We start from the raw sequence: 72,089 nt of genomic DNA, 5'->3' as shown, positions 1-72,089 counted from the left end.
TAGTTCTCTATAATTTTCTTGATTTATGGGTTGTTCGTACAATGGAGATCAAGATTCTTGGCACGTGGATATCTGCGATTTGCAGATTCTTGTTTGTACTTTACATTTGGTCAGTAAATAATTTTTTTTTTAAACTGGATGTATAGGATTCGATCTGATGTAATAATTAATAGAAAATTAGGCTTTTTTATTTTTGTATTATTTTTTATTGAAGTAGGTGGCACAGGAAGGAGATTTCGCAGATATGAAAATCGTTATCTACGATTTGTAGTTTGTGAAACTGCAAACTGTGAACTAACCTCTGTTTTGCAGGATGGAGTGTGCGAACAGCCCTACTTGACTGATCTGTGTTTTTCTTTATCAGTATTTAATTTCAGATCATTAATCTTGAATTAATTCTTGAATTAAAAATCAAACCCAGGCCAATTCTAACCAAATTTGGACGAAATCAGTTGGACCAAATCTAGGGTTCGATGGGGGCTAATTTAAGTCCTGATTTCTCCCATTTTGGGGTAAGGGATTGATGTTTAATTGCAAGTATTAATTCGGCCCAACCTGTAAGGCCCAATTTTAAATTAATAAAACTACAAAAGCCCACCATTCGCATGAAAGCTATATGGGCCGAACTGCTAACTGCTATTCATCCCATATACCTAGATGATTTTAAATGTTAATATTATGGATTTTAAATGGGCTTTACAGATATTTAATTAATTGGATCAGTTCTTCCTGCATGTGATGTTTGGATGTGTGATATGCTGCATTCATGGGCCATAAGCACTAGGCCCATGCAGATACGATAGTGGCTCTTGCGCACACCATGGCTGAATGCACTTCATTGCCACCGTGTCACTTATGGTCATTGGATGGCCTTCCCTTCATGGTGGGCCCCACACCCCTAAAAAGGACACGTGCAAAAACCCTAGCCGAATTGGGCCACTAGAAATCTGGTTTTATGAAAACCAATCGGAGCCACTCAAGTTTGACCTAAAACTAGGACATAACTTGTTCCCTCCTGAAATATGAGTGCAAGTGATAGGGAGATCCATATGATGGACTCTCTAAAAGCCTTCCACCATAAGCATGAAGGTGGGTCCTTCAAGTGATGAGGGGAAGCACTAGAAAATGGGCCAACCGATTTGCTGTTGGATCTGTTGGGTTGTTTCATATGATGATAGGGACGTCATAGACCAATGTGGGAGGGGCTTCACCAGAAAATGGGAACTCTCTCACAGTACCATGGTGTGGTCGAATATGATGGGTGAGCACTCACTGGACAGAAAGGTTTACCCGTAAACAGCTATGAACCTTATCTGACAGAGGCCAAACGGAAAGCTCATGTGATGAGTGGATATGATCTATCATAGAAAGGTGGTGGGGTTATGCAGCTGAAATAGTTGGCTCCATGCACCCTATGTGGTTTTCCACATTTCCAAGAGACATAATTGTCACTGTCTCTGTCACTGAGATAGGGGGAAATCCCGGTGATGAACAAATGGAAATGGAACATAGATTAAAAGCCATATCTATGTAGATAACATGAATCAAATTAGGTTATGGATTGATGTCTTGCTATTTTACCAGAAAATGGCTAACAGACAATTTGCCAAGGTTCTTGATGACAACAAACTTAAAGGCCCTAATTACGCTGACTGGTACCATAACCTTATGCAGGTACTGACTTTTAAAAAACTGGATAAAGTTGCCAAAAACCGCACCCCAGATCGTCCGGGTGATCGGACTTTTGAGGCCCGCAGAAGGAACTACCTTGAGTGGGAGGAAAAGAACTCCTTGGCCCGCTACTATATCATAGCTTCTCTGGACAATCCAATACAAAGGCAGTTCGATCAGATCGAACTGGCCAAGGACATATTGGACAGTCTGAAAACTATGTACGAAGACCAAAATCGTTCTACTCAGCAGAAGGTCTTGAAGCAGTTCATGACCGCTCAAATGACCAAGGGACAACAAGTGCATGACCATTGTCTTCGGATGATGGGATACATAAACGAGCTGGAGGCCTTAGGGTCCGGGCTAGACCACGTCACCAACGTCGACGCCATTCTGAATTCTTTACCTCCGTCCTACAATCAGTTTGTCATGAATTATAACATGAATAAGATGAATGTCAGCCTAAAAGAGCTCAGCAATATATTGCAACGAGCTGCAGAACTAATTCGTAAGGATGAGCCCATGGCCATGCTTGTGGAAGCAGGCAAGCGTGGCAAGAAGAGGAGGTCTAAGAAGAGGCCCTAGAAAAAGGGCGACAAATCCAAGAGATTGAAGAAGGACAAGGCATTCAAGGCCTGTCACCATTGTCACCAGATTGGCCACTGGAGAGCTTAGGAGTAGTGGGAGATGTCCCACATGTTCTAGGTAGTGACCAACCTAGAAGATCTACCCAGGTATCCAGGCCACTAGTCCGTTATGGTTATGACCAGGATAGTTACCTGGTGGAAGCCTTGACTAGTGAAGAGAATCCTGTGACTTATGTGGAAGCTATGTTGGACATAGATTCCCAAAAGTGGGTAGATGCCATGAGAGCTGAGATGGACTCAATGGAGGCCAATTGAGTTTGGACTCTAGTAGATCCGCCCTCCGGGGTAAAAGCAATTGGTTGAAAATGGATCTATAAGAGGAAGAAGGGCCCTGATGGCAATGTTGATACCTATAAGGCTTGCTTGGTGGCGAAAGGGTATACTCAGAAAGAGGGCATCGATTATGAGGAAACCATTTCACCCGTGGCCATGCTTAAATCCATTAGGATTCGGCTAGCTGTAGTAGCATACCATGACTATGTGATTTGGCAAATCGATGTCAAAACTGCATTCCTGAATGGAGATCTTACTAAAGACAACTACATGCAGCAGTCGTAAGGCTTCATTACTGCTAGTCAGGAACACATGGTATGTAAACTTAATAGATCCACATATGAACTTAAGCAAGCTTCTAGGAGTTGGAACATTCGGTTTGACTTTATTGTCAAAATGTTTGATTTTGAGCAGAACCCGGATGAGCCCTGTGTATACAAGAAGTCTAGTGGGGATAAGGTAACATTCTTAGTTCTGTATGTGGATGATATCCTCATTGGGAATGATGTAGGAATGTTGACATCAGTCAAAGTATGGCTTTCACAGCAATTCTCTAAGAAAAATCATGGAGAAGTGTCTTATATACTGGGTCTTCAACTCTATAGAGATAGATCAAAGCTGATAATAGGATTATCCCAATCAGCTTACATTGACAAAATTGTCAAAAGATATAGCATGGAGAACTCCAAGAAGGGAAACGTTCATTTAAGGCACGAAGTTACCCTCTCCAAGAAGATATCTCCCAAGACATCTGAGGTGATCGAGGACATGAAGAATGTTCCCTATGCCTTAGCCATGGGGAGTATCATGTATGTCATGCTGTGCACTCGCCCCGATATTGCTCACGCGGTGATTATAGTAAGCAGATTTCGGACCAACCAAGGGCAGGAGCATTTGACCGAAGTGAAAAGCATACTTAAATACCTTCGAAGGACAAAAGAGTTTTGTCTAGTATTCGATGGTAAATCACTATAGGTCCAAGGTTATATCGATGCCGACTTTCAGTCAGTATTTACGATAGGATTGTGTGTTGTTTGCTGGAAAAGCAACAAACAGGGGTCCACGGTGGATTCTACAACCAAAGCTGAATACATTGCCACAAGTGAGGCTACCAAGGAAGTCGTGTGGATGAAGAAGCTCATCCAAGAGTTGGGAGTAGTTCCATCCAACACATCACCCATCCCGTTGTTGTACGACAACAATGTGGCCATTGCTCAGGCTAAGGAGCCAAGAGCCCACTCGAAGTCCAAGCACATCGAGAGGAAGTACCACGTACTACGGAAGATTGTTGGTAGAGGGGACGTCCTAATTCAAAAGGTAGCTTCAGCGGAGAATGTTGCAGACCCATTGACTAAGCTACTCACACAGAAAGTGCTTGAGAAACACGTGGAAAGTATGGGACTCCAGCTTATTCCAGATTGGACCGAAGTGCAAGTGGAAGCTGTTAGACAATTTTGTATGCCCTTAGCTCCAATCAGTTTGATGTACTTGTGTTGGTTTTGAATGTTCACAGCCAGTGGGTCAGTATGGGGAGACCTATCTTGATAAGGCTGACACTGATGTACCGCCAAGTCGGTTGGGGTGGCCTATCTCTGCCACTAAGGTGAGACCCAAGGTACATGTAGTGTGGGATCAGCTTGAGACCTTGAACCGGACCAGAATTCCAATATTGCCCTAGACCTTGGCAATTAGTGGACAAAACTGGAATGTTACACCTGACCCCTAAACTCGATTATGATACCGCACTGGGAGGTGGGTTAGGCCATCTTTGATATGCCAATCAATGAGAACCTTAGAGGGGGTCAAAACTTGGGTATGTTGAGATGGTTCATGAACCCATCTGAGTGGGCGATCATAGTGACAAGATCAACCCCTTTGTCGGACAAAGGTAATGATCGGGGATGCACTCTCTCTGATGGAAACCAAGACTGCCGGCAGCCGATTTCAATCGTTGAAATTTGTGTTGCAAAATATATTTATATAATATATATTATAGATTTCCAAAATTATTTGCAAAACGTTTTAATCCCCGGGGTCCATGTAAGAGGAGAGTGCAGCACTGTACCTTGCAGTTAGGGGAGAGGTCCTCCCTTGTCGCGTAGTGTTTGATCATTATGGGCTGAGAGGTTAAATGTAAGGCCTTTGAGGGTTAAACTGTTAGACAGTTTTGTATGCCCTTAGCTCCAATCAGTTTGATGTACATATGACATTTATTGGAAATGAATAAAGTACATATTTGATTCATGTTCCTGTGGTGTGTTTTTGTATAATACCCTTAAACCGGATACTTATGAGAGTTTTGTTGGTGTAGAATGTTCACAGCCGTTGGATAAGTTTGGGGAGATTCATCCTACTAAGGCTGAGACTGATGTGCCGCCAAGTCGGTTGGAGTGGCCTATCTCTGCCACCAGGGTGAGACTCGAGGTTACTAACAAACATAAGATTAAAAGGAAATTTGGAAATATACAAAACTGAGAACAGGGATAAAGGATCTATGTTAACATTACCAACACCACATATGAAAGATGTGTAACCATTATCTGTTGGACAGTTTTGTATGCCCTTAGCTTCAATCAAAATGATGTACTTTATGAGTTTATTGTAAATGAATAAAAGTGCATATTTGATTCATGCTCCCTTGGTATGTTTCTATGTAATACCCTTAAACTGGACACTTAATGAGACTCGTGTTAGTTTAGAATGTTCATAGCCAGTGGGTCGGTCTTCGACTCTATAGAGATAGATCGAAGTTGATAATAGGATTATCCCAATTTGCTTACATTGACAAAATAGTCAAAAGATACAGCATGGAAAACTCCAAGAAAGGAAATGTTCCTTTCAGGCACGGAGTCACTCTCTCCAAGAAGATGTCTCCCAAGACTTCTGAGGAGATTGATGGCATGAAAGACATTCCCTATGCCTCTACTGCGGGGAGCATCATGTATGCCATACTGTGCACTTGTCCTGACAATGCCCAGGCAGTGAGTGTGGTAAGCAGATTTCAGGCCAACCCAGGGCAAAAGCACTGGACTGCTGTGAAAAACATACTTAAGTACCTTCGAAGGACAAAAGAGTTTTGTCTAGTATTCGACAATAGCTCATTACAGATCCAAGGGTATACAGGTGTCGATTTCCAGTCGTATCCAGATGATAGAAAGTATACATCTGGATATGTTTTCACGATAGGATCATGTGTTATTTACTAAAAAAGCAGCAAACAGGGGTCCACTACAGACTCCATGACCGAGGCCGAGTACATTGCCGCAAGTGAGGCTGCCAAAGAAGCCGTGTGGATGAAGAAGTTCATTTACGAGTTGGGAGTAGTTCCGTCCAGCACATCACCCATCCCGTTGTTGTGTGACAACAATGGAGCCATTGCTCAGGCTAAGGAGCCACGAGCCCACTCAAAGTCGAAGCACATCGAGATGAAGTACCACGTACTGCGGGAGATTGTTGATAGAGGGGATGTCCTGATTCAGAAGGTAGCGTCAGCGGAAAATGTAGCAGACCCATTGACGAAGCCACTATCATAGAAAGTGTTTGAGAAACACGTGGAAAGCATGAGACTCTAGCTTGTACCTGATTAGACCTAAGTGCAAGTGGGAGCTATTGGACAGTTTTGTATGCCCTTAGCTTCAATCAGAATGATGTACTTTATGAGTTTATTGTAAATAAATAAAAGTGCATATTTGATTCATGTTCCCTTGGTATGTTTCTGTGTAATACCCTTAAACTGGACACTTATTGAGACTCGTGTTAGTTTAGAATGTTCACAGCCAGTGGGTCGGTCTGGGGAGACCTATCCTGACAAGGCTGACACTGTGGTGCCACCAAGTCGGTTGGGGTGGCTTGTCTCAGCTACCGGGGTGAGACCCTAGGCACATACAGTGTGGGATTAATTGAATCTTTGAACTGGACCAGATTTCCAGTATTGCCCTGGACCTTGGATATTGATGGGCAAAACTGAAAAGTTACACCCGACCCCTAGACTCGATTATGATACTACACTAGGTGTTGAATTGGGTTGTCTTTGTTGTACTAATCAGTGAGATCCTTAGTAGGGGTCAAAACCTGGGTATGTTGAAACAGTCTGAGAATTCATCTGAGTGGGTGATCATAGTGACAGGAGTAGCCCCTTTGTCAAACAAAGGTAATGATCGGGGATGCACTCTCACTGATGAAAACCAAGACTGCCGGCAGCCGATTTCAATCGTTGAAATTTGTTTTGCAAAGTATATTTTATATGAGATATAAAAGTATATATATTATGGTTTCTAAAATGTTTGCAAATGGTTTTAATTCTCATGATCCATATAAGTAGAGAGTGCAACACTGTTCCTTGCAGCCGAGGGAGAGGTCCTCTCTTGTCGGGCAGTGTATGACCATTATGGGCTGAGAGGTTAAGTGTAAGAACATTGAGGATAATACCTGATGGGTTAATCTTGCATCTGCCCACAGTCCCTGGGTGTTACAAAGTGGCTTGGCCCAGGGACCACTTAGGGTAAGTGTTGGGCCCATAGAGCCCATTTGGTGGATTTCAGGGGGTGCACTGTCCATAACAGTGTATTCGGCCAGGCTTGTAACAAAGGTTGGGCTGAACCCATGTGGCTGATGTGTAGATCGATGCTTGGGACTCACGCCATACAATTAAGCCAAACTAGGCAGTAGTTAGGAAGGTTGAGTGAGCACATAAGCTTAATGGGCCTAAAGCCCATTTCGAACTGGACTTATTTAATAAGTTAAATATGGGTGAATTCTGAGATGGATCAGCAGATAGGATAGGTCTTAACCCTATCCACTCAGAGAGACCAGATCTGAATTCAGATCTAGAAACCTCCTAATGAGATTAGGAGATGGTTGATCTAATCTACAGACAAGATAATGGTTTATCCTTATCACTTAAGGGGATGTCTGACCCAAATATGATTTGGGTTAGCAACTCCTGATTGGATTAGGAGCTGATCTTTTGGGTTTACAAAAGAAGGAGGGGGTTGCAGCCTTTAGTAGAATGACATAATCAGATCCTCTTCAGAGCTGAAAATTACAAAAGAAAGATTTCTGCAATCCCTGCAAAGATCTTTTTTGCTGCCTCCTTCCTACAACCGCCAGACATCCAGTTGTGGGAGAAGTCAAGATTTGATATTGACATCAGTTCTTTGAGAAAGAATTGATAGGAAGCTGTGCTCACATTCCATTCTGTTGTTTACTGCGAAGGACAGAGTTCTTAGAGAACACTGTTGATTCTACTCCATCCTACACTGCACCATCTTTAGTGGGAACAGTCTTTGGATCCTTCCTTAGGCGCGAACACCTTCTTTGGGAGATATTATTTCTTCGTATCAGGTATAATCCTCTCCTACTCCTTTTGGTTCAGATCTGGTTCAGTTTATGGTTCAAGATTGATCATTGAAAATATGATTTTCTAAATAGGGAATGTGATTCCCAGTTGAAAGGGAGAGAAAAATGTTTGAAATTCGCCCTTTTATTCCGCAAGATTTGGGCGTTCATACGATGGATCTCTCATCCCTTCATTATCAAGGGTAACAGAGTGTGATGCGGAGAACAAGAAAGGGAGGAAAACACATAGAGTCCCAGCCATATGATCAGAAGCTCTAGAGTCAATAATCCAATGGGAGGGTTTGGATGCTAAACAAGCCATACCTGAATGTGCGATAATAGTTGTATTCTATTGAGACGTGGCCTAAATAAACCGCTCATATTCATCACATGGAACACTCATCATTTCCTTCCTAGAGGCATTCGTAGATGTAGAAGGCATTTGATCAACTTGTTGAATATCCTATCTTGAACTAGCACCACTGGCCACTACATAATTTGCCCAAGTTGAAGGTGGGCCATGTAAATCATAAAAAAAAAATTGATAAGTGCCCTTCCATACCACAATGTGTACACCTCCTCGTACCATTACTATGTCCTCTACAACAAGCTCCCCTGAATTTCGACCTCCAATATGGTCCAGCCCCACACCACTACAATCGGGCTGAACTCCCCGAGCTCCACCTCTAACTCCATGACCTCCCCCTCTTGTCACTACAAAGGTAGACCTATTAGAGATGTTAGAGTTCTCTATAGGTCCAAGAGAAATCCTCTGAAGATGCAGGCATATAATTCTCACCAATCAATTTGATAGAAGTCATATGAACATTCGGGTAATTAGGGGGAACCATAACACTAGACTTGTGTTCACTACTGTCTCCCATATTTGAATTTTTTTTCTTCACTCACTTGTATGCCACATGCCTAATTCACTTCTCACCACACTGCACACTAGTAACAGTTATTTTCCTTTTTCACTCACTAGTATGCCACATCACCCAACTTACTTTTCAAGCACTATAATCTAGTGGCAAGTTATTGCTGAAGGCACCTACTATCATAGTTTTCAGCAATAACAGTCACTGGTATTCGTCACTCTCAGCACCACAAAACTACCTGAATACACACTACAAACATAGAAACTCACCAACCACTCGATTCACATTGAAGCACCCGTACAACCCACCTATTTGATCAACAAAAAACCAACTTGTCTTCGATTGTCCACTACACCACTTGAAATAACCCTCTTCGAACCATTGATTAGAGAGCTTCCTACAAACCACCACAAACAACCACTAAACCATAAACCAAAGGCATGAAAACCTCCAAAAGGGAAGGGCGACCACTCCTTTTCAACTCCAACTAGGGGTGGCCACAAGCCAAGCCTTTCATGAGCTATTCGAGCTCAGCTTGTTTCGGTTTAAACCGAACTTTGAGCTGAATTCAAGCCCGATATATAAGGCTCATTTGCTAATCAAGCCGAGCTTGAGCCCAGTGAAGCTTAGCTCGTGAGTCTTGCAAGACTAGTATTAAATAAATAATTTTTATTATATATACATACATATTGTACATATTGTACATATATATATAATAATATTTTTATTTTTCATGTATAATAGTAAATCATTTTTATAATTCTTAATTTATTCTATGTAAAATAAAAATAAATTATATAATTATTTTATATATATAATATTAAATAATACTTATAGTTCTTAATATTTTTGTCTAAAAATTAAAAAATAATTTTGTACATATAATTTTTATTTTTCAAAAAAAAAAAGGCTTATAGTCAAGTTCGAGCCCAAGCCAAGCTCGAGCTCAAGTCTCTAGCTAAAATCGAGCTCAAGCTCGAGCTCGAGCTTGATACTATTCCTTCGAGCCTAGCTCAAATAGCCAAGTGTTTGGCTTGGCTCGAATTCACCCCTATCTCCAACAAATGATGAAGAAATCTAGAAAACCCTTGGCTGAATGGCGATGGAAAAGAATTCTAGGCAGCTTTGAATTTGTCACAGTGACTCTAATACCATGATAAAACTCGGATCTGAACCAGAATTAGTTTGTTAATAATAGTGAAGAAAGATAGAAGAGATAAAAGGGAAGAAGAGAAGAGAAGAAAAGAGAAGGAGAAAAGGCCAGTTCGAACTAGAGATAAAATCACTCTCTCTAGTCAGCTAGATTTATATTTATAGTTTCTACAATAAATATAATGACTATTATGCCCCTACTTGGACACCTCACTCAACTTAAACATTACACCTCACGATAAAAATAAATGAAAAGACCAAACTACCCCTATACAATCGACACTAATAGGTATTATTGTAACTTCAATGTCTTTGTTACTGAAGAGCCAAGGGAAAGGAGGTGTTTGCACTTTCTTTTCTCAAAACTACAAGGGAGTTCTTTGTTAGGTCAAAAACACAAAGTCGGTTTATAGAATTGTTATAATAGGATTTTTTTTTTATAATTGTACCTAAAAATAATAATAAAGCAATAAAAATTAATAAAAAAGCTTTTTCAAAAAATTAATAAAAATTAACATTAAGATGAAAAAAAACACAAATTTATATAGAGAATAGGAAATTGGCCACTCTCACTAAAGCACAACTTAGATTGTGATCGGATAAACTAGGCATAAACCCCAAAAAATAATACTTGAAATTAACTTAGATGGACACCATTTAATTGGAAATGTCATAGAGCTCCATCTTCAATTTTGCTGATAAATAAATCCCGTGTATCGCACAGGTCCTGACTATTTATTGATGAAAACCAAAAAGCCCAAATAAGCTTTCATTTTTTTTTTTTGATTGGAGCAAATACACTTTCATTCGATCAAGGGCTCATTTGGGAGGTCTTGTGCATTGGTTGAGTTGCACCCAGGAGAAGCTATCCTCATTAGAAAGTAGATTTTAGGGCTTCTATAGGTTTCATTTCGGCTTTCAAGATTTTTAACAAATGCAATTTCATGCAATATTTTCAAACCGTCGTTGACCCAAACGGTCGGACCATTCAGTCTGGGGACCATCCGGGTAACAGGTTCCATTTTACCCCAAACCCAATCCCTAGTAAAAAACTGTTGAATTAGTCAATGACTCGACTTTGGCGGTGGAACCATCGACCCATTCAACCTATTCAACGATTTTGGCTATTTTTTTTATTTTTTGTTAGAGTGGGCCGTTCATTCAAACCGGATGATCTAACTGTCAACTTGGAAAACAGTGGCCAAAACAGTTCTAATTTTGGATCATTTTTAAAAATACTAGTGAATGACCCCATACTAAGTACAAGGAATCAATAATATTAAATTTACATTATGAAATCAATAATGTTAAATTTATATTTTAATATTTTAAATAATTATTATAATTTTAAGAAATATTTGTTTAAAAAAATAGCTTATCAATAATTACTAGAATATGATACAGATTGCCGATGGTCGATGATCATTAAAACACGGATTGAAATAATAGAGAACTATTGTAAAGTAATTGGAATGACTATTAACAGGGGTTGAAATAAGTATAAAACAGAGAATTTACTAACTAAAAACTATTGAACAAACAGAGATAATAGATTGAGCATTAAATAACTATTCAAAGACTAATTATAAAGCTAGCATGATAATACACTAACCGATTGAAAGTTAGTTGAACCAGAGACCTTCAATGTGGCACCAATGCTAAAGTTAAGGTTTGTCTAAGTAACAGACTTGTTGCAGAATTCTTTGAGTTGTAGACTTTTGAAGTTGGAGATTCACAAAGCAGACAACTAGAGAGTTTGGCAGACACCTTGAGAGTTTTCTGAGTTCCTGAATTCTCTGAAGTTGCAGATTCACAAAGCAAAATCCTTAAGAGTTCAACAAACATGGTTGAATGTGCAGAAAGTTAGGTTAGAGTGAATATGCAGCTAGTTTGAAAATGGTTTCTTATTGTGCTTTTTTTATGAAGAGATTGAGAGTGGGAACTTCCCACTTCTCACGTATGAAGAATTACAATAGCACACATCAGTAAAAGTAGTAAGAGAAAAAACAAAGACATGGTAGTTCCAATGATAACGTAGAATCAAATCCCACACAACCATCAGTTTGGGGAAAAGGGGGTCAAGAAAAGTTATTAATGTTGCATAGTTAGCATTTGTCTAGTGCAAATAAGATTTCGCCGCAACCAAACACAGCCTAAGGTTCAAAATATATATGCACCCAATCATTAGAGCGTGTTAAATTTATAAGACTGCCCACCTTTTGTACTTTGTTGAGCCTCATGTTTCAAGAACGTTATTGTTATGAGAGCTTCTGACATTTAAATCTTAGACATCCCTTAAATGTATAGGACTGCCCGCCCACCTTTAGAATCCACACAATTGTGCGTTGTCGGTGAAACCATCTTTTAAACACATGCATAGAAAAATAAAAAACAATTGAAGGAAAAAGGCTATGTAGATGGTGGAAAAGTCATTCAGCACTATTATATTACGACACCCGGAGCGGGCCAACCATCCCTCACTGTTTTACATTTCAGAATTCGATTCACTTTTATATGCATGATGCAGGGGTGATCATGGACCGAACCGGGGTTTGACTCTAAGTCGTTAAATCCATTACATGATAGACCAGATATTTGTGGGCTTAATATAGGCCCATATCTTTCTAGGCATGAACTTAAACCTAGGCCCAAGCCCATAATTATTGGGCCGGGCCACCTGAAAAAGATCACCCTATTTCAATGTGGGAGCACGGAAGCATGAATAAGGCCAAACTATAGCCTACATAAGAGTTGAACCTCAGGCTAAACTGTAACCAAGTTGGCCCAATATTCGACCTAAATCCCAACTTCAGCTCTCAGCCAACAACCTCTACCCAAATCCTCACAACTTACCGTACATCTTTGGGGATAACATAATTATCTTACAACAAATTTCTGAAGACAACACAATTAAATGAGAAACTTTGCCATATGCTGATGGTATTATATTTCAAACCAAAACACGAACAAACACATTGAATTAAAAGTCAACAAAGATCAAATCTTAATTCCTAACAGTAAAGATCAACATCAAAGCAACCAATTTTCACTACATATATTAATCCTATATTTCATGGGGTGGTCCACAATAGTATTTAATGTTAAATGAATGCGGACTATTCAAAACCCCAACCCAAATACCAGTTTTCAGTAATTAACAATAAATAACAGTAATTATTTTTTAACATGCTTTTAAATTTCACAGTAATTAAATTTTAAGATAGTAATTAACAACAAATAACAATAATTAAATTGTACATAAATTATTTTTAAATTGTAATTAGCAGTGATATTTATTAATTAGCAATATCTATTAACAATAATGCATTTATTAATTATCAATATTTTTAATAATTACAGTATTTTTAATTAGTTTACAATATTTATTAAAAAAAGTATTATTTAACAGTGTATCATAGAGTATAATATATTTGCTAATTAAATAATAGTAATTAACAGTGCATCATACAGAATTTAATAATAATTAATTTTTAATTACCAGAAATTTTCATTTAATTAAAAATAATTAAAAGTGCATCATACAATAATTAACAGCAATTATTTAACACACACACACACACATATATATATATATATATATATATACATATTAATTATCAGTAATTATCAATAATTAAATAGCAGTAATTAGTATATAATAATTTACTTGGCTAGAAAATAATATTTTAAGTAATTATTTAAATAATTACAAATTTAGTTAATATTATTACCCAATAACAAAAAAAATAAAAATAAAATACTAAAATAAGAATGGTTAAATTAAAGTAATAAACGGTTCAAATTGAATTTAATAACATGTATAATTTTATAGGTTTGACTTATAAGGGTCAATTTATTTCGACCAGTAGAGTATATGAGTTTCTTAAAAAGACAGTTTATAATTCATTTCATTATATTATTATTAGTAGTAGTATTATTATAATACTACTAATATTAATATTTTTTTAAATTTCACTATAATTAAATTTTAAGATAGTAATTAACAACAAATAACAATAGTTAAATTGTAAATAAATAATTTTTAAATTGTAATTAACAGTAATTATAATTACAGTATTTTAATAAATTATTATAAATACAATAAAAATAATGTATTTATTAATTAACATTAAATATTTTTAAACTGTAATAAATTACATTTAATGGCATTTAATAACAGTAATGTATTTATTAATTCATAGTATATTTAATAATTACTGTATTTCTAAATAGTTAACAATATTTATTAAAAACGGAATTATTTAACAATAATTAACAGTAAATAATTGTTGTATTTAACAGTAAGAAATGAAACCGGACTAATTAGAAGTCCAACCCAAAAACCCGTTATCTGTAATTAACAGCATTAACAGTAATTATTTTTAAATTTAACACTAATTAAATTTTAAGATAGTATTAATTAACAACAATTAACAGTAATTAAAATGTAACTAAATTATTTTTAAATTATAATTAGCAGTAGTTATAATTATAGTATTTTAGTATTATGAAAATTACAGTTAATATTTATGATAATTATAATATTTTAATAAATTACTACAAATACATTAAAATTATTGTATTTATTAATTAACAGTAATATAATTAACAATAATTATTTTTAAACTGTAATAAATTACATTTAACAGCATATATTAATAGTAATGTATTTATTAATTAATAGTATTTTAAATAATAAACAATATTTATTAAAAAACAATTAATAACATTGCATCGCCAAGGATTAAGGCTTATTTTCAAATAAAGAATAATGGAGCTGACACGTTCGATTATTTTATCCGAATTTATCCTTTTACATTTTTGGAATGAACCGAATTTATCTTGGGGCTTGAGCAGAATGGTGAAAATTGCCAGATGATGATGTGGCACTGCATTGCTTTCCAATTTCATTAATAATTATCTCTAATTTATCAAGAGTTTAGTAGTTAATACCATTTCCAATGCGTCGTGATTTTCTTTAATAAATATATTAGTAGTTATTAATTAATGATAAATAAATAATTATCGTTAAGTAATAAATCAGTTTTATTTTAAATGCATCAAACCGACTCTGACTAGTAAACTCATGAACCAGACCAATTCATTATGTGAAATAGTCCGAATATGGATCAAAATATGACCCGACCCAAATGACCCAATTCTATCATCTTCTTTACCCAAATATGGATCAAAATATGCTCGTTAGAGCGGCGAAAACAATGGCCTTCAACATGCCAAAAATGGGTGCTTTACCACCCATTTCAACAAAATAAGATGTAAAAAATGTAAAATAACCTCAGAAAATTTAAATAGAAAAATAAAAAATAAAAGAAAACTAATTTAAATAGATATTGAAAATTTTCATTCACTCGTTAGAGTAGCCTTTGACTGGCCAAAAATGGGTGCTTTACCACCCTAAAACAAAGAAACATTTAACCAGAAACTAAACAAAGAATGAACACGAAACTTAAACTTAAATAGGCAAACACTTTCCTTCATATTTAACAGAAATTAAAAAACGAAACTACTCTCCTTATTTATGCAGTCAGTTTCTCTGAAATTAACTGGAAACTATTCTAAAAAAATATACAGAAATTGAAGTTTCTGAACACTAACCGCATTGAATCACTTTCTGAACACTAACCATTTTAGATCTGCATTGTCAATCGTAGTGGGTAGTGGTGAGATTGCTGAAACTTTTCCTTTACCGGAGTTTAAAAACAGAGGTGCAAAGTTTGAAAACACTGAATGGTGGATGCAATCAGAAACTCTGAATGGGGTTTTGCATTCCTTACCTTTCCTCTTCCTACTAACCCAATAACGTCTCATGTTCCTACAATTTCGTTTCGTGGCCTCCTAAACTGACTACGTGAGGGGTTTTGCATTCCTGAAATTCAGATACGTGAATTGTTGCAAGTGTCTGACTTGGGGGGCTTTGGCTTGCTCCAATTTTGTATGGCCACGTCTCTGAATGAGAGGCATTTGAGAAGGCCAAGTGTCTGACAGAGGAGGGCTTTCACCTGAAAGCGTTCCTTTAATATACTTACATCCATACATTATATATATATATATATTAGATATCATTCATTTATTTTTTATTTTTGGAAAACTAAATGAGAGAAAAAATAGTTAGTATTGAAAATGAAAAATTATTTGGACTTTTGTAAATAATAATAATAATTATAATATTTTATAATTAATGCTAAGTAATAGTAATTTAATATTTTATAATTAATGCTAAGTAATTAATTTTTTGTTATTAAATATTTTTTATTTAATTAATGAAGTAATAATTAAACAATTTAATTAATGCCAAATTGAAAATTAAACAATTTAATTTATAATTGTATTATTATGTTATTATATTGTTAAATTTAATGATAATAATATATACAATGATAATCATAAACATTACATATTTATCAGTAATTAATAATAACATTACATGATTAATAATAAAATTACCGAATTAATTATGAGTAATTAATAATATTATTACTTTAAAACAATTACTTTTATTTTTTTCTTTATTATCAGTAATTTAAATTTTAATTAACAGTAATTATAATCACAGTATTTTAAAATGTAATTAACAGTGTTTTTAATAATTATAGTATTTTTAAATAACTAACAATATTTATTAAAAAACAGTATTATTTAACAGTTCATCATACAGTATAAAATATTTATTAATTAAATAGCAGTAATTAATAGTGCATCATAAAACAATTAATAGTAATTATTTTTTAATTACCATAAAAGTGCATTTAATTTAAAATAAATAAAAGTGCATCATACAACAATTAACAGTAATTATCTTTTAATTAATATAGTATTTTTTTAAATAATATATTTTTAAAACTGTAACTAAACGATTTTTAATAGTAAATATAATTTAAGCTATAAATAGTATAAAATTTCATTTAATTAACAGTAATTAATTAACACTAACATAATATATATATTAAAACAAAATAAGAATCATCAATTATCATTAATGTTTATTCATAGTGGGCCCCATAATAATTACTGAATATAGTAATTAAACCTTAAAATGATAATCAATATTTATTAACAGTAATTAAAATTGTTAGGCCAAATCATTAGTGTTTATTCGCAAATGCAAATATGACTTAACACATCTATTATGTAATAATTATACTTGGTTGGAAAAAAAAATTAAGTAAATATTTAAATAATTGCAAATTTAGTTAATATTATCATCCAGTAAAAAAATTTTAAATTAAATACTAAAATAAATTAGTAATAATAGTAATAATAAGAATGGTTAAATTAATGTAATAAAGGATTAAAGTTGAGTTTAATGACCCGTATAATTTTACGGGTTTGACATATAAGGGTAGTTTATAATTTATTTCCTTATATTATTATTATTATTCTTATTACTTAATGAAAATAATAATTAAACAATTTAATTGATAATTGTATTATTATGTTATTATATTGTTAAATTTAATGATAAACGTGATTAATAATAAAATTATGTAAAATAATTAGTAATTAATAAATAATAACTATACTTGGTTGGAAAAAAGTTTTAAGTAAATATTTAAATAATTACAAATCTAGTTAATATTATTACCCAATTACAAAAAAAAATAAATTAAATAATAAAATAAATTAATAATAATAATAATAAGAAGAATGGTAAATTAAAGTAATAAATGGTTCAAGTTGAATTTATTGACCCGTATAATTTTATGGGTTTGACATATAAGGGTCAATTTATATGGACCCGTAGACTGTATGAGTGTCTTAAAAATAGTAGTTAATAATTTATTTCCTTATATTATTATTTTTAATTAATTAATAAAGTAATAATTAAACAATTTAATTAATACCAAGCTGATAATGAAACAATTTAATTGATAATTGGATTATTATGTTATTTTATTGTTAAATTTATTGATAATAATATATAAAATGCTAATGAATAACATTATGCAATTACCGGCAATTATCAGTAATTAATACTAATATTATGTAATTGATAATAACATTACATAAAACAATCATAAATTAATAAATAACCTTAATTACGTAATTATCAGTAATTAACAATAAGACTACATCATTGATTATCAGTAATTAATAATATTATCACTTTAAAATAATTATTACCATCTGCGTTCTTAATTATCATTATTTAATTATTAATAGTAATTAATAGATATAATTAATTAATTATAAATCATTATTTACTATCACTTAAGTAATTAACAGTAATTAAATAGCCCGACCCACAATAGTAATTAACAGTTATTAAATAGCCGACCCACAATAGTAATTAACAGTAATTAAATAGCTCGACCCACAACAGTAATTAATTAATAGTAATTAAATAGCCAGACCCACAACAGTAATTAACAGTAATTATAAATCGTGGGCCGGTCCTCAACAGTGTTTAAGTCACAAAACAGGACCATTTAATGGCCCGACCTGAAAACCCGTAACAATCTCCTTCTTTACTCAAAACCAATTCGTTCGTTCGTTGAAGCGACGAATACAAAGGACGAACATGCATTCTTTCGACAACGCAAAAAGTGGTGGTTTATCACCCGTTTGAACAAAAAAAAAAAACATTTAAAAAATAAAAAAAAAACACAAAATAAAATAAATGAAACAAAAAAATTGAAAGAAATTTATTTCATCAGTATTATGCAAGTATTACTGGTGGAGATTATAGTATACCAGAAAGAAAAATTTATAAGCATGAAGGCTTCTACTGCTAGAGGAGAAAGCAGTACATGCCGGTGGTCACGTGTGCATTCTAAAAAATATGAACATTTAACTAACATCAAACTACAAATCTAAAAAAGAACCGACTAAAACCTAATTCTTCAACAGAAAGTAAACACAGAAAACAAAAAAAATGACAATTAATTCCTCTAACATTAATAAAATTCCAATGATAATAATTTAACTAACATAATAGAATTAATTTCTCTGAGATTCCAGGCTTGAATGAGTTGTAGACATGTCTTGTATGAGTAGTAGATTGTAATTTTTCTGAAGATGAAGAATAATCCAAATGTGAAGAAAGATACGAACTTTACTTGGGTTCTTGGATTATTGGGTTTACTGAAGATTATTGCATTAATGGAATAAAAATTTACAGAATTTTATGCAGAAATTTGGATGTTTTCAATTGTTATAATTTACAATTTGTTTGTTATTTCATGAGTTAGTTATTTTTCAAATTTCCACTCTTCTTTTTTTTTTTTTTTTAAGAAAAAATTGAGGGTGAAAGATTTCCACTTGACACGACAGTACATTGTGAATTTGTTATATCTAAATTATTTAACAGTTTAAAGACATGAAGAAGATTTGGCCTGATTTGATTACTTTAATATATATATATTAGATTGGTTTCATAGCGTTCGGGTTTTCAGCTCATGAAACGCCAGAAACCAGCTGCGTGAAGCTCTCGCAAACGGGCATCAAGGAATTGCTTTTTCAATGAAGCAGGTTTAACTGTTTAAGTAAACTCTTCTAAGTGACTCAATGAAAAGCAGCTCAAAACTGAAGCCCTAACAATAGGATAATTGGACAGAGTTTTACCAATTACCATGGACCGTACTTGAGAAGAAAAGTCTTTCCTATTCCCATCTCTCTCGCTCAAGAGATAACGACGTTTTGATGCGAGAAAAGATGACATGCAGCCGCTTTTGCCCCTACTCGAGGAATTCATATCGGCGCCCCACAGCGCATTCTAACCGTATGTTAGAAATATCTCTTAATGATAAATAGGCTTGGGCGCGTTCTGTACGGCGCTGATGTGATGTTTACTCTGAGCCATATGTTTACTCTGAGCCATATTTATTTGGTTCTTTTTTATTTTTATATTCTTTCCTTCCCTCTCTCCCCTCCCACCCTCCCTATTCTTCTCCCTCTCTCTCATAGAACATCTCAAAAAGGGCCCGAATCTCCTTACGCACCTCTGGTCCGGAAGAGGACCAGTCAGTGATGGATTCGTTCGCTGTGACAGAAATTCGAGCGTCGATTCTTGGTATTTGTTTCTCTTCTTTATCCGTCTATATACCGTGATTTCTTTGTTTCTGTTTCTAGTTCTTTTATTTTTCTCTTTTTATTTCCTTTTTCCGAGTCTCTATTGATTGCAGGAGAGGAGTTATGCTTTCGGTTGTAATGTGGTGGGAAGAGAAGGCGGATATTTAATCATGGAATCTTCTTACGAGGGTAAGATTTTTTTTTTTCTTGTTTCGATTTCGATTTCGATTTCTTCTGTGTCTTGTGTTATTTTTTTCTTGGTTTCTGTGACGAATGTATCTGGGTTTTCAGTTGGTTAGCATGGTCGCTAGAGACTTTGATCTGTTATCTTTCATAGCAGAGCAAAAACTTAATTTAACGTTTGCGTTGTTGATCTGTTGGGATTTGTGTAATTTGCCACTCTTTCTGAAGGTTTATTTGATATGGGTCATCTATCAAATTGTGGGAATCCTCTGTTGAGTCGTGTTTTTCCGCCTATCAGTTGTGATTTTCTCTTCTTTCCTCTTATTGCTTTCTTTCCAGACTGCTCTGCTTCGATTCGTAGATAGATTTGGTTTCTGGGGCCTTCCGATTGATGAATATCTGCAGTATTGTCATTTTTATTAATAAATGCGCTTGCTGGATAATTTTCTTTTATCATCGTGAATACTGAGTTGGTTAATCGCATTTGATCTCGTATAAGTGGTTGTCCGCTTAAGTAATTTTGATGCTCACATAAAGTTATCTTCCTTTTTTTATTAGTGGCGTGGGTTAGTTCTTATTATTCTGTAGAAGTAAGCTTACATTATTGATGTAGCTGGAAGTGTCTTTTATTATGAAGGTCAACCTTTTGTTTAATGTCTTTTTATACGGTTAGTTGTTTTAATTTATTTGATCAGCTAAGAGTTTGTAAGGTATACGAAACTTCTAGGCAAATTAATTATTTTAATGAAATTTATTTTTGTTGATTGGTGATGAATTTTATATTTTATATAAAAGAAGAGAATCTCAAATTTTATCTTTACTGTAGGGGAGCATGTTTTAGTATTCACATGCTGTCATGCTGTTTGTGCTTAGTTGAATTTACATTGTTCCTTGCCTTGTCAGAGTAATTTTGATGTGGACATAAGTTTATCTTCTTTTCTTTTTTCTTTAACTAGTATAGAAATGCTAATTAAAATTTTCTATTTTGATCTGTTTAATCCAAATCATTACCCTTTTTTCCAGGATTTGTGTTTGATCCGTCAAAATGCAGCAAGTTGAGCATGGAGGAGAAAAGGGAACTTGTTTATGAAATATCAAAGTGGTCACATGGTGCCCCTGAAATGTTACAGTCATGGAGCCGTCGGGAACTTTTGCAGATCCTGTGTGCAGAGATGGGAAAAGAAAGGAAATATACTGGCTTGACAAAGTTGAAAATGATTGAGCATCTTCTTAAAATTGTTTCAGAGAAGAAGTCCAGGAAACGTGAAGAGCCTGAAACAAAGCCTTCTCCCATAAATGACCAAAGTACTGCAAAGAGGCAGAGAAAGACTGATCATCCTTCTCGACTCCCCATTGCAACAAACAATATCTCCTCCAGCAATGGAGATGGAGATCCAGATGATGTCATCTACTGCCAAAATTCAGCATGCAGAGCTACCATGCACCGACAGGATCCATTTTGCAAAAGGTGCTCATGTTGCATCTGTTGTAAATACGATGACAACAAGGATCCCAGCCTCTGGTTGGTTTGCAGTTCAGAACCTCCATGTCAAGGTGATTCATGTGGCATGTCATGCCATCTGGACTGTGCTCTTATGCATAAAAGAGCTGGCATTGCCAAAGATGGACACCATGCAAGACTTGATGGCAGCTTTTATTGCATATCTTGCGGAAAAGTGAATGACTTGCTTGGGTAAATGCTTCTATGTAATTCCTTTTTCATATTTTGTGCTACCCATTCTGTCCAAATAATCGTCCCCTTCTATTTCAACTCTTTCTACTTGGGCATGCATCTGGCATAATTTATCATCTCACAGTTAAAGTAATAATACAAATAAAAATTGAAAGTTGAGTATATGCAAAGACAAACTAGGCCTTTCCTTTTTTGAGGTAATTGTAAGATCAACTATAATCATCCCTTTTTTTTGAAGACAAATAAAGAAAAAAAAATTTATTACTGGAAAGGGATTACAGCTCATAAAGTGACAAGAGGTCACCCCCAAAAAACAGTCAGAAAAAAAAACCAAAATAGACTTAAAACAAATTACATCAGAAACCCAGAAAGCTAATCATTCAAAGAGCTCCAGAAATCTGCCCCAGATTCTAATTCCTCATAAAGAATTAATTTTTCTAATTCTATTTCCACGGATTCTTATCCCTTTAACCTCATGCAATGTGAAATTCCAATCATTATTATATTTTCATCATTTTGAATACTTTTTATTGCAATTTTTTTTGTTGGTGCCAAAGGATGATTTTAATATCTGTATTGCAATCATAATATAACTATGGATGCTGTAAACAGGATCTATAATGTTGACATTGGGAGCCCAAAATGTGCAACTTTGAGATGGATCTGACTTGTCAACATATATACCTGCACTTGATACCCACACCTAAACCCATGAAACTTTGGTTATATGTTGAAAGTGGTATGACATAATTAACTCCTTGTTACCGAGGTATATATCTTGTATGTTAAATGTTTCGAAACATTTTTCTTAACTACTTAGAAGATTGAAGTGATTTTAAAAATGCCCTAGTGCGAATCCCAAGGCATTCATCTCACACAAATAAGGGATACCCTTTAATGTAGTATATCACAATGTGACCCCCGCATTAGGTCATGGTTATCCAGGTCCTGCAGCTAGATACTATGCCATCACATGGCCCTATATTAGGTTGCATGGTCATCCCAACATGATTCATATTATGTTGTATCAGCACATGTTGTGACCCCCCTTCCCCACTCCAATATAAGGTTCCATGGTTTGAGCACATACCCAGACCTTTGCATCCCCTACAAGATGGTAGGTAGGGTGTAGGGAGTAGCATATTGCTGTCAAATGATGCTTAGTTGATATTTGATATGGCCCTTTCTTGGTATTGCCTTGTGCCTTGTATTCATATTTTTATATGGGAGGTGCAATAACTTCATGTCTAGTGCAGCTAAACCATATCATCTTTTCGAGATAAGGTAAATTAAGGTATTTCATTTAATTATAATTATACTTCTGCAGCCCTATAAAGAAATTCCTTGACTGTTTACAAAAAGATTGTTGTATACAGAAAAGGAATCATGACTCCTCCCTTTTAACATCTAGTGAATAGCCAACCAAGAGCATAGTTTTCCTATTATCTTCTGAAAAAAAATTCTGCTTTACTGTTCTTGTTCTTGAAGACCCTTAACACCCAAAACACAGATGCAGGAGCAATGCTTCACACAATTCTTCCCCTTTTGCTCAGGCATTCCAATCTCAAACTCTTTAAAAATTCCACCACAGTGGCTGGTCAGCACCCTTTAGTAGCAAACAAGCCAAATATTCTGATCCAAATAGAATATGAAAAGCTGTAACTAAGCAGCCAATGGTCTACTGATTCCATACAACGATCACAGAGGACACAATCTGTACTTGCCACAGTCAAACCTCTCCTTGCCATGTTGTCTCTGGTGAGGATTCTATTCAAACATGCACTCCAAACAGAAAAAAAAGCCACCTTAGATGAGATGTTCTTGCACAATACTTTTCTGGCAGGGAGTTCTTGTTCATCTAACCTTGCCAAATAGTTGTAAAATGATCTGACAGAGTACTGGCCTAATTTCTCCCATATCCACACCCTTCTGTCAGCTCTATTACAGTTGACATGTAAGCAATATAACCGTTGCAACAATTCCATCATGGGTCCTACTTCCTAATCATTTAGGCTTATGCGAAATTGAGGAGTCCATACAACATACCATTCTGCACTTGCATTCAATCAGCCACGTTCACCTCCATATCCACGACTAAATCATAAAGGGAAGGAAATGATTCCATTAAAGGTCTGCTGTCACATCATACATCCTTCCAGAACTTCACTTTTTGATAATTTCCCATATCAAACCTCAGGCCTTAGTGAACTTGTTGTAGGTCCTTTCTATTACCTTCCAGATAGAGCATCCATATGTTTGGCTTGACTTCCTAGTGCAGCTAAAGCATATCATATAAGGCAAAGTGTATTGTAGAAGACCATTTTTCAACATCAGTCATAAAATGGGATCTGCCTCTTCCATTGTTAGTTTTATTTTAAAATTCTTTGTAATAACTCCTCTTTATTCTTTTTATGGTTAGAATAGGTGTCTACCACTTTATCTTTTAATTTTCTTTACAATTAACATACTTCCATACACTCCTCTAAATCTCTGACATATTCAATATTACAAGGCTCTACCATTGTATGTTTTTTGTCTCCTGTTCTCTCTGCAGTTACCAAACTTGCATATTCTTTCTTCTATATCTTTCTCATGTTCAAACTAAAAGGGTCTTGATCCCTTTATGTGCTTGACTTTTCCTATTCATTGACTTAAAACACTCATACACTGTCTTGCATCCCCTTTTTTGTATTAACAGAATGGAGACCCATCACCCATCCCCTTGTTTTTTATAGGCTATCAACTGTTTTAATTTTATTCTTATTGCTTGGTTATTTCATGTTAGCTTATGATGTTTTTCTGGTTGCTAAACCAATGAATCAAATAATTGGTGAATAGGGAAACAAGCTGGAAGCAACCATTTTTTTTTAATATACATTAAAAACAATTGTAGAGGCAACACTTTTGAGATCACCTAGTTACGTAGGCAGCAAGGTGCTCCTCTGTAAACTAGCATTGACTTAGCAACCTCAACAGCTATGGTTTTGTGAGCCACTTCCATGTATGACATTCCTACATGTCATGTAGTCATTATTAGTGGGACTAGGGGTGCTCAACAAAAATATAAAAACTGAACCGAAAATCCAGTTAACTGAACTGATCAGTTTGGTGTTTTTCAAAAATTGGTGGTGACAATTTTTTTTCCTGGTTAATCTAAAAGAAAAACCCAATGGGTAACCAAATCGGCCAATATATATTTATATATTATATATTATATATAAATTTATATGCATTATATATAACTAAAAATATAAGTATTTATTATATTTATAATTATCTATTTATAATGAATTATATATTGTATATATTTGTAGTATTTATAATATAGTACACATTTATATTATCATCATCATCATCATCAATGTCTTATCCCAACTATATGGGGTCTACTAGACGAATCCTGTTTCACCAATCCATTCTATTTAATGCCATATGCACTGTTAAATTATTAGCGTGGAAATAATTTCTTGCTACTTCTACCCCGTGTCCTTTTTGGTTTACCTCAAGCTCTTTTAGCTCCTTCAATGTGTAACAAATCACTTCTTGTAACAGGCACAATTGGTGGTCTTCTATTTACGTGCCCTAACCATCTTAGTATACTTTCTCTCATTTTATCACCTATTGGAGCTACTCCTAGGTTCTTATAGATAACCTTTTATTATATTCATTAAGGGTACACAGTCAAATATGTCCCTACTTAAGTATGTGACAAGAAATTTAAAATAAAATAGCATTGCCAAGTTACCACTTAAAGTAAAATGAAAAAGACTAAGTTACCCCTACGTGGCCAACTCTAATACTCCCCCTCAAGCTGGAGAATATATGTCATATAATCCCAAGTTGTTACATATATAGTTCACTCTCTCTGAACTCAAAACCTTTTGTGAACAAGTTTGCCCATTGATCACCCAAACTAACGTGCTCTGTGCTTATCTCTCTAGAAGGACTTTCTCCCTTACAAAATGGCAATCAACCTCTATATGTTTCGTCTTGTCATGAAAAACTGGATTAGATGAGATGTGGATTGCAGCTTGGTTATCACAACACAATCTCATAGGTTTGCTCAGTGAGAATCCAACTTCTTGTAGAAGATTTTTCAATCATACTAGATCACATGTGGTATGTGCCATGACCCTATATTTAGCTTTGCAGTACTCCTTGCCACAACAATTTTATTCTTACTTTTCCATGTCACCAGATTTCCTCCATGAAACGTGCAATACCCTGTAGTGAATCTCCTGCTAGACACCGAGCCTGCCCAATCTGTATTTGTATACTTGACTATCTCAACACTTCCTCATGGCTTGTACAACAACTCGCGACTTGGAGCTCCCTTCAAGTACCGTACAATTCTAAGAACTACATCCCAGTGAGGTATTTGGGGATTTTGCATAAATTGGCTCACCACATTGACGGCAAAGTAGATGTCTAGTCTAGTAATGGTTAGGTAGTTCAGCTTCCCCACTAACTGTCTATATCTTCCAGGATCATCAAACATTTCACCTGCATCACTGCTCAACTTAGCATTTGGTTCCACGGGAGTTTCAGTTGGTTTAGCACCTAACAACCCTGTTTCTTCCAACAGATCAAGAACATATTTTCTTTGGCACAAATTTATACATTGTTTCGACTTGGCAACTTCTATACCCAAAAATACTTCAACTTCCTAAGATCTTTTGTTTGGAAATGGTCTTGCAGGAAGGCCTTTAGCTTGTCAATCCCTAGTCTATCAATACTAGTTAGACTGTATCGCCCACATAAAAAACTAATAAAATCTTTTCGGCTTCAGAATCATGGATGAACACTGAGTGATCGACCTGACATTATTTCATTCTAAAATCTTTCACCATTTCACTGAACCTCCCAAATCAAGCAAGAGGAGATTGCTTCAACCCATAAATTGCCTTTTTGAGTCTACACACTTTACCATCCTCCTCTTGACCAACAAACCCTGGTGGTTGCTCCAATGTAGACATCCTCCAAAAAATCACCGTGGAGGAAGGCATTTTTAATGTCAAGTTGAAACAAAGGCCAATCATACATAACTTCCAAGGAAATCAAGATACGAACTAAACCAATCTTAACAATAGAAGAGAAGGTCTCCATATAATCCACCCCATACAATTGAGAGTAACCCTTAGCAACTAGTCGGTCTTTCAACTAATCCACATTACCATTTGGTAAATATTTAACAATATACACCCATTACCTACAACATGCCTAGAGGAAGAGTGGTGAGCTCCCACGTGTGACTATGCTGAAGATAGTGCTGTTCATAAGAAGGCCCAACCCGACCAAACCGACCAACCCGGACCGACCCAACCCGAGTTGGCCTGGTTTTCATCAGCACAGGTTAGTTTCAGGTTGTGCAAATTCCTAAACCGAAACCGACCCGACCCGAACCGACTCAGTTCCTAGTTCAAACATGAAGTTTCAAAGCCCATTAGGCCACCTAGTTTTTGAATGGTTGCAAGAAACTTTGGATTAGTGAATAGTGATTAATGAACAACTTTTGTGATTAACCTTTCATTTAAATTTTATCATAGGAGATGACTGAAATGATGTTCAATTTATGATTGTTTTTAAAATTAGCAGGATTTTATCACATGGATGAACTTAGAACCGAAACTGACCGAAACCGACTCAAACTGACTAGGTCGGTTTTGCTTAGCACTCGGTCGTTTCGGTTTCTATGTCAGGTAACCCGACCAGGTCAGGTCGGTTGGAAAAACCGCAGTAAACTGACCCAACTCGACCCGTGAACAGCCCTAGCTAAAGAATAGAGAGTTCCTCCTCCATTGTTTGATGCCATCCCGTTGAAGTAAGAGCCTCTTGGACATCCTTATAGATATAGAGGACAACAAAGAAACAAACTGAATTATCAAAAAAAAAAAAAAGAAACAAACTGGCGATGTGAAGTGGAAAGATGAGAAACAGAAACATAATTGGATATGGGATGCAAGGTACACCTACGTTTACCTTTTTGCAATGCAATGGGAAGATCTAAGTCAAAAGAGGTAGGCGGCTCTGGGGTAAGAGCAACTATAGGATCTGCAGATCAGGTAGAAACTAGAGGAGGTGCTAGTTGAAAGAATGGTAGGATCCATCTAATGGACGCCATGAAGGGTGCGGAATGGGTGGGCGGATTTCGAAAATTTTCCTATCTTCTTCCAATTGGGAATCATATTCCCTAAATTTAGAATACAATATTCAAGGATTTGACTTGAACCATAATCAAACCAGACCTGAACCAAAAGGAAACAAGAAGGATTATACCTGATCCAGAGAAACAATATCTCCCAAAGTTGGTGTTCACGCCCAAAGAAGAAACCAAGATCTGCTCCTGCTGAAGATGGCACAGCTGTGGATGGAACGGAATCAGCAGGGTGCGTCCTACACACTAGATCCTTCGCAAGAATCCTCTGGAAACTTTGAACACCGAATCTTTTTGGTCTTTCTTGCAAGACTATTGTCAAGAACTGATTTCTTGACTTCCTATTGCTGCAAAGATCCAATCTTGCAACAGGGAATGGCGGCGGCCGGAGGAGGAGAAATCTAGGGACGAAGAGGGCTGAACTGTGTCTCTTCTCTCTGGAGTCTGTGAGAGATCAAATCTCAATTTGCAGGAGGTATCTCTTGCATACAAACCCTAGTTCGAAATCTGATATTTCTGTTAGGGTTTTCTCCTCTTTCTTCTTGATTAAGAAACCTCCTAATTTTTGGGAGTTATCCCAATCCAATTAGTATTTGGATAGGGGATAATCTTAATCCTATCTGCAGATTAAGTTAGCCAACTCCTGATCTTATCAGGAGGTTACCAGATTCAAATCTAATTTGAATTTGATCTCTTAGAGTGGATAAGGTTAAAGACCCAATCCTTTTACTGACATTAATCTTAGATTCACCCCATGAATAGGTGATCATATCAGCCTAGTTCGAAATGGGCTTTTGGCCCATTAAGTGTTCAGTGTTTAACTAGTTTCCAATCTGCTGCTCAGTTGGGCTTCTTTGTATGGCGTGGGAACCAAGCATTGATCTACACACCAACCACATCGGTTCGGCCCAGCCTTTATTTCAAGGCCCAGCCGAATTCATTGAAAGACTCAGTGACCCCCTTGAGCCCATCACATGGATCCTATGGGCCCAACACTTACATTAATTAGTCCCTGGACCAAGCCATCTTATAAAAACCCAGGAACTGTGGGCAGGTGCAAGATTAGCCCATCAGGTATTATCCTAAATGGTCTTACACTTAACCTCTCGCCCTTAATGATCAAGCACTGCCCGACAAGAGAAGACCTCTCCCTCGGCTGCAAGTAACAGTGCCGCACTCTCTACTCACATGGATCCCGGGAATTAAAATCTTTTGCAAATCTTTTTGAAACCGTATATATACATATATATGTATATATGTATATATTAATTTTGCAAAACAAAATTCCAACGATTGAAATCAATTGTCGGCGGTTTTAGGGTCTTACACAGAATTATACCAAACAACATGAATCAAACATGTACTTTATTAATTTACACTAAATGTCAAAAGTACATCAAAATGGATTCAAGCTAAGGGCATACAAAACTGTCTAACACCAGTGTCTGTCAATGAGTATTCACATGCTGGATCGGTGGTCATTCAATAGGAATTTGCACTGGAGGAGGTGAAGGCTCAGGCATAATAGGAACAATTGGAATGGGATCACTAACGGGAAGAGGAAGAGGGATCAACGGTGAAGAGGTCGGGACATCACGACTCAAGAAGAACAACATGGACTCCAAAAAAGTGACATCAGGATAGACAATTGACTTCCGAGTTATAGGATTGTAACATTTATACCCTTTATGGGTCCAAGAATAGCCAAGAAATATACACTTAATAGAATGTGCGTCCAACTTGTCTAAACCAGTACGTAGATTACGAACAAAGCACATACACCCCATTTTGTTGAGGGCATCTAACCATGAAGGATGGACCATGAAGGATGGATGAGGGCATCTGATTAATGAGGAAACAAGCTATGAGCACTGCATCACTCCAAAAACGTTTAGGAACATTCATATGATGAAGGATAGATCGAGTAGTCTCAAGAAAATGACGGTTCTTTCGATCAGCCACCCCATTTTGTTGAGGCGTGGATGCACACGAAGTCTGATGAATGATGCCATGTTGTTCCAAGTATTGTTGAAAGGAAGTAAGAAAGTATTCTCTGCCATTATTTGAACAAAGAATTTTTATTAATTTTTGAAAAATAAAAAATAATTCATTCTTTCTTTCATTAAATAAATCCATGTTATCCTTGAATAATCATTGATGAAAATGACAAAATACTTATAACCATTATAGGACTCAATTTTGATTGGACCCACCCCAAACATTTGAATTGACTAAAGCAATAGGACACAACATACGACTATCGACCCTTGGACTAATGAAACTCGATGGTGTTTCCCATATTGACACGACTCACATTGCAAAGAAGACAAATAACTCAAAGAAGGAACTAGTAGCTTGAGAGCTTTGAGAAATGGATGTCCCGGTCGATAGTGCCATTGGAAAGGAGTCAGGGAAGTTTGAAGTGCAACTGAAGATCGACCACTGCCAAGATAATACAATTCATCGGCTTCATGCCCTCCACCAATCTTTTTCCCCTTCTTGAGATCCTGAAAAACACAAGATGAAGGGTAAAAAGTGATAGAACAATGAACGGCCTTAGTTAATTTACAAACAAACATAAGGTTGAATTGAAATTTGGGCACATATAGAACAAAGGATAAATAAAGAGATGCAGTATTAGCATTACCAACACCACAAATGGGAGAAGAACCATTGGCTAGGGTAACAGTTTGGGATGTGGAAGATTCAGAGAGGGAAGAGAACACACCTGGAGTCCTGGTCATGTGATCAGAGGCTCCAGAATCAATGATCCAATGAGAAGGTTTGGATGCTAGACAAGCCATACCTGAATGTGCAAGGGTAGCAGTGATCTGTAAGTGGCTTGAAGGAACCTCTCATTCTCATCTCATGGTACATTAATCATCTCATTCTCGGAAGTAGGTGTAGATGTAGAATGCGTTTGATCTATTTGTTGATTATCACTCACATCACCACTACCAGCAACTGCATGGCTAGCCCATGTGGAAGGTGGGCCATGTAGATCATAACAGAAATTAATTGAATGTCCTTTCCTACCACAATGTGTACACTTCCTAGTTGTGTGCCCTCTTCTTCTACCATGGCCTCTCCCTGTGTCACGACCTCCACCACTTCCACTACCATGTCCTCCTCGAAATGCATGTACTCCCCCTCTATTTCCATGTCCACCTACTTTCGCTACAACAAATACTGATTTGTCAGAAGTTGTGGTACTCTGTGGGTCTAAGGGAAATCCTACGGAGCCGAGCAAATACTTCCTCAAGTGTAGGAAGAGCAGAACCTCCCAATATTTGTGCTCTAATTAGTTCATATTTCTGATTTCAACCCTACTAAAAACCTGGTTACATCAAGTTGCTCCCATTGTTGCTGAATTTTGACATTTGAAGTGAGGGGGTGATAGACATTAAGTTCATTCCTGAGGTTCCTTATACTGGCATAATACTCTTCAAGGGTTTGATTTTCTTGTTGTAAATTAAAGTACTCCTGGTAGAATTGATACACTCTTGTAGCATTGTCCTGTCCAGAATAAAGTTTCTTTGCATGTTCCCATATTTCCTTGGCTGTATCTAAGAACATAAAGTTTGCACTTATCTTGGATTCCATACTGTTCCATAATCATGTCATGATTTGGGCATCCTCTTATTCCCAATCATCAAACCCTAGAGATTCAACTGATGGTTTATTCTCCTTCACATGTTTCACTTTCCTCTTCGCCACGAGAAAAACCTCCACCGACTTGGCCCATGGCACATAATTTTCACCATTAAGTTTAATTGATGCCATTTGCACACCTAAGTAGTTTGAAGAGATCATTTTTTATTACTACCACCATCTTTGATTGTTGCCATGGTGTTCTCAATACGGGTAACTATCAATTGCTCTTCCTACTTTTGAATTATCAACCAACCAAAGAAAAATATTTCTGCTGTTATTTCAACGCTGCTGCAGTCTACACATCATCCCACTGCACTTTTTCAACCACCCACCATAAAAAAATTACCACCATTCAGACATTCAAACCCATTCGGCCATCTCCAAAAAAAAAAAAATCCTCACACCACTATTGATAGCCAACCACCATATATGCAACAAACAAGGAAGAAAACCCTCTTGAAACTGCTCAGTAGAGGGTCTGAACCACCATACACACAACTGCACAAAACACTAGGGCTATCACTCATGGTGACAGCAATCTTAGAATACCAACCTAGGGCTGCCACACCTTCCTAACACCTGTGATGGAGATTGTGGCAGTCCTGGAACAATGTTTTAAAAGGCGCACACAAGCGAGGCGCATTTTGGGGTATGCGCCTTGCCTAGGTCCTAGGATGTGCCTTTTTAAAAGTTTGCGATTTTTGCTGTTTTTTGAGTCTCGGCCATGGCCCTCGAGGCAAGGCCAAACAAGTCTATGTTAGGGTCTAAAATTCTTATTCCTCACATAAAAAATAATCATTTTATAACTTTTATTGCCTTTTAAGAAGTTATTTTATTGCAATGAATGTATGAACAACATTAGCAAATAGGGGGTTCTTTGAGCTCCATAGGCAACTCAAAGAATCAAGAATGCAATATGTTTTATATCATATTAGCTATTTGAAGCAATGAAATTAAGGAAAAAAAGAGATTGTGGGTTTTACATGCTTGAAAATGCTTTATATGTTTGTTTTTATTTTTAAATTTTCACTTGAATATGCTTTACATGTTATGTTTATGTATTTTAATTTTAGATAATAGGTTTTTTAACACATTTGTTTTAAAATTTAAGTTTATATTTTTTATTAACATTATGTTTAATATTTTTTGAACTTTTTGCATTTTTTTAAAATTTGTTGGCTTTTTTATGAATTTTTTGACATTTTTTTTTATTTTTAGCTTTTATTTTTTATTTTTTGTAATTTTGCGCCTTTCTTAAAAAGGCACGCGACTTGCCTTGTGCCTTAGGTGCAAATTGGCCCTTGTGCCTTGCGCTTTTAAAACATTGTCCTGGAATCACCAAAAAGGTTCCCACAGCCTTATACTTGGTATAACCTAGATTGTAGCCCAGTAAAAAGGAGAAAATAAGAAGAGGAGAGATCACATGTCTAGAAACTTTTCGATCACAACCTTCCTTTTTCATATTTATCACTTTGATACCATAGTTTTCAAGGCGTTAAGGCAAGGCTAGGTGATAGGGGGGTTCCTTGTCGCCTAGGCGATGGATTTTTTTATGTTGAAAACATAGATCCTAGGGTAGTTTTCTATGTACCATAACCATATTTCCTAAATTATTATTCATAATTTTCATAAATTGGCCCTTGCACTTTTAAAACACTGTCTTGGAATCACCGAAAAGGTTTCCACAGCCTTATACTTGGTGTAACCCAGATCGTAGCCTAGAAAAAAGGAGAAAATAAGAAGAGGAGAGATCGCATGTCTAGAAAATTTTTGATCACAACCTTCCTTTTTCATATTTATCACTCTGACCATAGTTTCCAAGGCGCTAAGGCGAGGCTAGGTGATAGGGGCGCCTTGTCGCCTAGGTGATGGATTTTTTTATGTTGAAAACATAGATCCTAGGGTAGTTCCTTATGTACCATAACCATATTTCCTTAATAATTATTCATAATTTTCTGTTCATATTAAAGTATAGAAAATCAACATATTCATGAGAAGAAAAAGAAGGAAAATAAAATTCAAAAAATATAGGGGATGAACCCTTATTTTTGTTATAGGGAAGAAGAATATATGGGAGCTGACTAGATAAAATTTTAAGTTCTTCCTTATTGGTTCAGGTTTTGAAGTCTTTGATGGTTTAATACAACATTTAGCAATGTTTGTGTTGATTAAGCCCTAATAAATAAGAAAACAATGAAAAGAAATTAGCATATAAACACACAAAATGATTATTTTAGTTTATTAATGTCTATTTTATAATTATAATCTCAAAAAAGAATGAACAAAAAAGTATTTATAGTAGGAAGTAAAAAACTGCTTGGCGATTAGGCAAGGCGAGCCTTAAAGGGCGCCTTGTCGCCTAGGCGTTACCTTGACAACTATGTTTTGATACCATGTTTTGATGGTTCAAACAAGTTCTGTTCAGAGAGAAATAGGAGAAATCTGTTGAACTAGAGAGTTTCAACCCTCCTAGTCGACCATAACCTTGTATTATATATGTTAAAGGTACAAAGTCAAATATGCCCCTACTTAAGTATGGGACAAGAAATTTAAAACAAAAACAGTATTGCCAAGTCCCCACTCATAGTAAAATGCAAATGACTAAGTTACCCCTACTCGGCCAACCAAGGTTTAAAATGTCGATGTCGATGGAAATGTCGCTTACCAAAATATAGGACATATGTCGGAAATGTCGAGGGGAAATATTGTAAAATGCACTGTTTTGGGCTGTTATGTTTGTCCATCAACAAGCTTAGGCCACAACAACAGAGACTGAAGATCGAGGAGTTAAGGTTTTTCAGTAATGGATAGAGGCCTAGTGGAAGGAGGCTTTGTGGAGAAAGCAAAATGGATAGGGGCCAAAGATTTTCTCTTTGAAGAAATACAATCAAAGGAAGAATGGGATTGAAAATAAGAGAACAGAAGAGGGCTATGGTTCTTGTGGAAGGCTCAGACATGATTGTCTTGGTGAAGGAATATGTCTTTGATGCAGCAACTAAAGGGAAACAGACAAAATGGAAAGAAAAGTCCTCAGAGTCAGGTAGGAGGTATGTGGTGGAGAACAAGGGGAATGCAAAGGGTGCATTCATATCTCTCACTGAATATTTTTCTAAAGGAAGGAATCAGATGGTTTGCTTCTCTCAAGGCAAGAATGGCAAAGGATGGATAAAGATAGCTGGGATACTAACAAAATTTCTAAATAGAAGGGAATAGGAAAAAAAAGAACTATCGAAAATTGATGAAAGGGAACTAAGACTAGAAACTAGAAGACAGATCATGTATAAGGAAGATGGGAAAGAACACTAGTGGTTGAAGCTAGAGGATTGGTGACAGCTTGGTGGAAAGTTGCAGAACTACTGAAGCTCAAATTGGAGCTAAGAAGCACCTTCATCTCAACTCTGTTTGATTATGCTAATGCAGTATTGCACCCTCTCGAAAACTAGGTAAATGTTAGAGCATGTTGTATCCAAGATGTTTTGGGGACCTTTTCAGTCCATAAATGGTCTTTTTCTTCAAATTCGAAAGTGTTCTTAATGGAAGATAATGTCACTGTCCGAGTGGTTGGGCTTCCATTCCATCTTTGGAATCAAGAAACTGCAAACTCAATTGCGTTGTTGTGTGGAGCTCGCCTTGATGGAGTATTCTGGGGAGATCTGCGAAGTGCAGCCATTCTACTGGGTGGAGTAAAACCAGAAGATGTATCGAGGAAGGTGATTGTAGTTGTGGATGAACTGTTCTTACCAGTTTGGTTAGTGTCCTCCATTGAAGCTAACCTTTTGAGGGAGGCAAGGCAGTAGGAAGACGAAAAGGTGGAGGAAATGGAGTTATGTGGCAGCTTGAAGTTGGTTGGAAAAAAGAGACAAGAAAGTTTCACTGAAATGGAAACTCTACCTTTAGGTAGTCCAAAAGATTTGGGTCACGAGACTATTAGGAGGCGTGTGACACAAGGTAAAGGTTTGACAATCAATAGAACCTTTGCTCAGGTAGCTGCTTGTGGTGCCAAACAAAATATATTGAGTGATTCAAATGAAGGAAGGGTAGAGGCATTGGTAGCCTCAGGAATATGCACGAGAGTCCAACCAGCAGGCCCATCTCTAAATTGTAATTTTGGGTCCAATAGGCCCGAAAAGTTAAGTGGGCTATGCTTAAAAGACCCAAGAGTGAGGGGGGCGCGTGACAACATAAAGGAACACGTGACAAGGTTGGCTCCTCATGTAGACAGTAAAATCCGTATACCATCGTCTTCCTCAAGCCCTTTCTCTCGTTCGAGCAGTTCAGCGAAGGTCTCCAGCTCGTTGCAGTGAGACCCTCGAAGAAGATGCTGCATAAGGAACAGGAACGCCGTAACCCTAGGAGTGTGAAGAGCAGTGAGGTTTTCGACTCTGATTCGAAAAGATTGACAGACGATGAGGAACTTTCTGATTCCGATTCCGATTTGGAAAAACCATTAGCTTGGGAAGTATCGACCTCCAAAACCCAAGAGATATACTGGAAGAGGGTAGCCTAAACACTGAACTGTTATTCCTAGAGGAGACAGATTCACAAGATTCTGGTAATATCAAAACGCAAAGAAGAGTGAGCCTTAGCAGCGGAGAACAGATCTTTCCCAAACTAGGTATGCTATACAAAAGACAGGTGGAGTTGGGAACACTGAAAGAGGTAAGGCAGAGTGCATCCCGGCCAAAATAAGTATTAGAACTACAGTATTAGAACTACAGTATTCCCTAATTATTTGGACAATCGAAATTCAGATTTAAGAGTAAGAACTACTGAAAATAAAAATAGAAAAAGAAAATAAAAGCAAAGGCAATCAATAACCGAATATGCAATGAGTGAAATCGCTAGTACCATTGGTCCACCTAACCATTCTAATGAATATTAATGGATGCGATTAACCAAGATCATTTGTCATTCCCATAAGCAGAAGCTTTTCCTAATTTTATTTAATATTCTTTCCCAAGATATATTAAACCTATTTCTATCAAGTAACCCCTTGATCCCTTGACTAAAGTTCTCAATGATAGGAATGCATTAAGTGCAAGAAAAACTCATATATTCAGATGAATCATGTGTATATATCCCTATATACCATTCAATTCACACCATGAATTATGTGGTCGAATATATAAATTCCTTTCCCAATTCATTCATATAAACCGAATCAATTAAGAGATGGCCACTCCTAATCGCATTAAGCAAATAATTCATAGACTATATGGAAATCACGATCTTGGATAAATCATAATGATAAAAATATATTCATTATCATGGTTAGGCTTTCCACAACCCTAGGTAAGAACAAATCAGTTCATGATAAAGGAAATAAAGCAAATAAGAGGAAAGAAAGAACACATGAATTTGCCCATGGTGTTGAGATCTCTTCTTCTTCTTGCCATCTTCTTGCTTGATAGATTGGTTGCTCCTCTGCCTTCTTGATACCTCTCTAGTCTGCCCCCCCCCATCCCTTTATATAGCTTAAAGGGGAGGGGGTGGTCTCCAACTCCTTATTGGAGTTTATCTTTCAAAAATAGAAAGTCCTAGTCTAATCCTACTCTTAACACTTTATCTAGTGAACTCAATCTCTTTATCTTTTTAGGATTACATCACAAATTTAAATATGGTTGGACTCTTCTCAATTTCTTGTTCTTGCACGTATTAGGCTTCCTCTGCGAATTGGGCTGCTGCAAGGCTTTTCTGCAAGTTGGGCCTTCCTATGAATTTGCCCCGACTTCGGGCCCGGATTTGACTTTGATGTAGGCCGAATCTGCGAAAGCCCAAAACATGAAAGTTGTAACTTTCTCTCTTATCTTTCCAGTGAGTCTTGAATCAGCCCAATCGGATCTTGGATACGAGAGTTGGGCTCAGGTTATTGAACGGTGCTGAAACTGTGAAAAATCATCCGATTTGCCTTGCTTTTCTCCTGATGCCTTCTTTCATGCTTTTAACCGAAATACAAGAAATATGAGTCCAAATAAGTACTAATTCAGTATAAAAGACTGAATATTTGGGGATAAAAATATGATAAATTTTATTCTCATCAATAACTTCAAAGAAATCCAGATCACAAGCAAGGTGGACTCCTCCTCTAGAAGGGGTAATTAAACTGGATTTTGATGGCAGTAGTCAAGGTGGATTCCTCCTTTACTTTTCTCTTTGACTGGAATTTTGGATACCCTTATTGAATAATATCAACTCCTTAAATAGGAGATTACAAGAGATAAGAGTCCTACTTTTAGGAAGACTCCCTACTAATCTATCCTACTGAATTGATAAGATAAGATAAGACTCCCTTAATCTATCCTACTGAACTGATAAGATAAGATAAGACTGAATTGATAAGATAAGATAAGACTCCCTTAATCTATCCTACTGAACTGATAAGATAAGATAAGACTCCTACTAATCCCTGCTACTGAAAGCAAATAAGGTAAGAATACTGAAAAGATAAGATAGGATGAGAACACTAAATTGTTGCTGCTGAGAACACTAAATTACTGTTGTTGCTGCACTAAATTACTGCTGCTGCTGCCGGTGCCCACATCATTACTCCCCTCCTGGACTACGAGTTTGTCCTCAAGCTCGAATTCAGGATGGATGTCTTGAAACACAGTCAAAGGAATTCTGGATAGGTGAATGATTTTGCCCTCCTGGATCGGGTTCCATTGAAGAGTGTTCATCCTTAGACAGCTGTAGTGAGATACCAAGATTTGACCATGCGTAGCTGCATTCTTTGCCGCGGCCAATTGCAGCCTTAAGGTACTTTTGAGATGTCTTGAAAATTTTGTGAAGGCCAAGCTGGTGCCACTGAACCGCATCATCTGGATCCTCTTCTATTGCCTGCTTTAGTGTGTATAGAGCTCGCTCTTCCACTTCCGTCAAATCATTATGTTCAGTTCCAAACGTTGCTGCAATTTCATGTTGAGCCTTGTGAACCATGGCAAGTCCTACCCATGTTATTCGAAGCTCAATTGTTGTAGAGTCCCCTTCTCTGAGTATTGAAGCCATTTCATTCGCAGCCCATGAAAGTTGTTCAGTGGGATCTTGAGACCTTTCTGCATCATTCATACGATGAATCGCAACAGCATATCGAGTTGACATGCAATTAGGCTCCAGTTTTGCTGTCTTCTCCAGGCACCTTTCAACACTTCTATGATCACCAGCCAAATAGTATGCATTAGCAAGATTCATCCAGATATGTGCAGCCCTAGGATCTGATCTGACTGCAGCTAACAAACACTCTTTTGCAACATTTGCAGCCGCAACATGAGGCATACAAGCTCCTTCACCAACACTTGCCCCAACACCTGCAACAACTTGAAGATATGCAATCCCAAGATTCTGCAACACCTCGATGACACCGGATTCCTGCTTAATCGGAACATTCTGGGTGTTGCTAACCTACGCTAGGGCAACAACCTACTGCTCGCCTGACGATTCTGCCACGTCTGGTCGACGGCCGGTTGTGGTTGCAGCCCCTTCCGGGTTCCTTTCCTTGTTGGAAAAGTACAACTTCATCAAGCGCCTTAATTCTCGGACGTCGTCCTTGATCTCGCGCACCTCCGTGCTGTTTTCCACAATCTTGAGCTCTAGATCCTAAACCCTAGTCTTCAACTGCTCAAGGTCACCCATGATGCCTTGCTTTGATACCAAATTGTTATGGGCCTAGGCGTAGGATCTCGTCACGGGTCGGTCCACGGGGAGAACCTCTACTTTCCCCTTGCCCCTCCCTTTGCGTGTAGACCCTATCGTGGCGACCTAAGGGGTGATTTGTTCAAGAGATCACCCTAACTCTCCTTTACTCTTCTCTTTGACTGAAATTTTGGATACCCTTAATATCAGCTCCTTAAATAGGAGATTACAAGATATAAGAGTCCTACTTTTAGGAAGACTCTTTATTAATTAGGAAGACTCCCTACTAATCTATCCTACTGAACTGATAAGAAAAGATAAGACTCCCTTAATCTATCCTACTGAACTGATAAGATAAGATAAGACTCCTACTAATCCCTGCTACTGAAAGCAGATGAGGTAAGAATACTGAATAATAAGATAGGATGAGAACACTAAATTGCTGCTGCTGAGAACATTAAATTACTGCTGATGCTGCACTAAATTACTGCTGCTGCTGCCGGCGCCCACATCATCTTTGTATTGGGATAATTTGTAATCTTATAGTGTTTGTGTCTGTACTAATTCCTTTGGGGAGTTAGCATCTCGTGCCTCCTCAGAGGCTGTTTGTACATCCCTTTTTTTTTTTCTCTTTAATAAATTTGCCTAATCAATCATTAAAAAAAAAACTTCTTTGATTTCTTCACTTTCTTAATAGGACCAACCCCAAATAGATCCCCCTTCAGCATAGTGAAAACTTTTGACACCTGTACTGTTCTCTGAATTTTCTGACTTCTGAACTGTCTAATTGCATTAGGTCTTCTCTTAGAATCTTGCAAATTATTTTGTTAGCAATAATCCTTTCTAATTTCAAGACCATGTTTTGTGAAAAAATCTATTCTGCCTTCAATTCACTGTCCACATCAACACCACCCCCTGCATCTTTAGAGGATCTCAGTCTATCTTGGATATCAACACTCCTTGCAGGACAACTTGTTACATCAGCATCCAGTGATTTCCTCCCTACTCTTTGAAGGCATGCAAAGTTTTTCTTCCAATTCCCTAAAGGTTTTTTCTTGCAAATTCTCATCCTCCAATAGTTGATAGACCCAAAAGATTACTTACCTCCACTTCTTTGTTCACCACTCTCCAAGTTGATAGATCTCCTAATTTTATGTGTTTTTTTATGTGTTCCATCAATGATAACACCTTCCCCAGAAGACTAACTTGCACCATCTTCTTTCCATCCTCACCATTTGCAACTTCGTTTTCACTTTCTTCCTAACCTGTTACTGGTTTTGCTCTATATTTCCTTTTCCTCTTATATAGTTTAAAACCTATCTTCTTGTACTTGTTATTGTCAAGCATTTCACCACATTTTGGATTATACTTTCTTAACTCCTTCAAATTTGCTTTTTCCTCAACCGTCTCCATTTATGTTAATAGACTTGTAGAATCACTAATGAGATTTTGAAGATCTATCAAAGACTTTTCAACATTTAGATCCTGAATCACCTCGTCTGACAGAGGGCAAACTTTTACATGCTTTTCCACCACCAGGTCTACAAAAGCCTCCTTCGCATAATTCTTATTTATTATTGGTTCCACGTCCTTTGAGACACCAATCGTCCCACTATCAAATGAACTTTTCACACTATCCTCTCTCACAAACCTTGTAATCACCCATTACTAAATTTCACTCTTTGCTTTCCCAACTATGGTTCTTTTCCTTGCCGTGTGCTTTTTAAACCTCAAACCTTGTTGTTCTTGAGGCTCTCACCACATACCTGCCGTTTGACTAACTACTGCCTTTACACTTATTTGCATAACAACTTTCTTGGTGCTTCTTGTTGGTAAAAGATCAATTCGCCTTGCAAACTTTTACCACTAATTACTTCATGGTCCTCAGGGATCATTGGAATGAAGCTTGTGGAAGTTTGCCCGGGAGTAAATTGCTTTTGGTATCTAATCTGTTTTGGGGGGTCAATTGGGGACAATGTGTGTACCAATATGTGACACTAGTTTATGTGATCATTTAAAAGAGCATGTGCTCTATGGTCAAACACTACTTTAGAGTTTGAGCTGACCCACTTAAACTGGTTCATCCAAACTCATGACTCGAACTTATTATTTTGATTGTGCGGTCACTTGGCCCATCTTTAATCAAAACTGTCCCCAAATGTGTCGAAATTGCATTGACCTGGATTGTTACTTGATCTGCCCCCTAAAGTCTGTTGATCTATCTCCCCTAGCTTGCCTTGCACACTATTACTTTTCAAGGCAGGTGGCGTTTCCTCTCTCCCAATGGTTAACACATGCACAAGAGAGTGAGAGACCTGCTGCCAGGCTGCACTTCAAATCTTGTAGTGCTACTATTATTAGCAATTTGGAGCGCAAACTTCTTGCTATTTGAATTCTCCAACACCTCTTTAATGCAATAATCCAAGAAATTTGAATTGTTCAACCTTTTCCTGCCACATAGATATTCTTCCTCAATCTGTTCATGTTTCATCCTGTGTCTCCACAAAATGGCTTTGATGGAGGTTGTAAGCCAGATACAAAACATTCTGTTAGAGTCTTGGAGAATGTGAATATTCCTTGGTATAGCATCAGGTTTCACTCCCACCAATCTTACTGACATTGAATGAAGGTCTTTGAAAACGAAACCTCTCAAACCACCTCCATAGGCTTTAGCAGTTGTTTAAATGTTGATTGCTGCCACAAGTGAAAAGGAAACCCCAGAATCCTTACTATTATACCATCATCTTCAAGTTGGAGCTTGGGCACCAATGTGAGATTAAAACTGGCCAAACTTAGTTTGAACTGAAGAAGCTGCTATATCTACTTCCTCTTCCAGGAGGTCTAGGATGGCCTTGTTTTCATCAAGCAGAGTTAACATTAACACACCTCTTAGCTTCAAAAAACTACTAATTGCTTCTCCAATTGTATGCTAGTCTTCAACTTTCTCCTTTGCCGAAACTACCAATTGGTTCTCCTAAACTTCTGTCCCCTTGTTAAGCACCCTTTTGACACGGTTACTCATCAATGCAAACTTTTCCTCTTCCTCTTTACCATCTCTAGAACTATTATTCCTATTGACTTCTTGCCTGCTTTAGAAAAACTAAAAGACTGTTTGCTGAGTTTATAACGAACTCGTACAATTGCATGGATATTTCCTTCCAACCTGCATTCCCACTTCCTTTAGGAAAGCAAGCTGATTGTCTCTTCTCCAAAGAACTCTCAAAGAGCTATGAATCTTCCTTCTGTATTGTTCCTTTCTGCCACATATCTCCTTTCGTCGATTTCTTTAAGACTTTAACTGACCTCCACTCTCCTCCCCCTTTGAAAGAAATTATGTTATCTACCAAACCTTTTGAACCACCAAATATCATCCCCTACCAAACCTTTTGAACCACCATCCCCTACCAAGAATACTCCATCCATCCTGTTCTCCCTGATTTTCACAGCATCCTTCCCATTGATTTTGCTTTCTTTGAAAAGTAAACTCTTGCCTTCAATCCGCAGGCTGCTTCTCCAAGATATCTCCGAGCCATAAAGATTAGAAAGGAGTATATGCCATCCATCCATATCTCATATTTTCATATTCCATGGTAATGCACATAAGCTATTCAATATTTTAGAACTATTTTGGACTTGGCCTACATCTCTACACATGTAGATACACAAGGCAGCTGTGTAATTTCCTCAGGTTTGGTTACAGCAATCATTATTCCCATCCCTATCCTACTACTTTCATATTCCATGTTATGAGTGTAATCTACCTAATATTTTGAACTGTGTTTTTTTTTATCCTACATTTGTACATGTAGGCTGTATGCGGTTTGGCGTTTGCACCAAATTTATTTACAATTACATACATGCTGTCTATAATCATTATGTTCTCATCATCTCGTTATTTTGTACTTTATGGTATGAGTATACGCTGCTAAATCTCTTATGAACTTGCATTTACATGATCCTACATCGGCATGTGTAGTGACATATATGTAGCTTGATGTTTGCATGGAGTATAATCACAATTGCAGAAACAACTTAGAATCCACCCAAGAGTGTAACCAAGAGAGACAATATTTTGCAATAATGGTAATCTAATTAAACTTTGGACTGATCTTTGGTGGGGATCTTCCCCCTTGAGTGAGTCCTTTCCCAAACTTTTTTAACTTGGTGTATGATAAAGACACGCTGATTTCTTTGACTATAACAAATGATAGGCATGGTCTCTCCTTCAACCTTAATTTTCGAAGAGGTCTAAATGATTTTCAGTCGGATGAGTTGTCTTCCCTCTTCTTGTTCTTGTCTCTTCTTATCCTGACAAGTTAACCTAGTCTGTTACCCCTATTGGTTCCTTTTCCCCTAAATCCTTCTTGCTTAGCTTGGTCTGTGGGTCTCCTTCTCCCATTTCTCGGCTGGTAGGTTATGGCTTTCCTCGGTCCCACAGTGTCTCCTTTTTTCTTTGGGTGCCATCTTGTGGCCAATTAAGCACTTGTGATATTTTGTGTAAGAAAAGGTGTGGGCAGTGGTGCATCTCTCCCAATGTTTGCATTATGTGCCTTGAGAATGGGGAATCCATTGGCCATCTCTTGTTAAATTGTAAGGTAGCTCGTAGTTTATGGCATTTTTTGCTGGGTCTGACTCATGAAAGAAACTATTTCTAGGTCCTTCTTAATTCAGTTTGTGAGTTTATTTTGCAATGGAAAGATAGGCATTTGGGTGAAAGAGGTAGGCTTTTTTGGAAAGTAGCAGTCCATGTGGCAATGTGGTGCATTTGGGAAGTGAAACAAAAAAATTTTTGAAAATAAAGCCTCCTATTAAGTACTTCTAAAGAATAGAATATTGACTTGGTTGATTTCTTGGGTGAAGATGGGTATATCTTTGGGGACTTAATAGAAACCATGGTTTAAAATGTCGCGAAATGTCGCTCGACATATGTCGGTGTCGAGACCCAGAGACAAATTTTACATGAATTAAAAAAAAAAATACAATATGTCGGTCGATATTTCGACCATTTCGGTAAATGTTGACAATATTGTTCCAAAAACAAAAGAATATATAATATATCGAAATATTTCCAAGTATATGTTGACAACTCAGCATATATTTGAACTACAAACATCTCATATCAAACAAAAAGAGACGTTAAAGGGGAAAAAGAAGAGGGTTTTTTGATAAAAAAAAGAAGAGGTTTTACGTTTTAGCTTGTGTAACTGGACTTGGAGTACAACTTCGGGATCCAACCAAGAACAAGAGTGGTCATGTGCTGAAATATCATTTTCTTGGAAGCAGGACGTTCAGCTTATGAAACTTTGAGGAAATTTCTCTCATCTTGATTCAGATATGCAATAACCCTATTTCTCTCTCACGGTGAATAACCATGAGAGAGAGAGAGAGAGAGAGAGAGAGAGAGAGAGAGAGAATGCTCTTTGTCATCTTCTATTTTTTTATTGAAGGGCTTCATTGAATGCTGGTTTGCTGATCACTGGTTGCAGACACACTCTGCGTCTCTTCGACATTTGAGGAAGCTGAAGTTCATTCGAATGAAATTGAAACCTCAGCCTTAAGTTTATTTAAACTTTAAAGACTTGCTATAGTCCATGATGGTCTATGGAATCCTATAGACCATCACAATAGCAAGCCCTAAAATGGAATCTTTAAAACACCTTTATATAAACATGTGACAATGCAAGAGGGTCTATTGTAATATTATAGACCTCATAAATGAAAACTTATAAATATAATCTTAATTTCACTCTTATTACAGTAAATGAAGGTCTACAACAATAATGTAGACCCTTGCTACAAAAGCCATTAAAATGAATAAATAATAAGAAAATCAATATTTGAGATAAAATTACAATATTCATTAGAAAACAAAAATAAAAGTCAGAAAATGTTAACTAGTTAGTATTTTTTGTAAAATATTTCTAAAAAAGAATTAACAAAAAATAAAAACAAAAGAATAAATTAATTACTTTATAATATAAAACATAAAATATTTTTCAAGTAATAAAATATTAACTAGTTAGTATTTTTTAAATATTTATTAAAATCAGAAAATGTTTATTACCTTTTATAATAAATCATATTCTACATTTAATATAAAAGATTAGAATAAATTTATTAAATTTTATACTAAATCATAATTTATTATAAATTTAGTATTAAAAATCATAATAAATTCATTAAGTTTTATAGGAAATCAGAATTTATCATAATCTTAATGCTACAAAAAGGAGAATCAGTTTATTAAATTTATAATAAAACATAATGTATTATAGCTTTAATATTTAAAAATCAGAATAAATATATTTCTATTTACTAGAAATAAATATATTAGAATTTATAATAAATCAGAATTAAAAATAAGAAAAGAAAATATCGGATAACCTTGTAAAAACATCAAAATGCATAATAAATGAGTAAATCGTCATTTATTAATTTGCTATTGATCTTAGTTTCTTAGCTTTATATAATGGTTGGGAATAAGATAATAGTCTAGAAATATGTATTAATGCTTTTTTTATCATTTTACAAAATATCATTGCATATTTCCACATATTTCATAATATTTCCACAATGTCTCTAATTTTTTACAATATTTCCCCTTGACATTTCCGACATATTTCCTATATTTTGGTAAGCGACATTTCCATCGACATTGACATTTTAAACCTTGATAGCAACTTGCTAGAGATTATCCAATCTTCTCTAATTGGGCTTTGACCTTCCTTTTCCCCAAGGCCTGACAGTGCTTTTTGTGAGCAGGGAGGTAAGTTAACAGTGTAGGTCTAGCTGAAAGACGGTAGGTGGCTTCAGAGAGGAGGAAGGGGGGAAAGGTTGTAGTGTCTTCGAGGATGCTTTAATGGAGATTGGGGGCATTGCTGGGTAGAGCTTATGCACGAGAGATTGAAGACTCCTATTTATAGGGAGAACTTCAAAACCGAATGGGAAGTCACATAATGACAATATCACCAAAGTGGGAAAGTTTGTTAGTTGGTTAGATTTGAGACAAAGGGTTCACAAGTAGGGTTTTGCCATGTATCACTGTGGGGATCTTGGGATTAGGGCTCCCAACCTCTTCCCCTCTAGAAGCTTCTCATGCCTAGATATTTGGTTGAAATGTTGATATGCTGGTTTATTATTGCAGTACTCTTAGTGTGCTAGATTATTGCACTGTGACGCTTAGGCGATGCGTTGTCATAGTTTTATTTAGGTGCGTTATGCTACTATGTGAACGCTTTGGTGATATTGAATCACTGCGTAGGAGGTTACTATTTCGATGTATCAAGTTGCAGGTGATTGATGTCTAGGTCAAGCCCAATTACACTCTACGTAGGGAACTCAATCAAGTACATTTCATTGCGAGTACTCCTGTTCATTGTGATTTGAGATTAGGGTGGGACTGTGCCATGGAGATTTTCAAGCTACGTTAGTCGTGACTTGGTGTTCTTCAATGCTTTTCTTTTGCTCATTGAGCGTGGAAATTTGGGCTTGTGGATGTGTTGAGTGAAGGGATGAGTGATCCATCATATGGACGAAATTTCAAAAATTTCTCTTCCATCTGGGAATCGCATTCCCTATTTTAGAAAACAACATTTTCGAAGATCAACCTTGAACCAAACCGGACCAGATTTGAAACCAAAAGGGAGGAGGGGGATATACCTGATACGAAGTAGCAGTAACTCCCATTGAAGTTGTTCACGCCCAAGGAGATAACCAAAACTTGATTCCACTGAAGATGACACAGTGTGTGGTGAAGCAGGATCAGCAGGACGACTCTTCAGCAAGAACCGAATTCTTAAGCAAGAATGGAATAGAGGGCTGGTGAGCACGACTTCGGATTGCTTCTTCTACCAAGAAGCAATATCAAGAACAATTCTTGATCACTCTCACAAGTGGAGATCGAAGTGGGTAGGGGCGGCAAGAACAGGGAAGAACTCTGTAGTCTGCTGTGTCTTGTCTGGTGTTTTTGCATGTCCGCCCTGCTCTCTTATTTATAGCCTTAAAGAGACAACCTCCTAATCTGAATAGGAGTTTCCTGATCCAAATCTTTATTTGGATCTTGACTCTTTAAGTGATAAGGATAATCCCTTATCTGCTGATCCAAACCCAGATCCCCCCTATTTAATTAAACTAATTAACCTAGTTCTTATTGGGATTTAGGCCCATTAAGTTTATGTGCTCACTTAACCTCCTAACCTGCTGCCCAGTTGGCTCTCTTTGTATGGCGTGGGACCCAAACATTGATCTACACATAAGCCAAATGGGTTCAGTCCAGCCTTTGTTACAAGGACTGTGGGCAGATGCAAGATTAGCCCATCAGGTATTACCCTCAATGGTCTTACACTTAACCTCTCAGCCCATAAAAATCAAACACTTCCTGACAAGAGAGGACCTCAACCTCGACTGCAAGGTACATTGCTGCAGTCTCTACTAACATGGATCACGGGAATGAAAACCTTTTGCAAACATTTTGAAACCATAATATATATATGTATATCTTCATATAAATATATTTTGCAGAAACAAATTTCAACGGTTGAAGTCAACTGCCGGCAGTTTTAGGTTTCCATTAGAGAGAGTGCATCCCCGACCATTCACTTTGTCTGACAAAGGGGATGATCCTGTCACTATGATCACCCACTCAAATGAATTCTTGGACTGTCCCAACATACTTAGGTTTTGATCCCCTCTAAGGATCTCACTAATTGGCATATCAAAAACACCCAATCCGATACCTGGTGCAGTACCATAATTGAGTCTAGGGGTCAGGTGTAACATTCAAGTTTTGTCCATCTATCTCCAAGGTCCAAGGCAACACTGTAATTTCGGTTCGGTTCAGGGCTTCAAGAAAACCCACATTGTATTTACCTCAGGTCTCACCCTAGCAGTTGAGAGTAGCCATCCCAACCAACTTGGCGTTACATCAATGTCAGCCTTGGTAGGATAAATCTCCCCAGATCTATCCAACGGCTGTGAAGATTCTAAACTAACACGAGTCTCATAAGTTTCCAGTTTAAATGTATTACACAGAAACACACCACAATGACATGAATCAATTATGTACTTTATTCATTTACAATAAATGTCAAAAGGTACATCAATCTGATTGGAGATAAGGGCATAACTGTCTAACAGCTCCCACTTGCACTTAGGTCCAATCGGGTACAAGTCGGAGTCCCTGAAAGGATGAGAGATTCATCCCATGGACGCCCAAAGATTGCGGAATAAGGGGCGAATTTCAAAAATTTTTCTCTCCCTTCAACTGGGAATCACATTCCCTATTTAGAAAATCATATTTTCAAGGATCAATCTTGAACCTTAAACTGAACCAGATCTGAACCAAAAGGAATGGGAGAGAATAATACCTGATACGGAGAATTAATATCTCCCAACGAAGGTGTTCACGCCCAAGGAAGGATCCAAAGACTGCTCCCACTGAAGATGGCACAGTGCAGGATGGAGCAGAATCAGCAGTGTTCTTCCCCAAGAACTCTGTCCTTCGCAAGAAACAGTAGGATGGAACGTGAGCACAACTTCCTTTTCAATCATTTTTCAAAGAACTGATGTCAAGATCCAATCTTGACTTCTCCCATAGCTGGAGATCGAACTGGCAAACAGGGCGACAAGAGTAGGGAGGCGGCAAGAGAGTATTCGCAAGGTGCAGAATTCTCTCTTCTTGATTTCAGCACTAAAGAGGATCTGATGTGTTTCTTGGTCTCTCTCTAGGCTGCCGCCCCCTCCTTATTTTTGTTAACTTGAAAAGATAAGCTCCTAATCCCATTAGGAGGTGCTTATCCAAATCATATTTGGATCAGCCTTCTCTTCTAGTGATAAGGATAAACCCTTATCTTATCTGCATATTAGATTAGCTTTATCCTAATCCCATTAGGAGGTTTCTAGATCTGAATCACATTCAGATCTGGACTCTTTGAGTGGATAGGATTAAGACCCTATCCTAACTGCTAATCCATCTCAGAATTCGCCCCTTTAATTAACTAAATAAATAGCCCAATTCGAAATGGGCTTCAGGCCCATCAAGCTTATGTGCTCACTTAACCTTCCTAACTACTGCCCAATTGGGCTTCCCTGTATGGCGTGGGACCCAAGCATTGATCTACACATCAGCCACATGGGTTCGGCTCAGCCTTTGTTACAAGGCCTGGTCGAATACACTGTTAAGACAGTGCACCCCCTGAAACCTATCAAATGGGCTCTATGGGCCCAACACTTACCCTAAGTGGTCCCTGGGCCAAGCCACCTTGTAATACCCAGGGACTGTGGGCAGATGCAAGATTAGCCCATCAGGTATTATTCTCAATGGTTTTACACTTAACCTCTCAGCCCTTAATCATCATACACTGCCCGGCAAGAGAGGACCTCTCCCTCGGCTGCAAGGAACAGTGTTGCACTCTCCACTTGTATGGATCCCGGGAATTAAAACCCTTTTGCAAACATTTTAGAAACCACAATATATATACTTTTATATCTCATATAAAGGATATTTTGCAAAACAAATTTCAACGGTTGAAATCGGTTGCCGGCAGTCTTGGTTTCCAACAGCGAGAGTGCATCCCCGATCATTATTACCTTTGTCCGACAAAGGGGCTGATCCTGTCACTATGATCACCCACTCAGATGAATTCTCGGATTGTCCCAACATACCCATGTTTTGACCCCCGCTAAGGATCTCACTGATTGGTACATCAAAGACAGCCCGTTCCGACACCTAGTGCAGTATCATAATCGAGTCTAGGGGTCGGGTGTAACTTTCCAGTTTTGCCCATCAATCTCCAAGGTCCAGGGCAATACTGGAAATCTGGTCCAGTTCAAAGATTCAATTAATCCCACACTGTATGTGCCTGGTGTCTCACCCTGGTAGCTGAGACAAGCCACCCCAACCGACTTGGTGGCACCACAGTGTCAACCTTGTCAGAATAGGTCTCCCCAGACCGACCCACTGGCTGTGAACATTCTAAACTAACACGAATCTCAATAAGTGTCCAGTTTAAGGGTAATACACAGAAACATACCAAGGGAACATGAATCAAACATGCACTTTTATTCATTTACAATAAACTCATAAAGTACATCAATTTTGATTGAAGCTAAGGGCATACAAAATTGTCTAACAGTCCCATACTTTTCATGTGTTTCTCAAACACTTTCCATGCTAGTGGTTAATGGATATGCTACATTTTCTGTTGATGCTTCCTTTTGAATCAGGACGTCCCCTCTTCTAATTATCTCCCGTAGTACATGGTTTTTCCTCTCGATGTGCTTCGATTTCGAGCGGGCTCGTGGCTCCTTAGCCTGAGCAATGGCTAAAGTGTTGTCACACAACAATGGAATGGGTGATGTGCCGGATGAAGCTATTCCTAATTCTTGAATAAACTTCATCCAAACGCTTCATTGGCAGCTTCACTTGTGGCAATGTATTTGGCCTTGGTTGTGTAATCTGCGGTGGACTCCTGTTTGATGTTTTTCCAACTAGTAGCACACGATCCTATCATGAAGATATAACCAAATGTAGACTTTCTATTAGTTGGATTTGACTGGAAATCGGCATCAGTATACCCCTGGATCTGTAGTGAACTACCATCGAATACCAGACAAAACTCTTTTCTCCTTCGAAGGTATTTTAATATGTTTTTCACAGCGGTCCAATGCTCTTGCCTTGGGTTAGATTGGTATCTTCTTACCACACTCATGCCTGGGAAATGTCAGGACGAGTGCATAGCATGGCATATATGATGCTTACCACGACTGAGGCCTAGGGAACCTATTTCATGCCCTCGGTCTCTTCGGGAGTCTTGGGAGACATACCCTTGGAGAGAGTGACTCCATGCCTGAAAGGAACATTTCATTTCTTGGAGTTCTCCATGCTGTATCTCTTGACTATTTTGTCAATGTAAGCAGACTGGGATAATCCTGTTATCCTCTTTGATCTATCTCTATAGAGTCGAAGACCCAGTATGTAGGAGGCTTCCCTAAGATCTTTCATGGAGAATTGCTGTGAAAGCCACATTTTCACCACAGTTAACATTCCTACATCATTCCCAATGAGTAGAATGCCATTTACATACAGAACCAAGAATGTCACCTTATCCCCACTGGTCTTCCTATAAATACAGGGCTCATTCGGATTTTGCTCAAAGTCAAACTGTTTGACGGTAGAGTCGAACTGGATGTTCCATCTCCTAGAAGCTTGCTTAAGTCCATATATGGATTGGTTGAGTTTACATACCATGTGTTCCTGACCTGCAGCTATGAAACCTTGCGGTTGCTGCATATAGATATCTTCAGTAAGATCTCCATTTAGGAATGCGATTTACTCTGGTGCTTTGAAGTTTATTGTCTATAGGCTTGATAGGTTCCTTGGGCAGTTTGGATATGACCCTGTTGGGGCCTTGTTTTTGACTTTGGAGGGGGAGGATGCCTTTTGCCATTCTAATCGAAAGTTTGCATTTACAGATTGCAAAAATATTCCCCTTGCTGCCTATGATCATTAACTACTCATGTAATTAAAGGAAGTGTTGCCTTTGTGGCAACAATTCACAGGGCTGGAGTTTTTGGCAATGGAGCCTCATCCTTAGCACATTTTTGCTCCTCATGAAGGCAGTGTAGTGGAGAAGAAAGGGAAAGGGTTTGCATAAAGGAAAGCCCTGGGGGGTGGGGAGAAAGGTGTGAGTCCCCAAGCACATGAGAAGAGGAAAGGCAAGGGCAAGGGTCCACGTAGGGTGGAGTTGATGAGTCAAGTAAGGGCGCCCACTGAAAGGTAAAACACACACAAAGGAGAAACTTGTGTTGAAAAGGGTGCTTGAGACTGCTACAGCTTCCTCCCCTATAGGTTGTCTGTCGAAGAGGAAGGTCTTTATGCCTGAGGTTTCTATGCGCGATTAGCCTCCTGCTAAAGGTTTAACTAGTGAGGTTGCTTCAGAAAGGGGTCCAATTGGTGATGAGGCCATGTAGAGGCTAGAATGCAGTGTGATATGGCTGTAGATTATGATTCACTCCTAGGCCCTGTAGTGGAGTAATGCGCACGACTTGCTCCTTGATCAAATCCACCTCAAAACCCATATTATCATATATGGGTTGGGGAGGAAGGGGGAATCTTTAAACCAAAGATTCTAGTGTGAGCGAGGAGGTAAGGCATGTAGGTCCACTTGAAAGATGGTAGATGGCTTCAGAGAGGATGAAGGGAGGAAAGGTTCCAGATGACTTCGAGAAGGCTTTAATGGAGGTTGGGGTCACTATCGGGCAGAGCTTACATATAGGATGAAATTGAGTGCATGAGAACTTTAAGCCTCCTCTATTTATAGAGAGCTTCCTAACCAAATAGGAAGTCACTTAATGAGCAAGGAGACCTTTTCCAAAGCGGGAATGTCTGTTAGTCGGTTAGATTTGAGATGGGTGGGACTGCATTGTGGGGATTTTTAGGCTACGTTAGTCGTGATTCGGTGTTCTCCAATGCATTTCTTTTGCTCTTTGAGCATGGAAATTTGGGCTTGTGGATGCGATGGCAGCGCTTTGTGGTCACTTGCTTGAGTGTCTTCAGCACACTCTCCATAGGACCTAAATTCTTGTACTTGCACTTTCATTTTGAGGTTAATTTAGAGGTTGGTTTATTTTGGGTGTAGGTTGAGTGAGACTATTGATCTTGAGTCCCTCTTCAAAGGCCCCTTTGCTCCATCTACCTCCTTGAGGCAAGATTTTGTGGAGATGCTTTAGGGCTGCTACCCTTTCGATGATGTGGCAAGATTAGGTGAGTCATGTCTCACAAGCTTCTTTTCCTGTCTCATTATTTCTGTTCCTTTTATTGGTTGGATAACTTCTTATGGCATCTCTTGAAATTGTTAATGTAATTCCTCTTGGATTATGCTTGTAATAATATTAATATGCGTGTGTTATTTTTCTTTTTGAAAGCAACGCCATTTCATATTCTGTACTGGTTTCAGGAATTAAGTAAGATCATATTGAGATTGTAGTCAAACTTCATTAATGGTTTAGATGCACTTTCATCCTTTTTTAATTTCTTGGAGTTGGAAAATCCTTGGTTTCCCTCTTTGCTCCAAAGTTCCTTTTGAATAATTGTTTAGGTTCTCCTTGTGACAGGTTTATTTGAGACTAGACTTGCTCCAAAGTTCCCTTTGAATATTTTCTGTAGTGTCTGCCCCAAACAGTAGTCAAGAAATCCAACCATCAGTTGTTATATCAACATTCCTAGGATTCTTTTATTTTTTTGATCAGTTTAGGATTCTTCTTCATTAGCTAGAGTTGTATGGAGACAAGGTTCGAAGAAGAACAATATTACAAATTCAGCATATGTTAATCGCTAGCTCCTCTGTGCCCTGTATTCTTTTCTTTTTCTTTCTTTTCATTTCATGGATCCAGAACAGGTAAGGACAAGGGGTTGTTTTCTTGACCACAAACGGTCAGTTTTTGGTATCACTTTCTTGAATGCATAAATGGATGGGAAACCTGAGACCATATTGCTAACTGAATGCTCTTGTTTTAATGTAGATGCTGGAGGAAACAACTAATAATTGCAAAGGACACCAGACGAGTAGACATACTTTGTTATCGTGTCTCTCTCAGCCAAAAGCTTCTTAGTGGAACTGAGAAGTACCAAAAGCTGTATGAGATTGTGGTCACTGCAGCAAAGAAGCTTGAAGCTGAAGTAGGACCTTTAGCTGGTTTACCTGTAAAGATGGGACGAGGTATTGTGAACAGGCTTTCCTCTGGCCCAGAGGTCCAGAAGCTCTGTGCTTATGCTGTCGAATCACTGGATTCAATGCTGTCATCTGGTACCTTGCATTATCTTCCCAATTCTAAGACTCAAGGTAGCATTAATCCTAGATTCTATGATTTGGTATTCTGAAAACATGGATATTGGTGGTAAAATATGAATATCTTATGAGTTGGTTGGGTGTGTTTCAATGTTGCAGAATCCAAGTTGATATCTCCAAACCTTATCAAATTTGAAGTCATTTCTCCAACATCGCTTACTGTGGTCTTGGGATCTAGAGATGCACCGCTGGAGTCTGGAAGGTACGTCTTGTGGCATAGGAAGGCTGATGTTCTGGACTATCCAACAACCCCTACCTGTACTTTGTTCAAGCCAAATACTAGGTTTTCGGTATTAGATCTTGCTCCAGCTACAGAATATGTATTCAAGGCCATTTGCTTCCATGACAAAACAGAGTTAGGGATGTCAGAAGTAAGGGTAACAACCACCAGTACTGGAAGTAATCTCTCCAAATCTGCAGTAGTAGATAGAAGCCAAAGCCCCACAACCAACAGTAGCAGTGTCTCTAATCCTTCCTCAGAGGGTGATGAATCTAATAACATAATCACATATGGTAAACAGAACGATAATACCCCAGGTGGTTATTTCAGTTACTGCAAGAAAATCGAGAAAACTGATTCTTTAAAATTATCAGATGATGCCAGCAAAGATGCAAGTGACTGTCAGAACATGAGTACTGGGTTGGGGGAAGAAGAAACACAGGGAGACATGGCTTCTGCACTGGATGAAGAGCATGCTATAGCGGCATTGGTGCCTATGCCCAGCTCGACAACCCAAACAGATTCTCAGAGAGGCTCTACAAACTCTACCGAGAACCAGATATCTGATGTTGTTAAAGCTGATAACAAGCACTCTCCTGAGGAAGGTCGATTGGTTGAGGAGACAAGCACTGATACTGGATTGCACACCCCTGTCGGGAAAGAGTTGGGCGTGGTGCCCCATGGGCATCTCTCTGATGCTGTTGTACCTATCACTCCCTGCAAGCTGGAGATCAGTAAAGATGGGCTAGGGAGAAGTGGTAAACCAAAACCCAGCAGTGGGGAGGTTGATAATCAGTCTGGAAAGATGGAAGAGCCACAGGATGGAAGTTCATCAAAGCAGAGAAGTGGGGTGAGGTGGAATAATGATGGATGTGCTAGTGATGGCTCTTTGGAGAGGGAATACGAGTACTGTGTGAAGATTATACGATGGCTGGAATGTGAAGGGCACATTGAGAAGAACTTCAGGGAGAAATTCTTAACTTGGTATAGTCTGCGAGCTACAATACAAGAAAGGAGGATTGTAAAGGTATTTGTTGATACGATGATCGATGACCCATCTTGTCTTGCGGGGCAGCTGGTTGATACCTTCTCGGAATGTATATCTGCCAAGAGGCCTCTGGCAGTGCCAACTGGGTTCTGCATGAAGCTGTGGCATTAATTGTTCACTGGGGTCTAGCTCCAGGTCAACTATTCTTATATACAAGCCTATGAAGGGTTTGTATTTCAGTGATTCTTTTGGGGAGACCCAAATTGATCATTCATCATTCGACAATCCATTCATATGTCAGCATTGTCTGTTGATTTAGATTGAAAACATTGGAAGTCATTTCGGTAAAAACATATTCTTTTGGCTCCTCGAGCATGCTATTCTTTTGAAACTAACGGAATGTTTGGGTGTATAATACTATCAATACTGTAATTGCAAGCTGGGGCATGGTGGTGTATTGAGGGTTGTAGCCAAAACCAGGGGGGGCTTGTACACATATACAAGTGTAAGACTTACAAGAGAATGACACTAGTTACAAACCAAAAGCTAAGTTATTGGGTTATGGGCCTCTCTTGTATACTAGCCCCTTGCACCTTTCGTCATTTTCAATGTAGGATTTTTTTTTCATTGCATACTTCACTTGCATATGAATCCTAACAATCTCTTATGTATGAGTCTCTTTCATAATCGGAATTTCATACTCCACTTTGAAAAAAAACCGTTATTGTATTATCAAGCTCGATGTGCACTAAGACCTTTTTGCTCACGATCACAAGGGACCAAACATTAGATTAGATTCTCATGGGTGAAGTTATCATGGGAGATCAATCAGTTATGCCAATTGTTTAACTATGGGGAAGCCGTAAAGTCAAGGGAGCAATCACATGTATTTGTCAGAATTTATGCGCAGCCAAACCTTTGCTTTTGATATCACTGTTGTGCATTGAGGGTAGTTGCCAAAAATGGAAGACTCGTACATGAACACACGTAAGACTTAAGTACCAAAGATGGACATTACTTAAAACCCAAAAGCCTAAGCTATTGGGTTATGGGCCACTCATGTATATAAGTTCCTTACCTCTCATTTCTTTCCAATTGTATACATTATTTGCATGTGAATCCTAACAATATTTGTTATATTTTTCTGTGTAGATGGGGCCCATTCATGTGTTGAGATTGTTGCGATTTCACTCTTATAAAGAAGATTTGGTACCTTAGCCTTGCAATAAGGACTTCACAAGGTGTGTTCATGTCAGGGTTAATATAGGAAAGTATGGAGATCACAAGCTTGGGGATTGTAACTTGTGGAGATTATGGGATTGTTATTGGTGAACCTTATGGTGGATTGATCTTGTAGAGCTCTTATCTTGCTTCTTTTGACCTTGTGGATGATTTGACATTGTCTCACATCTAATCTCGCGGATCCCCCGAGCCTCGTATGGTGCTTGTGCCTTGTGACATTACACTCCATTGTTCAATTATTTATGGCATTCTTGAAGTGTTGGAAGATGAATCTGAAGGGATGAGAGATTCATCATATGGATGGTCAAACCTTACAGGAAGGTTGGGTGAAATTTAAAAAAATTATCTCTTCTATCTGGGAATTGCATTCCCTATTTTAGAAAATTGCATTTTCGATGATCGTTCTTGAATACAAAACTAGATTAGATCTGAAACCGAAAGAGATGAGAGGGATATACCTGATACGAAGTAGTAGTAACTCCCAATGAAAGTCTTCACGTCCAAGGAGAATACCAAAACCCACTTCCACCTTAAATGACACAATGTGTAATGAAATAGGATTAACAGGATGACTAGATTTTTTTTTCAAGACCGTAGGTATACACTGTCATAATGTATCAAATATGTACTATATACATTTACAATAAATGTCATAATGTACATCATTTTGATTGGAGCTAAGGGCATACAGTGTCTTAACATGATCGTGGGCAGATGCAAGATTAGCCCATCAGGTATTACCTTCAATGGTCTTTTACTTAATCTCTTAGCTCATAATGATCAAACACTGCCTAACAAGAGATGACCTCTCCCTCGGTTGCGAGGAACAATGTTGCACTCACTACTTACATGGATCCTAAGAACTAAAACTTTTTGCAAATATTTTGAAACCATAATATATATATATATATATATATATATATATATATATATATATATGTCTATATAAATATATTCTTCAAAAAACAAATTTCAACGTTTGAAATCAACTACCAATAGATTAGGTTTTCATCAGAGAGAGTGCATCCCCGATCATTTACTTTGTCCGACAAAGGGCTGATCCTGTCACAATGATCACCCACTCAGATGAATTCTCGGATTGTCCCAACATACCCAGGTTTTGACCGCCGCTAGGGATCTCACTGATTGGTACATCAAATACACCCCGATCTGACACTTAGTGCAGTACCATAATCAAGTCTAGGGGTCAGGTGTAACATTCCAATTTTGCTCATCTGTCTCAAAGGTCCAGGGTAAAACTGGAATTTGGTCAGGTTCATGGTTTCAAGAAAATGTACACTACATGTACCTTAGGTCTCACCCTAGCAGTTGTGAAAATCCACCCCAATCAACTTGGCGGCACATCAGTATCAGCATTGCCAGGATAAATCTCCCCAGTTCTATCCAACGACTGTAAAGATTCTAAACTAATACGAGTCTCATAAGTGTCTAATTTAAGGGTATTACATAAAAACACACTACAATGACATGAATCAATTATGTAGTTTATTCATGTACAATAAATGTCAAAAAGGTACATCAATCTGATTGGAACAAAGGGCATAACTGTTTAACAGTTCCCACTTGCACTTAGGTTCAACCTGGTACAAGCCGGAGTCCTAGACTTTTGTTAGATAATGTATGCCCTTAGCTCCAATTAGAATGATGTACATTATGACATTTATTGTAAATGAATAAAGTACATATTTGATTCATGTTATTATGATGTTTCTGTGTAATACTTATAAATTGGACACATATGAGACTCGTGTTAGTTTAGAATTTTCACAGTCGTTGGATAGATCTATGGAGATTTATCCTGCCAAGATTGACACTGATGTGCCGCCAAGTTGGATGGGGTAGCTTGTCTCAGCTGCTAGGGTGAAACCCGAGGTACATGTAGTGTGGGTTTTCTTGAAACCCTGAATCGGACCAGAATTCCAATATTGCCCTGGACCTTGGAGATTGATGGGCAAAACTAGAATGTTACATTTGACCCCTAGACTCAATTATGATACTGCATAGGTGTCGGATTGTGTTGTCTTTGATATGCCAATCAGTGAGATCCTTAGAGGGGATCAAAACCTAGGTATGTTGGGACAGTTCAAGAATTCATCTGAATGAGTGATCATAGTGGTAGGATTAGCCCCTCTGTCGGAAAAAGTGCATCAGGTCTGGAAACTTCCTAATGAGGTTAGGAGAAGGCTGATTCAATCTGTAGATAAGATAAGGGTTTACCCTTATCACATAAAGGGGAGTCTGATCCAAATATGATTTGGATCAGCAACTCCTAAAGGGATTAGGAGCTGATCCCTTTAAGGCTATAAAAGGAGGAGGGGGGGGGGCAGCCTTTAGACACACAACACAAGTCCTTCACTTGTCTTCAGAGATGAAGTCACACAAGAGAGAATTCAGCACACTTGCGAAAATTCTCTCTTGCCGCCTCCTTCCTGCAGCCGCCTCACCTGTCAGTTTGACCTCCAGTTCAGTGGGATAAATCAAGATTCGATATTGACATCAGTTCCTTGTTAAGGGGCTGATAGGAAGCTGTGCTCATGTGCCATCCTGCTATTTCTTGCGAAGGATTATTTTCTTGGAGAGAAAACTGTTGTTTCTACTCCATCCTACATTACGTCATCTTCATTTTGAGCATCCTTTGGATCCTTCCTTGGGTGTGAACACCTTCATTGGGAGATATTATTTATCAGGTATAATCCTCTCTTACTGCTTTTATACAGAGCTAGTTCGATTCATGGTTCAAGATTGATCCTTGAAAAATATGACTTTTCTAAAAATAGGGAATGCGATTCCCAGTTGAGGGGAGAGAAATTTTTGAAATTCACCCACCTTATTCCGCAAGATTTGGGTGTCCATACGATGGATCTCTCATCCCTTCAATGAACTGATTTGTTTCTTGCTAGGGCTGCGGAAAGCCTAACCAGGTTAATGAATATATTTTTATCTTTATGATTTATACAAGATTGTGATTTTCATATAGTCTATGAATTTTTGTGCTTAATGCAAATAAGAGATTGGCCACATCTTAATTGATTTAGGTTATGTGAATGAATCGAGAGAGGAATTCACATAATTGACCGAATAGTTCATAGTGTGAATTGAATGGTATATAGAGATATATATACATGATTCATCTGAATTTAATGGTTTTCCTTGGATTTAATGCACTTCCATCTCGAGAGCTCTACTCAAGAGATCGAAGGGTTACCTGATGGGCGTAGTTTTAGTATATCTCGAGAGAGAATATTAAATAAAATTGGAAAGACCTCAGCTAATGGACTGAAAAGTAATCTTGGTTAATCGAATCCATTAATATTCATTACATTGGTTAGGTGAACCTAAAGCCCTAGCAATTTCATCTTTTTCATATTCGGTCAATTGTCCTTGCTTTTATCTTCTTTTTCAAGTATTTATTTTCAGTAGTTCTTACTCTTAAATCTAAATTTCGATTGTCCAAATAATTAGGGAAGACTGTAGTTCTAATACTTATTTTGTTAAATCCCCGTGGGAACGATATTTTTATACTACTTGATAACTAGTGCACTTGCTAGGGTTATAATTATAGCTACCTAGTTTTTTGCACCATTGCTGGGGATTTAATCCTAAAATAATATTAGTACTTGTTCACCTTGATTAATTTGGACTTTTTATTTTTGTTTTTATTATTTTGTTATTATTTTATTTTACTTGTTCGAATTCTTGTTGGTTCAGATATACTAGTGCATGACACGCACTAGAAGAGAGGGACTAGCTGAATTCGATCCAGAAATTGAGACGACCCTTCGCTTGTTGCAAAGGGCCAACAAAGGTAAAGTGAGAGAAAAGGTTGTTATTGGCGAACCGACAATAGAGATTGAGGGAGAGATGGCAGAAGGAAATTGCACCCTCTTGGACTATGCTTGTCCAAACATTGATGGGGCGACTTCCGGCATTTGCAAGCCCCCCATTTATGCCTACATTTTTGAAATCAAGCCTACAATAATTCAGATGATCCAGACAAGTATTCAGTTTAGTGGGTTACCAAGTGATAACCCTAATGCACACATTGTTAACTTCTTAGAAATATGTGATACATTTAAACATAATGGAGTTAATGATGATGCTATTAGGCTTAGATTATTTCTTTTTTCATTGCATGATAGAGCTAAAGATTGGCTTAACTCACTCCCTACAGAAAGTATCACCACTTGGAATGATCTAACCCAAAAATTTTTGGCAAAATATTTTCCACCCTCTAAAACAGCGAAGCTAATTAATGATATTACTACTTTTGCTCAATTTGAGAGGGAATCCTTGTATGAAGCATGGAAACGATTAAAAGAAATGCTTAGGAAGTGCTCTCACCAAGGGATACCAACTTGGCGTCAAATTCACTTTTTTATAATGGTATTACCCCTCTAATCGATCCATTATTGATGCAGCCGCAGGTGGTACAATCATGAGAAAAACACCAGAGGAAGCTTATGACCTAGCAGAGGAGATGGTGTCGAATAGCTACCAGTGGAGCAATGACCGAACTAATCGGAGGGGAGTAGACCACATCAGTTCCCTTGTAGCCCTGTTTGCGCAAATTGCTAATCTGAATAAAAAGCTTGATACTTTTAATATTTTAGCCATTAATGCATCATCTAGCATCTCATGCGATTTATGTGGACAAATAGGGCATACTAATTTTGATTGTCAATTAAAAGGTCCTTTTTATTTCCCATGAGAATTCTAATTTTATCTCTCATGTTGGCAGGTCAAACTTCAACCCATACTCAAATACATACAACCCAAGGTGGAGGAATCATCCAAACTTTTCATGGAGCAACAATCAGCAAAAGGCACCCATGGGATTCCAACCACAGCCACCACCACAAGAAAAAAAGAGTAATTTGGAGGAGATGATTTCTAAGTTCATCAACACTACTGAAACAAAATTCCAAAGCCATGAAGCATTGATTAGAAAATTAGAAGTTCAAATGGGGCAGATTGTAAATCTGTTATCGGAAAGAAAAGAGGGACGACTACCCAGCAACATGGAGAAGAATCCCAGAGAGCAAGTAAATGCCATAACCTTAAGAAGTGGGAAGACAGTTGGCAAAATCTAGAAAGAAGACAAGGAAGCTGATGTGGCCGATCTGCAAGAGGAGAATGAGGGAAGCACCCCTAAACTGAATTTACATGAAATTAAACTCCATATCCCCTACCCTGGAAGAATTTTGAAAACTATCTTGGATAGACACTTTGAGAAGTTTTTAGAAGTATTTAGAAAAATACATATTAACCTCCCCCTTCTTGATGTATTGTCACAGATGCCAAAATATTTCAAATTCCAGAAGGAGGTGATTTCAAACAAAAGGAAATGGGAGGACGGTGAGATGGTGAAGTTAAACGAAGAGTGTTCAGCCATTATTCAAAAGAAATTGCCCCAAAAGCTTAAGGATCCAGGAAGTTTTTGTTAGACAGTTTTGTATGCCCTTAGCTTCAATCAAAATTCATGTACTTTATGAGTTTATTGTAAATGAATAAAAGTGCATATATGATTCATGTTCCCTTGGTATGTTTTTGTGTAATACTCTTAAACTTGACACTTATTGAGACTCGTGTTAGTTTACAATGTTCACAGCCAGTTGGTCGGTCTGGGGAGACCTATCCTAACAAGGCTTACACTGTGGTGCCACCAATTCGGTAGGGGTGGCTTGTCTCAGCTACTGGAGTGAGACCCTAGGCACATACAGTGTGGGACTAATTGAATCTTTGAACTGGACCAGATTTCCAGTATTGCCCTGGACCTTGGAGATTGATGGGCAAAACTGGAAAGTTACACCCAACCCCTAGACTCGATTATGATACTGAACTAGGTGTCGAATCGGGCTGTCTTTGATGTACCAATTAGTGAGATCCTTAGCGGGGGTCAAAACCTGGGTATGTTGGGACAATCCGAGAATTCATCTGAGTGGGTGAACATAGTGACAGGATCAGCCCCTTTGTCGGACAAAGGTAATGATCGGGGATGCACTCTCACTGTTGGAAACCAAGACTGCCGGTAGCCGATTTCAACCGTTGTGATTAGTTTTGCAAAATATATTTTATATGAGATATAAAAGTATATATATTATGGTTTCTAAAATGTTCGCAAAAAGGTTTTAATTCCCGGGATCCATATAAGTGGAGAGTGCAACACTGTTCCTTGCAGCTGAGGGAGAGGTCCCCTCTTGTCGGGTAGTGTATGATCAATAAGGGCTGAGAGTTTAAGTGTAAGACTATTGAGGATAATACCTGATGGGCTAATCTTGCATCTGCCCACAGTCCCTGGGTGTTACAAGGTGGCTTGGCCCAGGGACCACTTAGGGTAAGTGTTGGGCCCATAGAACCCATTCGATGGGTTTTAGGGGGTGCACTATCTTTAACAGTGTATTCGACCAGGCCTTGTAACAAAGGTTAGGCCGAACCCATGTGGCTGATGTGTAGATCAATGCTTGGGTCCCACGCCATACAAGGAATCCCAACTGGGCAGCAGTTAGGAAGGTTAAGTGAGCATATAAACTTGATGGGCCTAAAGTCCATTTCGAACTGGGCTATTTATTTAGTTAATTAAAGGGGCAAATTCTGAGATGGATTAGCAGATAGGATACGGTCTTAATCCTATCCACTCAGAGAGTCCAGATCTGAATGTGATTCAGATCTAGAAACCTCCTAATGGGATTAGGAGAAAGCTAATCTAATCTGCAGATAAGATAAGGGTTTATCCTTATCACTAGAAGAGAAGGCTGATCCAAATATGATTTGGATAAGCAGCTCCTAATGGGATTAGGAGCTGATCTTTTAAGTTAACAAAAAGAAGGAGGGGGCGGCAGCCTTTTGAAAAAAAACATCAGAACCTCTTTAGTGCTGAAATCAAGAAGAGAGAATTCTACAGCCTGTGAATACTCTCTTGCCGCCTCCCTGTTCTTGTCGCCCTGTTTGCTAGTTCGATCTCCAGTTGTGAGAGAAGTCAAGATTGGATCTTGACATCAGTTCTTTGAGAAATGATTGAGAAGGAAACTGTGCTCACATACCATTCTACTGATTCTTGCGAAGGACAGAGTTCTTGGGGAAGAACACTATTGATTCTGCTCCATCCTGCACTGCGCCATCTTCAGTGGGAGCAGTCTTTGGATCCTTCCTTGGGTGTGAACACCTTCGTTGGGAGATATTATTTCTCCATACCAGGTATAATTCTCTCCTATTCCCTTTGGTTCAGATCTGGTTCAGTTTAAGGTTCATGAATGATCATTGAAAATATGATTTTCTAAATAGGGAATGTGATTCCCCAGTTGAAGGGAGAGAAAAATTTTTGAAATTCGCCTCCTTATTCTGCAATCTTTGGGCGTCCATGGGATGGATCTCTCATCCCTTCAGTGGTATCAGAGCCAGGCTCAAATCTTGAACCATTCTATTTCAGATCTGAACCTGCGCAATTAGGGAGAAGGCTTTCTACCCAATTTGCGCAGATATGGTTTTTGGGAAATTTGTTCCCAAAACAGATGGGCAAATAATCTGAAATTAATTTTAAATAAATCTGATTATTATTTAGATTTATTCTTTATAATTTTCTTGATTTATGGGCTGTTCGTACAAGAGGAGATCGAATTCTTGGTTTGCGCAGGGAACATGCGATTTTGCAGTTCTTGAATTATTTTTCGTCTGTAAATATTTTTTTTATTTTCTAGACTCAATGTATAGGTATTCGATCTGATGTAATTATTAATAGAAATAGGATTTCTATTTATTTTTATTTTGGATCGAAGTTGGCGGCGCAGAAAAGGAGATTTCGCAGAGAAGGAGATTTCACAGAAGAGAAAAATGCTATCTGCGATTTGCAGTTTGTGAAACTGCATTCTGTGATCTAACCTCTGTTTTGCAGGACGATTGTGCGAACAGACCTGTTTGACTGATTCTTGTGTTTTTCCTTTTATCAGTATTTAATTTCAGATTATTTTCTTGAATTAAGGACTTAATTAAAAATCAAATCCTAGACCCATTCGAACCGAGATTGGTTCAAAACTGTTTGGACCAATTCTAGGGTTTAATCAAGGCTGAAAGTCAGCCCTAATTTCCCACTAATGGGCCTAAGGATTGATATTTAATTAAATGGTTAATTCGGCCCAGCTTGTAAAGGCCCAGTTTTAAATAGTTAAAACTGCAAAAGCCCATTTTAAAGGATAAAGCTATATGGGCCGAACTCGGTAACCCTAATTCAGCCCATATACCTAGATAATATTAATGGTTAATATTATGGAATTTTAACAGGCTTCCAACGGGCCTTACAGATAATTAATTGATTGGATCAATTTATCCCTGCATGTGATGTATGGATGTGTGATGTGCTGCATACATGGGCCATAAATACTTAGCCCATGCTCATTCGACAGTGGCTCTTGCGCACACCATGGCTGAATGCACATCATTGCCATGGTGTCCCTTTTGGTCATGGGATGCTTCCCTCGATGGTGGGCCCAACACCTCATCAAGAGGTTACGTTCGGAACCCTAGCCGATTCAAGGCCCACTGAAATCTGGCTTTATGAAAGTCAGTGGGAGCCACTTTGGTTTGACCTAAATCAAACTAGGGCATAATTTTGTTCCCTCCAGCTAATTTGAGTGCATATGATAGGGAGATTCATATGATGAACTCTCTAAAGGCCTTCCATCATTAGCATGAGGATGGGTCCTTCAGTAATGAGGAAACGCACCAAAAATGGGCTATCCATTTGCTGTTGGGCCTGTCTGAGTGTTTCATAAGATGATAGGGGCGTCATAGACCGATGTGGGAGGGGCTTCACCAGAAAATGGGAACTCTCTCACGGTACCTTGGCGTTCAGGAATATGATGGGTAAGCACTCACTGGACAGAAAGGTTTACCTGAAAATGACTCTGAACCGTGTTTGACAGAGGCCAAAGGGAAAACTCATTTGATGAGTGGATGTGATCCTTCACAGAAAGGTGGTGGGGTTATGCAGTTGAAACAGTTGGCTCCATGCACCCTATGTGATTTCGCACATTTCCTGAGACAACCCGTAGTCTCCGTCACTGAGAAAGGAGGGAAATCTTAGAGACGAATAAATGGAAATGGATCATAGATTAAAATCCATATCTATGAAATGAAAATGAATCAAATTAGGTTGTGGACTGATGTTTGCTCTTTTATCAGAAAATGGCAAACGGATCTTTTGCAAAACTGCTTGATGACAACAAGTTGAAGGGCCCAAACTATGCTGACTGGTATAGGAACCTTATGCTGCTCCTAGCTTCTGAAAAGCTGGACAAAGTGGAAAAGAATCCTGCCCCGGATCGTCTGGGTGATAGGGCTTCTGAGGCCCGAAAGACAGACTATCAAGAATGGGAGGAGGAAAACTCCCTTGCCCGGTGTTACATCATTGCCTCCTTAGAGAACACGATACAGAAGCAGTTCGATTAGATCGATTTGCCAAAGACATATTGGACAGTCTCAGGACAATGTATGAAGAGCAAAATCTTTCTACTCGACAAAAGGTCTTGAAACAGTTCATGACCGCACAAATGTCCAAGGGTCAACAAGTTTTAGACCATTGTCTTCAGATGATGGGATACATCAACGAATTGGAGGCTCTTGGATCCGGGCTGGACCTTGCAACCCAGATAGATGCTATCCTTAACTCTTTGCCTCCTTCCTTTAATCCGTTCATCATGAACTATAACATGAACAAGCTGAATGTCAGCTTAGAAGAGCTCAGCAATATGTTGCAAAGAGCTGAAGAACTGATTAGAAAGGATGAGCCTGTAGCCATGCTTGTTGAAGCTAGCAAGACAGGCAAGAGAAAGAGGAAGGCAAAGAAGCCTCAGAAGAAAGAGCAAGAAGCAGAAGAAAGACAAAGCATCGGATGCCTGTCACTTCTGCAAGAAGACCGACCACTGGAAAAGGAACTATCCTACTTACCTGGAATCCAAGAAAGGTAACTTCAAAACTTGTGTTATAAAAACCAATTTGTTGGTTGCTTCTGCGTCCTGGTGTATTGACTCTGGGGCTTCAACTCATGCGTGTAACTCACTGCAGGGGTTCAAGGTTAGCAGAAGGCTGAGTGAAGGAGAAGTCACACTCTACTTGGGGACTACTACAACTGTTGCCGCCGCGGCCATAGGAATTTGATTTATGTGCAAAATTGTACTGAAAGAATGTCTTTATGTGCAAAATTTAAGGAGAAATTTGATTTCTGTCTCAAAACTGTGTGCAGATGGACTCTAGTAGATCCGCCCTTCGGGGTAAAAGCAATCGGTTGCAAATGGATTTACAAGAGGAAGAAGGGCCCCGATGGTAAGGTTGAGACCTTCAAGGCTCGTCTGGTGGTGAAAGAGTACACTCATAAAGAGGGCATCGATTATGAGGAAACCTTTTCGCCTGTGGCCATGCTTAAATCCATTAGGATCCTGTTAGCTGTAGCAGCATACCATGATTATGAGATTTGGCAAATGGATGTCAAAATTGCATTCTTGAATGAAGATCTTACTGAAGATATCTATATGCAGCAGCCGCAAGGCATCATTGTTGCAGGTCAGGAAAACATGGTATGTAAACTTAATAAATCCATTTATGGACTTAAGCAAGCTTCTAAAAGTTGGAACATCCATTTTGACTCTGCCGTCAAATCGTTTGACTTCGAGCAGATTCCTGATGAACCCTGTGTCTACAAGAAGTACAGTGGAGATAAGGTTACCTTTTTGGTTCTGTATGTAGATGACATTCTACTCATTGGGAATGATGTAGGTATGTTAACTACGGTGAAAGTATGGCTATCACAGCAATTCTCCATGAAAGATCTTGGAGAAGCCTCCTATATACTGGGTCTTCGACTCTATAGAGATAGATCGAAGTGGATAATAGGATTATCCCAATCTGCCTACATTGACAAAATAGTCAAGAGATACAGCATGGAAAACTCCAAGAAAGGAAATGTTCATTTCAGGCACAGAGTCACTCTCTCCAAGGAGATGTCTCCCAAGACTTTTGAGGAGATTGATGGCATGAAAGACGTTCCCTATGCCTCTACCGTAGGGAGCATCATGTATGTCTTGCTGTGCACTCGCCTTGACATAGATCAGGCAGTGAGTGTAGTAAGCAGATTTCAGGCCAACCCAGGGAAGGAGTATTGGACTGCTGTGAAAAACATACTTAAGTACCTTCGAAGGACAAAAGAGTTTTGTCTAGTATTCGACAGTAGCTCTCTACAGATCCAAGGGTATACAGATGCTGATTTCCAGTCAGACCAATATGATAGAAAGTCTACATCTGGATATATTTTCACGATAGGATCGTGTGTTGTTTCCTGAGTGTCAGCAAACAGGGGTCCTAAGTTGCAAATTAATAGTCTACATTTGGAATTCAGCACATCACCCATTCCATTGTTGTGTGACAACACTGGACCTACGGGAGGATGATAGTAAGAGGTAGCATCAGCGGAGAATGTGGTAGACCCATTGACGAAGCCACTGACACAGAAAGTGTTTGAAAATACGTGGAAAGCAAGGGACTCCGGCTAGTACCTGATTGGACCTAAGTGCAAGTGGGAATTGTTAGACAGTTTTGTATGCCCTTAGCTTCAATCAAAATTCATGTACTTTATGAGTTTATTGTAAATGAATAAAAGTGCATATTTGATTCATGTTCCCTTGGTATGTTTCTGTGTAATACCCTTAAACTGGACACTTATTGAGACTCGTGTTAGTTTAGAATGTTCACAGCCAGTGGGTCGGTCTTGGGAGACCTATCCTGACAAGGCTGACACTGTGGTGCCACCAAGTCGGTTTGGGTGGATTGTCTCAGCTACCGGGGTGAGACCCTAGGCACATACAGTGTGGGACTATTTGAATCTTTGAACTTGACCAGATTTCCAGTATTGCCCTGGACCTTGGAGATTGATGGGCAAAACTGGAAAGTTACACCCGACCCCTAGACTTGATTATGATACTGCACTAGGTGTCGGATCGGGTTGTCTTTGATGTACCAATCAGTGAGATCCTTAGCGGCGGTCAAAACCTGGGTATGTTGGGACAATCCGAGAATTCATCTGAGTGGGTGATCATAGTGATAGGATCAGCCCCTTTGTCGGGCAAAGGTAATGATCGAGGATGCACTCTCACTGTTGGAAACCAAGACTACCGGCAGCCGATTTCAACCGTTGAGATTTGTTTTGCAAAATATATTTTATATGAGATATAAAAGTATATATATTATGGTTTCTAAAATGTTTGCAAAACGGTTTTAATTCCCGGGATCCATATAAGTGGAGAGTGCAACCCTGTTCCTTGCAGCCGAGGGAGAGGTCCTCTCTTGTCGGGCAGTGTATGATCATTAAGGGCTGAGAGGTTAAGTGTAAGACCATTGAGGATAATACCTGATGGGCTAATCTTGCATCTGCTCACAGTCCCTGGGTGTTACAAGGTGGCTTGGCCCAGGGACCACTTAGGGTAAGTGTTGGACGCATAGAGCCCATTCGATGGGTTTCAGGGGGTGCACTATCTTTAATAGTGTATTCGACCAGGCTTTGTAACAAAGGTTAGGCCGAACCCATGTGGTTGATGTGTAGATCAATGCTTGGGTCCCACGCCATACAAGGAAGCCCAACTGGGCGGCAGTTAGGCTGATCCAAATATGATTTGGATAAGCAGCTCCAAATGGGATTAGGAGCTGATCTTTTAAGTTAACAAAAAGAAGGAGGGGGCGACAGCCTTTTGAAAAAAAACATCAGATCCTCTTTAGTGCTGAATTCAAGAAGTGAGAATTCTGCACCCTACGAATACTCTCTTGCCGCCTCCCTGTTCTTGTCGCCCTGTTTGCCAGTTCGATCTCCAGTTGTGAGAGAAGTCAAGATTGGATCTTGACATCAGTTTTTTGAGAAAGGATTGAGAAGGAAGTTGTGCTCACGTACCATTCTATTGATTCTTGCGAAGGACAGAGTTCTTGGGGAAGAACACTGCTGATTCTGCTCCATCCTACACTACGCCATCTTCAGTGGGAGCAGTCTTTGGATCCTTCCTTGGGCGTGAACACTTTCGTTGGGAGATATTATTTCTCCGTATCAGGTATAATTCTCTCCTATTCCTTTTGGTTCAGATCTGGTTCAATTTAAGGTTCAAGAATGATCCTTGAAAATATGATTTTCTAAATAGGGAATGTGATTCCCTAGTTGAAGGGAGAGAAAAATTTTTGAAATTCGCCTCCTTATTCCGCAATCTTTGGGCATCCATGGGATGGATCTCTCATCCCTTCAGTTTTTCTATACCTTGCACCATTTGGAATATTGAATTTGAAAAAGCTTTATGTGATTTAGGTGTCAGTATAAATTTAATGCCTTATTCTATTTTTGAAAAACTTGGACTATGTAAACTAACATCTACGACTATTATCCTACAATTAGCTAATCGATGCATTAAATATCCTAGGGGAATAGTAGAAGATGTTTTAGTCAAAGTGGGTAATTTCATCATTCCTGTTGATTTCATTGTGTTGAATATGGAGGAAGATAGGACAATGCCATTGATTCTAGGGAGACCCTTTTTTTCTATGGGTAATGCTTTAATTGATGTGAAAGGACTACTTACTCTTATAATCAATGGTGAAGAAGTGGTATTCAATGTATTTAAAACCATGAAATGTCCCAACACAATTGAGTATGAAATATATGCAATTGATTGCATTGATGTTTGGGCAACTGAAGTAGATAAATCTAAATCAGAAGACACACTGAAAGTTGCACTTAACAATAGTCCTAATCAATTGCAACAAGTAGAGCAGAAGTTCGTATTGAAATCAAAACTGTGAAATTTGACTTCTGAGCTAGACTCTTTTGAAATTACAACTCATAATGCATCTTTTATTAATTTACCTCCATCTCACACAAAACTCCTCCCATCTATTGTGCAGGCCCCTATTCCAGGTTTAAACCCACCCATGAAGGATGAGAGGGGGAAAAATCAGAAGTTAAAAACCAGGTGGAGTGGACCCTTTGAAGTGGCTAGGGTATTCCCTCATGGAGCAATTGAACTGCATAATGATGATGTGAGCACATTCAAGTAAATGGGCAGTGGTTGAAGCATTATATTGAAGGAGAGCAACCCATTCACCATGGGTCCATTCTCTCCTTGAAACCGCCATGAAAGAAAGTTGAAAGTCTAGCTCATGACATAAAAAGAGTGCTTGTGGGAGGCAACCCATTAAGTTTTGTTATTTGTTTTGTTCAGTTTTTTCTCTCTTATGAGTGTGTTTTTTTTTTCGTATCTCACATCTGTAGGATCCCAACGAGGCATTCAGGGAAGTCCTCTTGAATCTTTCTCTCCTTGTTCTTGTTATGCATATTTCATACATTGAGGACAATGTATATCTTAAGGGTGGGGGAGGATTAAGGGGTTGATCATTTTTTTTTTCCAAACTCTAGCATGCTTCGACTATCACTCGCTAACCTTTCCTTTCAAAATTTCTACTCCTTAGAGACTTGTTTTTGAATGATTGCAAACCACCTTGAATCATGTGCTTAGGTGGGATAGACAAGAAAGGATGCAAGCAAATCTAGCTAAACTTTTTGACTATGGAAGGTACCTCAGTAGTGGGAATGATCAACGGGCAAGATGCAATACAGATTTGACCCTTGTGAGCATTTGGTTTTTGACAGACAGACATGATTTGATTATTTTAGAATTTGTCTTATTAGGCATGTTGAGACCATGATAATGAGTTCATGGATTGAAACGTGATTTATCCAAAAAAAAAATTCTTTTAGTTCTTGAATAAGTGTAAGTTGGAGTATAAAATGCACTCACACTAAAAAGGATAGGAAATCCATCAAATGGACGCCGAAGATTGCAGAATAAAGGGGGGCGACTTTCAAAAATTTTTCTTTCCCTTCAACTGGGAATCGAATTCCCTATTTAGAAAATCATATTTTCAAGGATCATTCTTGAACCATAAACTGAACCAGATCTGAACCAAAACAAGGAGAGAGAGATAATACATGATACAGAAAAATAATATCTCTCAACGAAAGTGTTCACGCCCAAGGTACAAACCAAAATCTGCTCCCACTAAAGATGGCGTGGTGCAAGGTGGAGCAGAATCAGCAGTGTCCTTCCTAAGAACTTGATTCTTCCCAAGAATCACCTGGACGGCTTGTGAATACAACTCCTACCAATCTTTTCTCCAAAAGATTGGAATCAAGATTTGATCTTGATTTCTCCCAAGCAATGGAGATCAAACTGCTATAGGCGGCGGCTGCAGGAAGGAAGCGGCTAGAGAGAATTTATAGGGTGCAGAATTCTCTCCTCTGTGATCTCAACTCTGAAGACAAGACTATTGCTGGTGATTGTGTGTCTAAAGGCTGCCGCCCCCTCTACATTTTAGAGACTTAAAGGGATCAACTCCTAATCCCATTAGGAGTTGCTAAGCCAAATCATATCTGGATTAGAAGTCCCTTTAAGATTAG

At 38.0% G+C, this 72,089-nt stretch overlaps 1 protein-coding gene, 1 long non-coding RNA gene and 1 other non-coding gene across 4 annotated transcripts; 2 read left to right on the top strand and 1 right to left on the bottom strand.

The window, feature by feature from the left end:
• Positions 1–19,751: 19,751 nt before the first annotated feature.
• Positions 19,752–55,986, top strand: VEL1 (vernalization5/VIN3-like protein). Of its 2 annotated transcripts, XM_088958243.1 has the most exons (6): positions 19,752–19,988; positions 20,101–20,176; positions 21,194–21,863; positions 53,821–54,140; positions 54,246–54,659; positions 54,741–55,986. In XM_088958243.1, the coding sequence occupies exons 2-6, from the start codon at positions 20,158–20,160 to the stop codon at positions 55,523–55,525; spliced, it is 2,208 nt and encodes a 735-aa protein (XP_088814369.1). In that variant the 5' UTR covers positions 19,752–19,988; positions 20,101–20,157; the 3' UTR covers positions 55,526–55,986. The 2 variants fall into 2 exon arrangements, with proteins under 2 accessions (XP_088814369.1, XP_088814368.1); XM_088958242.1 differs by having other exon boundaries at positions 54,246–55,986.
• A 333-nt stretch (positions 55,987–56,319) lies between these two features.
• LOC148843883 (uncharacterized) lies at positions 56,320–56,726 on the top strand. The gene is made up of 2 exons (XR_016103356.1): positions 56,320–56,415; positions 56,507–56,726. It is a non-coding gene; the product is annotated as an uncharacterized LOC148843883 (long non-coding RNA).
• A 4,133-nt stretch (positions 56,727–60,859) lies between these two features.
• LOC148843882 (small nucleolar RNA R71) lies at positions 60,860–60,966 on the bottom strand. Its single transcript, XR_016103944.1, has one exon. It is a non-coding gene; the product is annotated as a small nucleolar RNA R71 (small nucleolar RNA).
• Positions 60,967–72,089: the final 11,123 nt, after the last annotated feature.

Source organism: Nelumbo lutea, chromosome 8, assembly GCF_056320005.1.
Source record: "Nelumbo lutea isolate HS-2025 chromosome 8, American lotus-T2T, whole genome shotgun sequence".
NCBI lineage: Eukaryota > Viridiplantae > Streptophyta > Magnoliopsida > Proteales > Nelumbonaceae > Nelumbo > Nelumbo lutea.
This window is presented reverse-complemented; position numbering and strand designations above follow the sequence as displayed.

Coding starts and splice junctions, on each gene's coding strand:
- VEL1 (XM_088958242.1), top strand. Junction 21,864..53,820: donor AAAGTGAATGACTTGCTTGG/GTAAATGCTTCT, acceptor GTTTTAATGTAG/ATGCTGGAGGAAACAACTAA. Junction 54,141..54,245: donor TCCCAATTCTAAGACTCAAG/GTAGCATTAATC, acceptor TCAATGTTGCAG/AATCCAAGTTGATATCTCCA.